Below are 50611 nucleotides of genomic sequence, written 5' to 3' on the forward strand. Positions count from 1 at the left end.
TGAAAAACTAGAATGCCAGCACATGCGCTATTTTTCACTTTTTCGTTTTTAAAACAAAGCACAACTGATAACCAGGAGTTTGATACTGATCTGGCCCACAGTTGCACTGCGCTATGTCCATCTGCTGCACATCTTGTTCGCTGACACCCAACTTTCTATTTTCACTTTCTACTTTCTATTCTCAACATTTTCTGCTTCATTTATGTCCGCTTCATTTTCAACAACTTTTACATGTATGCAGGTATCTCTTTCATCTTGTTTTCCCCACCACTTTTACACTTAACAGAAATCATCATTTTTCAATTATACTTTTTATGTAACAAATAAAGTTGCAACTTTTTTAGGTGACATCAATATTCCGGTATAACGGTAAAAAACCTCTGTAAAAAGCTGTCCTTTATCAGACCTTAATATTCACCAAGGCTTCAAACTTATTATATCTTTATAGGAAGAATTCTTAAATTCTTTCAGCTTTAATCCTGTATTAATCTGTGTACGATTATCCACTCCCATGCAAATATATGCATTAGTAAACTATACAAAGAGATATTTCTTATTTTCATCTACTTAGATCCTTCATGTTATACTCATTTTTGATGTAAATAAGCATATGCTCTTTTGTGATTTTTGACATCACACATTTATGCGATATTTTTCTAGAGTTGAGGGACATTTAAACATTCAAATAACTTTCATCCATTGTTTTCACTACGCATTAAGCACAATCACTTGTAATTATTGCATTTTGCACACGGTTTTCAGTGTTGATTTTTTGTTTTCATTTTTTCTTGAAAATATGTGTCAGGTTGTGGAACAATTCAAACAATCTTTATATGAAATGGATTTTTGCTGTTCAAACATGTTAATGTGTTAGCCAAGAATTTTTCAGCATTTATTTTCCCAATACTTGAGTTTGTAAAAAAAAATGCAACGTTTTTTTTTATTCTAAAGTTTTCCATCTATTTTGTATTCTTTTTATTTCCTATGTTGACCTATATTCTTATTTTTCTTTTAATTTTTTTACAGCTTAATAAGGCTCTGATCTCCGAGCCGTCGGTAAGATTTACTTTCCCTTTCACTTTACAATTGTTTTCAATACCAATTTCTTCAAAATAGGTCGATTATATGCAAATATATTCATCAGCATAATAATTTTATTTAATCTGATAACCTAGATCCAACCAATTCTAAATCTTTAAAAAAAAATATTTTGTTAAAAAAATAACAAAGATAAAAAATAAGTTATATTGTCTTAAAAGCACGAAATATTTAAATTTGTTTTTGTTTATATTTTAGGGTGCTTCGGCTCTTCTTCCTGGGTTTGAGACACCATTGTACATTACTATAAATAGAAACATATTGACATTGGCTATTTCAGTGTGTAACATTCATCCTCGGGCGTCTGAATATATTTTATTAACAAAACTTAACAGTTGTTGTTTGTTGTTTATGGTTGTGTGTGACTGGTCGACAGGGGATGCTCATTCCTCCAATCTGTTATGTTTTGGAGGTCTGCGATCTTTAATTTCAAAGACACCAAGTTTACCTAAAGATTCTTTAAATAGTACAGATAATACCTTAGATCCATGAGCGATCTAATGAAAATGAAATTGTTGAAAGAATAAAGTATTCCAGCACCACAACAAAAACATTTCCTTATGAGACAATCATGTGAAACATGACACTTGAATTTCATTCAAGAAAGATGTAGTACCACATTGGTGAATTATCGTAGAAGAAATATCTTAAATATGTGGAGATAAAAAAAATTCAAGCTTAGAAGTCCATTGAACATCACAAATTAATAGTAGAGAAAACAAGAAATCCCTTAAAGATCAGAAGTGGGATCAGGGACCATGGAGGAATGAGCATCCCTTGCTGATCGGCCACAACAGCTCTTTAAAAAACATTCATATGGGCTACTGTATATTGTTTAGCTTATTCTGTAGCAATTTTACTAGTGCATCTTCCTTAATTGAGTAAAATAAGTATAATTCAATATAGAATAATAAAAATATTTCTGAACTACCTTAAAAACTCGATATGTATATTTATATGTTGTGGTAAAAGTTAGAAATTCTCTTCAAAATAAAGGATTAAAGGATTATCTCCCGTTAGCATAGATCTCATTCTTTGACGTATTTGACACTTTTTGCAGCTCCTCTTTTTTTTATTTGAATATTTTGGCTTTTCAAAGCCCCGGCTGGAATTTCACTGAAGAGACAATTTGTCGAAATGTGCTTCTGATGTTTCAAAATTGTTACCGTAAATATCATATCTAAATGATATTATTTGCTTAACCAAATTAAAAATTCTACCTTGCATACATGTAACTCTAAACAATTTAAAAGAAGTCAAACTAAAATTTCCATTTTATTTTTTTAGGTAAGCATATTTGGCAAATATATCTTAGCATATTATTTTTTTTTAAATCTTACATACTCATTATTCTTTATGTCTTCTTATGCTTATAGGCAAGATCACCGCGGCTTGTTTTTCCTAATTTTGTAAAAATCAAATAAAACACTTTCATGTAGATGAATAATGTCATTTATTAAAATGACGGTATAAATGTGATCAATTTAACAAACAAGAAGTGGATCAGATTCACAAGCTTTGCTTATCAGTTACGTAAAATATGATAATGTCTGATCCCCCAAAAATTTCTAGAAAAAAGTATCTGTAAGACAAGACAATCAACATCATATGAAAAAGTTAGCAAAACGATGGCACATCAAAACAAAATAGGCAAACAACATAAGAAAAAGTGGGCAAAAGGATGGAACAATCAAAAGACAATCAAAACCTTAGAAGAAAAAGCTTGCAAAAAGATCGTAATTAAAACAAAATACACAGAAGAAGTAAAGCAATTGAGTAAAAACTATAATAAAATATAAATTTACAAGGCACATTAATCATCATATTAAGGGATAGGAATGCTGGGGTGGAGGTGGGTCTTCAAAATAGACGTGCTTCATGTTAGCGAAGGTGAGCGCGCGAGTATGAATGACTCGCTGAGCTGACCACGTGACATTACACCTTCCATTACAATTAATCCATCAGGCAAGGCGTGGATCTGAGAGTTTTTACAATTTACCAACCTAAATGTTTTCGGAAACCTCCTAACAAATTATCGCATTAAATACATAAATACAATTATTATCCTAATAATTGTTGTTTCTTTTCAAGCTGCCTTAGTCGATTCACTAATGTTTGTTGCCTACAGTATGTTTCCTTTCGTACCAAAATGTCAAAATCTTGTGAAAATATAACAAAATTAATAGTTATTTTGTAAAAGGCTACTTGTTATTAGTAATAGTGAACAGTTTCTTGTCTGGGAATATTTTTATTTGTGAAAATTGATCATTAATGCTGAAAAGACACAAGAAACACCTCCGAAGTTTGACGATAAAAAGTTGGAGGAATTTCGGTCGCCTCAAAGGGATGGATGGATCCGCTGGATTGAGACACTTGTCCGAGCCAGTTAATTTGCAATCAAGTATTAAATTTGATCAAAAATACTTAATCTACGATTTCAGTAACTAAAGGCATATTTATGATGTTAACACGGAGAAACTGGTGACAGTTTACACTGAAGTACGACAGCGCCGATCGAGGTGTTTCTCAGCTGTTCGTGGCGTGATTTCAATGCTTTGATATTTTCCTACAGATTTACACATTTATCGTGAGTAGAATTGAGTGGAAAAATATAGTTTTAGCCTATATCATGAAGATGTAACTTAAAGGTCTAACAAAAATAAGGATAAAACTAAGAAGTTAGAGACTGTGCAGCTAACAAAAGTGGCATACAACTTGTAAACAAAGGCTAGTTTCTATTGATATATTCTCTATGTACACAGGTGAAATCGATCGCCAAAAAATGTATAAAGCACTTGTTCACTTTGTAAATAATACAATTATTTCACTTGCTTATTTTGTTCATTTTTGTACATGAAAATCAAGTCATTTCATATTGATAACTAACGGTAGATATTATTGCACCGTGTGATTCGGCCATGTATTGACCTCTGACCTCTGATAAACTTCATACAGAATTGAAGATATTTTCTCTCTGTATGTTTATATAGTGGAAAGATACCACAAATGTATATATTACTTTATATAGTGTGATAATTTAAATGATTTTATCTTTCATAAAATCTTATTATTTATTTCTTGTTTAAGGCCTTTCAAATGTTATTCTCATCACTGTACATTTAAGTTATCTGGGTGTTTCTTCAGCTAAAAAAAAATAAATGTATGCATACAAATACTATCACTTTTATTCATTGATGAGTTGTGCAACAAATTGTTCTTAAAAATATTCGTGATGTTTCATGTTCTATATACATATGGATTGCTTAAGTCTAGCAAGCTTTTTGAAAAGTAATATCTTGTTTGAATTTCATTTTAATGTGAAAACAGTTAACTTATAGAATAGCAAAAAGTAGGCGCACGGCAAGGACTTAAATGTCGTAAAACTGAATAACTTTCTCAAGTTTTAGAACCTATATCTCTCTTTCTAGATTTTTCCTGTATGCAAATTATGTCCTGCACAGCGTTATTATAATATAACAATAGCTTTTGATATCAATCTGGATATTCTTGCAAGAATCACACGATAGGGGTTCTTATTTGTAAATCAAAGAATTGATATTGCCAGATAAAAACTCAGAAGTAACATAGAGTTTCTTGAAAACGTTTTGAGACTCCTGAACATGGAGTACATGTATAGAGTTATAAGACAGCAGTATAGAATCATAAGACAGCAATGAAGCTCAAACCCATTGAAATTAAACAAAACGGGATTAGAGCAAACACGGGCATCTTACTGTACACCAACTTTTGTTTGCGGCGAATTTATTTCGCGATTTACCAGGGTAAAACTAGTTCGCGAGGATTAATTTTCGCGATCAAGCATTTTTTCATCAGTTGTACATGTAAATAGATACTGAGGCTTTAAGGACCGGTTCCCGGCGAGAGATATTCGCGATTCCGAGGCTATCGCCGACTTTGCGAAAATTTCTCGCACGCGAATAAAAGTTGGTTTACAGTAATCATGAAAGGAGGGGTGAGGCACAAAAGGGTAGCAATCATCCCCTGTCGACTAGTAATGCCCCTCGTGATTTCAGGATCATACCATTACCATGGTCGAGCAAATATGATAATACGTTATCATTGTTTGACAAAATCATGCATCGACCATGATTTTAACTTTAAAAATTACTCTAAGCAAAACTATTGATACCTATGGAACGCCGTAACTGCCTTATGTGGAAAACTTTCATTAAATGCTGGTACTTTGTCATCATGCTACTACTTTGTCATTATATGCTACTACTTTATCATTATATGCTACTACTTTGTCATTATATGCTACTTCTTTGTCATTATATGCAACTACTTTTCGTTACATGCTAGTACTTTGTCATTATATGCTTCTACGTTTCATTAAGCTACTAGTTTATCATTATATGCTACTACTTTGTCATTATATGCTACATGAAAGTTCTCCACATAAGGCAGTTACCGCGTTCCATAGATATCCCTGTTTTATCCATTTTCTTGAAAATAGCCTGCCTCGTTTAAGATAATATTTGAAGGTAGAGCTTGCGCTTGGATAGGAGAATCAGGGAGACATAAATTCGATGTGTAGGTTACATTTATAAAGGTTGATTGTGACATATACAATGGACGTTGACGATAGGAAAGTTAAACTCAACATGTTTTTCACAAAGATACATTTCAAAGTTACCCTTACGGACTTTTTTTCCTAAAATATCCTTATAGAAAATAAATGGAATGTTTCATTTAATTATTTATCTATTAAATAGTCTCCGATTAAAAGCTTCTAAAAATCTAGGGAAGAAAAGTCGTTTTCGTTTTCTTTACTTTATAATTTCCTTTTATTTATGTAATGAAGGATACGAAGATAACGAACAGTATTCAATATCAAAGTCGAAAGGCCTAAAACAAAACAAAATAAGAGAAGGGCAAATGCGGACATCCAAAACATCAGAGGTGGGATCAGGTACCATGAAGGAGTGAGCATCCCATGCCGACCGGTCACACCTGCCATGTGCTCATTGTCTGTATTTTATAATTTCATTTGGTTTTATTCAATAACTTCGTTTTCTTTTTTTAATATTTCCTTTTTTATTTATTGATTTTATTTTCTTTGTTTAATAATTTCGTTGTTTTTTTTTTTTTATTATTATTTAATAACTTCGTTTTCTTTATTTAATTATTTCTTTTTGTTTATTTATTGATTTTGTTTTCTTTATTCATCATTTTCGATTTCCTGTATTTATTTTTGGTTTGCACTATTTGACTTCCGTAATTATTAGACACCTATAGCTGTTTTGTGTTTTTGTTGTGGCCAAAAAAAGCTTTAAAGATGGAACAACATGCATTCTCTTTCGTATATTCCACTTCAATATGAAAGACGCAATAAGTATACGAACAAAATTAATAAACTCAAAAAAGTTCTGATATAATGAAAACGTAGCTATAATAATTAATCATTTCGAAATGAAACGTTTGTAATATTTGATTGTATGTTTATTGTTTAAATTCCCTCTCAAACAATTTTCATTTTTTTTTATCATTTTGAGAGCCACTACTTGCTTGTAGAGAGCTGCAAATATTGATCTATACTTGGCATTTACGGTCATGAAGCAGTGAGGTAACTTATCTTATTTGTGCCAACATCTGATGGACACAGTATCTCGGATTATATCCGAAGGACCGTTCTCCAAGTCGCGTTTGTAATAACAATTTAACATATTCTGTAAACATTTCTACTGAGAAAAGAACGTGAATTTTCATCAATACGTCTCATGAACGTGACTTGAAGAAAATGTCCCCAGTTGCAACTGATTCATTAACATGACCTCCCACGTGAGTTACCTGTATTATTGTACATTTCACACGTTCCAAACTGATGGTGAAGGTAACAGTGACGATGAGAACACATCTATCTGTCCACCTACCTGAGGAGATGCTTTACTCCCACACACATATAAATCAATCTCTTTTCACCTTGTCCGCATTAATTGATTTATATGAATATCTGTGTAGTTACAGTGAACAATAATGCGTAGGATTTTGGTACGGTGTTTCGTGGTAGAGACGTACTTGTTTGTGGCCACACTTTGATAGTCAATTGATTCAAATCAGAGTAGTAGCATTGCTTTTGTAGTAAGCACTTTTTATTCAAATCTTTAACACATTAATCTTCGATTTTACACTTTCACAGTCAAATAAATGAATTTTGATAATTTATTTTACTTCAAGCAAAACAAATTCTCTCATTTTATTAACATTTTTTGCATTTTCCTTTAAGTAGATAGAGATTGATGCAGAAAGGGTATTTCGGTATACCAATAGGATTTTGCCATTTTGTGGCCGCCAGGTCGCAAGGTTTATGCATGCACTGAAAGTATAAATACCGGTATAAAACCACGGACATATAACAATAGCGATTGCAAATTTAAATTTAGAGGTCATACGCAAGTTAAATGTATAATTTATCTTTCCCACTGTTAAAGTTCCAAAATATTCCTTATTTAGAGTCATTTTACCATGAAATCTTTCATTTTTGGACGAAAATTCAGCAGATTGCATTCCCATGTTTTTTTTTAACAAATACAAAAGAAAAAGAAAAAGAAACGAGAATCCCTTATTAAGGTTTACCTGGTATGTTTGCTTGAGCTGAGGTCTTCTGCATTATCATTTATCATAACATTGCACAAAAGTTATAGATAGAGGACCGGCTATTTAATAGCGATTGATTTACTATCAAAGGATTATTTTTATCAGTTTATCAATTATCAATAACGATATCATGTAAGGAAACGGTCATTATGCACATTAAACTTTTTTAAAGAGTTATATGCCCTTGATAAAAATAAGACAATTTGTAATTTCTCAAAGTTTGTGCGATATATAATTTATGTTATTGCATACTTCAATAAAGAGGGGGTTTACACATACTATATTTTTTCCTAGAAATTTTGTTGAAATTCAATTTTAATACCTTATTAAAACATGTGCTACTTATAGACTTCAATGTAAAATTTAACGTGCAATTGAATGGAGAGTAATTTAAATATTGTAAATTCTTATCATTTGGCGAAGCATATTAATTTGATAACATTTTCAAAATGCTACCATGATTAAAAATATCGGACCATTCATTTATTAGGTACAAAATACGGTCGTTATAGATTGAATACCTTAATGAAGAACTAAACCTGGCAGTTAGATCAACAGACATTAAGGGATCTTTTTTCCATACCATTTTAGTTTTAAAATTTGACAATTTTTGAATATCTTTACACGAAGCTCTTCTTCTAAAGAGATACAAATAGCGTGAAAATGGTCATAACTATCAAGCCCTCTGAAAGATCAATTCCATACTCCGTAACAAGAAAACAGTCCTCTAACCACAGTTTCGTGAAGGCGACTGTAGACCAAAGAAAAACAGAGAGGGGAAAAACAAGTAAAAATTAATAAAGATCTCTATGGTGCTTATATCTAAATGACATCACATAAAAGCGTAATTTACTTAATATATAAGAAATCTCAATAAAAATCTACGAGGGGAGAAAATGATACTCTGTGAGTTTATTTTCACTAGACACAATTTATTTTAATTGTGTGATTACACGAAAATACTCTGAGAAAATATTTTGGCGTAAACAGTATACAGTTTTTTTTTGGTCTTTACACTTGCAAACAAAATTTCTCAATTTAAATCTCAATGAAGAAAAAAAAAACACTTCGTACTTTGAATTTGGCCCGTTCCAAACTGGTAGTAGGGTGACACGAAAGAATAGTATGCAAAAAGTCCATGTAAGCACTTTTTTATTTATATGAGTCATAGAGAAATAACCAGAAATTGCTAAATTTTTGTCCTCTTTACGAATTAGATTGTGTCAATCTCGCCATTTAGTGATCCTCAGTAATGTTCATCAAAAGATGAGTTGTGTGCAAAAGATTATTAATAGTTTCTGAGCACCACAATTTGTAGCAGGTTCAGTCACAATAAAAACAATTAAATAAATGTAATGGGTATAATGAGATGTTTATTGACATGAAATGAACATAACTTAATGAGAACATTTAATGAAACGACCCCAGGTCCAACTCTCCTGCTTCACGTCGTATTTACACTGAAAATGAAAAAAAGATATTAGACATTAGATCAAAAAAAAATAACATGTAAAATTTTAAGAAATTTAAATGTGTTCCTTTAAATCTCAGCTTCCATGTACAATTGTCTCTGTCACTTTGAAGTCCTCTGTCCCTTTGAATTTGAATAAAAGAGATTTGACTGTATAAGCAATAACGACCAATTTACCTTTCTTTCCTATTCCGTTACCGACGCCATTATCGACTATAGCACCTAAGCCATTGTCAAATCCAGCATCGAACCCTGAACCACCACCGAGGTGACCATTGTCAAAACCACCGTGTCCACCACCTACCACTGGGCCATTGTTAAAACCATTGTCGAAACCATTATGGCCGTTATCCCAGCCATTTCCTCCAGCGAGGGGATCGACTAAAGGACCTACGTAAAACAGGAGAGGATTAGGTGAGTATGGTCTGAATAAACCGGTCCAAAATTTGACCTCCATCGAAATAGAAAGTAGAGAACAGGTCATGCAGAAAGAATTTTAAAAGATGAGTCCTAAACATACCATAGAGTGAGAAAGAGAGAGTGAAAAGACCAAAAACACCGAAAAATTCCTTTTATCTCATTTTATATTTCTTTTTGTGTTCAAAGATGAATTTGACACAACCAACTTTGAGTGCAAAGTCCGAATATAATGTATATATGATCTTTCAATAATCTATTGACTTTAACTAAACCCTACAAGGGTCAAACAAGTAAATTTAAAACGATTTATATAAAATGTTTAATTATAAAAAGTAGAAATATGATAAATATCTTATGATAGAAATACTCTCATTTATAATCTTTCTAGTTCATGGTTGTACTGAATATTTGATCTCGTGTAAATCTCTTAAAGTGTCAAAAACCTTTTAAGTCATTTCAGTGCTTACCTCCGGCGCCAGAGTCGTGAACGCCTAAAATGGCGACGGGTGCGATCATTCCCTGGTCCATACCACCGTCTAATCCGCCACCAAATCCAACATGATCAGCATCACCTTAAAAATTCAAATCATAATTTGAATACATGTGGAATAAATTATAGTCAGTAAACTGTATTTTTAATGAAAGGTATTGTAGAATGGTTGAAGGCAAATGAAGAAGTTTATGTGGCAAAGGTCTGCAAGCTCATATATCAGTATGAAATTAATTATCTTCGAGGTATAGTTAAATTATGGACGTGTTTTCTTCTTCAAAGAGAGATAACTCTAAATCACTTTGCTAAGAAGGATAAGACAATTTAAAAAAAAGAAATAAGTTATTAAACAAATAAGACGTAATTCATCTTTGCATCGGTGCTGTTTACTAATTTAATGAAATTTGATTTTCTTTTTATTAAAATTGTCTTGAATAAGAAAGTTTCCGGTTGAGAAAGTTTAAGTATATCTTTCGCTTCTATTACATAAAAGCACGCAAATTGTGGACAGAAAGTTTTGCAATTAATTAATCTGCTTAGATTCGTTACTTATTCTGATGTAAATAGATTTTCAAAACTGAGAAAAGTCATTTTGGTTTTGATATAAAGATTTCAATATGATATGAGTTAATATCTAGTGCCACACATTACCATTAATATTAGATACAGTTTTCTCTTAGTTAAATCTATACCGTTTTGTAATTATCTAGATTTAGCTCGATTCATATTTAAATGGGTAAACATGAATTAACTTACTGACGATAACTCTAGAACCCTGGCCAATTCCGCTTCCAGGTCCAAGATTTACTGCAAAATAAGTTAAATTCAGATATCATTATTGTATTCATAGTAAAATGCTTCCATTTATCTCCCTTCAAATACGTTTGCCTGAAACATCTATATACGCAAATACATTATGTATATAGCATGGAAACATATTTTTATTAATAATTTATTCAAAATTTATGCGCTGTTTATATCACATTAAAAGAAGTCAAATGCGTATGGGTAAGTATTCTTTAAAATATTTTAATTAGGTCATAATCTATGCGTTACATATGAAATGATTCATAAATACAAAGACACAATTTAAAAAGGAATAATATAAACTTTTAAGGAGCATACGAAATACCAAAAACATCATGGTTTTATTTTTTTTTTTTTTTTAGTTTTTCTTGGTGAAAATAACATTATTGTATGATTCATTTAATTGACCTTTTTAAAGTTGAATCTATTTTGACGAGTGAAATACCTTAAATTTAACGCAGGAAAAAAGGATAAATTATCACTGAAAGATTTTGATATATGACTGAATGTCCTAGGGCCATCGTACAGTTACTATTCAGTAAAGATTTAGACATTAAATGATAAACTTCTTTTTTAAAGCTTTCAAATACTAGTTCAAAATAAACTTACCGTGATCTGCATCAGCTGAAAAATAAGGAATAAAATAAAATGTATGGTAAAATGCAAACAATTTATAAAGTGTTTAAACAGATAAAAAAAAGGAATTTAAATTTTTTAAAGGTGTTTTAGATTGAAACTATAAAATAAATTGATTTATTCTGGAAATTACTTTTAATTAGAATTTATTTTGATGATGAAAAATCTCTTAAACAATTTAGAATGAACAGTGAACAGTGCGACAAAAATATTAGAAAACCTGTCACCACATTCAAAATACACACAATTAACAAAGGAAAAACCATACCTTTCTCAAAGATATTAAAAAGTAAGCCTTATACCGTCTTGAACATATGAATGAGTGAATGTTTGATTGTCTATCTAATCAGGTTAGGCTATGCTGGGAATAACGTTCACGCCACAAATTTACACAAGTGTTTCAACAGGGAAGTAAGCACGAAATGTTTTGTTTGTATTCTTATATTCTTACTTAGCAAAAGTGTGGATAGATGAGTAATGTAAAGGGTACATTTATTTACATTTTCAAAAAAAAAGATATTTCGATTTCTTTTTCATTTTTGAAATTTTTTTTTTTTTGAAAGTTGTGACACAAAAAGGAAGTGAGGTCACAAAAAGGAAGTGTGGTCACAAAAAGGAAGTGAGGTCACAAAATGCCGACATCCGACACAAGTACTTACTTATCATGACAGTATCTGGAAAAAGAATCGTAAAATATTTTTCATTTAAAGGTGAAATTTTTCATCTTTTAAAACTTACCTTTTTCTATTTTAATGGGCCAAAAGGACTGGAACTTTATCGTTAATCCAAATTTGAACACTTACCTTATTATGAAAGTAGTATTTTTCTACAGTGCCTTGCAAACAACAAGAAATATGACTTTTGATATCTCTTGCTATTTGTTTTTGATTTGCCTTGGATTTGTGTTAGTTTTTATTCATCTCTCATATACCTCCCATGTTCTTAACGTACTTGCAATTTGATCTAATCCCATTCCAAGTCCTAGGGAATTCTTTCCTTGTCCAACTCCAAATCCAACGCCAGCGGTACCACCCAGGGCGCCCCCACCCCCTCCATCGGTACCTCCCCCAATACCCACTCCACCTCCATTTACACCGGAAGTAATTCCAATTCCTCCCCCTGAGTCTGGTTTTCCAAAGCCAGCACCTATAGACATTCCCCCAGGTGTTCCTATTCCAATTCCCAATGCCCCGTCTGGACCCCCTGCCCCCAAGGCAATACCATCCCCAGGTCCATTCCACGCACCTGCAGGTCCGCCGCCGACTCCAATGGCGGCACCATCACCTGCACTTCCTTTTCCGATGGCATCGCCAAATCCAAGACCGAGACCAATGTTAATGTCTCCGCTGCCACCGCCGCCGCCGCCTCCGTTTCCTCCTGAACCTCCTCCTATGCCGATCCCGGCACCTCCTCCTCCTCCTCCTAGACCGATCCCAGCATCTCCTCCTCCCAGACCGATGTCGTGCCCACCAATGTCTAGAGGACCTCCGAAATCTAATCCGCCGTGTCCACCTATGCCAATTCCCGCGCCCCCTGCCCCAAGGCCACCATGCCCCCCTCCAAGGTCAAAATGGCCACCTGGTCCATCAATGATACCGATATCTACACCTGGCAAACCAATATCTGTTTTACCTGGAGGAAACAGAATAAGCGCATCCTCAGATAGTGTCTCTTAAAGAGTCGGAGGTGCATCTATTCCGCTACTTCTAGAACTATCTTTGCAGCGCAACGCTTTGCGCATATTGTTTCCAATTTGCCAGTTGCATGGATGTTAGTGTGTCAGGAACGTCTATATCATTAATTCCCAGATAATCACCGTTCACTATATTGACTTACCTTTTTACCAGCATGCATAGAGAGCTATTCTTACTGTTAAGCTATTCTTATGAAAGTGATGGTAGACAAAAGTTGACACACACATAAATGATATATCTATTAGAAAATGTATTTATTCGTAAAATCCCTTCACCAAGAATATAAAATATGATTATACATTTGACTACATACTTAGTCTATAGTATTTCACTAGTAATGATTATGTGGGTTGCATGGTTAATATGTATTAGCATTCACCCTTACCGATGACGCTTGGCTGCATAGGAGCATGGTCAATCGGAGTAGGCGCCACGACATCTAGCGTTAATAAAGCGCAACATTTATATAACGACATCTAGCGTTAATAAAGCGCAACATATATATAACTAAATCTAGCCTTGATAAAATGCAACATTTATAACAACATCTAGGGTTAATAAGATTTAAATATTTACTAATGTTATTTCTAGTATACTTTACTTTAAGTTCAAATTGAAATAAATTTCGTTGGATATTTCATCTCTTTCAAATTCTAAATCGTGTATTTAAATGTTTATTTTGAAAAAAAAATGTTATGGAACAAAAAGTATAAGATACATACATTGAAAAGAATTTTATCAGGCAGATTTGAAATTGGGTAACTAGATATTTTTACTGGATCGTCTCTTTATGTTTTTAATGAAATTCTTTAAAAGCTACTCAAATATCTCTTTTTTTCATTATTAGATTTAAACGATTATTGTTTGGCACAAAAAGCAAAACCAAAGCTAGAAGTATCAATTTCATCTACATTATCTCTGCTATCTATGGTAGGGGACCCAAGCCACTTAAAGCTCTGCGCATGTTAAAGCATGCGCAATCGTTATAGCATGATTAGCAGCGGAATAGATACTGGGAAACGCGCATACATTATATTTTCATTAAAAAGCCTTCTGTTGAATATTGTTTCCAGATGACATTAAAATGACAATTTAACATTGATTTCTTTGCTTATCATTTAGGTATTTTACGAAAATATTATCTTTATATGTATAAAATGGCAAGATTACTTTAATAGATAGTCTTATGTAAATTCATATTTGAATAAACCTTTACAGTGCAATTATTCATATTTTGGTACATCTTTAAATATTCATAAGTAAATCAAAACGTACCTCCAGGGACAGCTATTTAAAAAAAATGAAGCACAATAAAAACTAAAAGTAAAGGCGATACCACTTTAATTTATTATAAACAAAAAGTAGACATCATATTTTAAATAAAAATTCTAGGTAAAATAGAATTGTATACTTACGGACTGGGATGTGTTTTTCAACCGGAACTTTGACCGGAATTTCAATTGGCACCTCGACGGGGTAGGGCACCCTAACCGGAACTTCCACTTTAACTGGCTTTGGCACAGGGACTGTATCAAAAGGCAAAAATATTTAAAATTGCAAGATTCTTAAAAGTTTTACATATAAAAATTGAATTTGATATTTTTAAAAACGTTTTTATGTTTTTTCTTTCCGTGAAAGGTTTTCTCATAGGAAACAAAAAATAAACATTCTTAATACTTAAGTGAATGCTTGCAGGTATTTATTAAAGACACGGGAGTAAAGAAGACGAGATGCAATTGGTCAAATAAACTTTCAAACCTTTGTAATGAATCGTTTTTTAAAAAAAAATGACTTAAAGAAATGTTCTTTATTGACATTGCTTGAACAGAGAACGGATATTTTCACCTGAAGCAATTAGATTTTTTTGTGATGCTGGTGGCATTAAAAGTTAATTATATCAATTTAAAATGTGCTTCATATGAAATAAATATTTAAAATCTAAAATAGTTTCAGTCATTTCCCGTAACCCCTTTTTGCAAAAGTAATAGTATCAGCACATCGATCCCGATCAAATTTAAACCGTTATTATTTGCGTATCATATATTATGCTCTCGCTCACTCATTCACACACAATAACGCAGTCATGTTACTAAATCACCTCTAATCATGTTGCTATAATGATCAAAGCAATAAAAGCATGGTGGTTTGAAACGAGGTGCATACAAATAATGAAGTGGTCACAAAAAATGAAGCTCCCCCCATAAAATATCAAAACAAAGAACTGCTCACAAACAAAATCAGACACAACAAAGCATGTTGAAGTTGTTAAAGGTGTTTTAACAAATGTGTTAAAATGAGAAGCATTGGGTTGTTTAATGCATGGTCAACTACATATTTTACCTGGCTTTCTTATAATTTTCGGTACTTAAATAAGAAAAAAAGATATGTCACCAATAGAATTGATTGTTAACAAAGAAATTAGAAATGGTAGCGAGGTGAGATCAGGTAATCGATATAAGACTGTTCATTATGATATTGCATAACATATGTATTAGATGTTCTGTCACAATGTTGCAATATTTCATACTATCGTAAACTAGAGATATAGTATATTTCATTTTTCTATTAAATTGCTTTAATTAAACTCTAAAAGCTTACCTTTCTTCACGACCTCGACTTTCTTATATACAGGGACTGTAAAACAGAGAAGGGTACAATTGATAATGCATAGGTTGTCATCTAGTATATATCTATATATATACGTAGAATTCTTTTAATAAGTCAAAATATATTTTTTAAAAAACGAGAAAAAACAATTAGCTTAAAAGATATCCTTCTTTTAATTGATATACCTTTTATTCCTTTTTTGTACCATTAGATATTTTAAAAAAAAGATACCAGTCAACTAGGTAGAAAAGATTATACATTTTGTGATGTTCCGAATCGAACATTTTCAATTTATAGCAGTGTAATTCTTCTGTATGAAAAAAGTTTGAATGTATTATTGCAAAGTCATCTAATTTTTCTCTGAGCTAAAGGGCATATGAATAGAATTGCCTCTAAACAAATATATGAATTATGCTACAACGTTGACGATATGATTTATTGTTTGTTGACAGGTTTAGTACGTATGGCAAGAAAGAGGGAATATGCACATAACAAAACATTTGAAAGCACACACATTGTAAAGAATATGGCATGATTGACAAAATGGTGAAAAAAGACGTTAACATATTACATTTTGAGCAACCTTGAGCATTTTGATTTATTTATAATGAAGAAAGTTGATCTGTACATAGTTCTTATTTGCCTCTTCAAAAGTGTATTGGTATTAATGCTGCAAAATTCTGTTATGTTTAAAAATTTTGAATCCGTTGATAATTAATAAACATACTCTTCATTTCTATATAAAACATTTTTGCCTTGCAAATTTATATAATTTTTTTTTTGGTCATTATGATAATCAACGTGCAGATTTTTTGAGAAAACAATGAAATCTATAACGTATGATATTGTTATATTGTTAGATTATAATTAAAGCGTGATGATGCTCAGTAACTGATTCAAGGGATAAAGTTTATAACAATTGCACATGTACAATAAGAACATTTACAACAATTATTATAATAATGACATTTATAACAATTAAAAATGACATTGAATCATGAATAAAATTATTTTGCACATAAAACAACGTGTTAGGAAAATGAAAAACAAATGAAATTCCTGTGACACACAATGATAATACCTTTACGAACAACCGTTACTGGAATTAAAATAAACAGGAATTTATTTGAAAGTTGGTTAATATCTTTTATAACATTAAACAAAGTTGTTCTTAGCTCAAAAGAAATAAAAATGAAAGATTTTTTTTCTTTGTGACGTTACTTTCCTGGCGAAAATCAAATCACGAATGCGACCTTGTTCAAAATACAGTAAAACAATTATTTTGATTCTATGACTTAGATATATCCTATTTGAATTTACATTTTCTTTTATTAAAGCGGAAAAAAAATTCTAAAATACAATTGTATTGTTAAAACAAATCTTTACAAATTATGACAATTGAGTTTTAAAAATTTACCTTTCTTGATAATAGGAACCCTTTTAATGATAGTTTTGTATATTGGTACACGTTTAATTATTGGCACTGGGACTGAAAAAGAAAAGAAATATATATCCTGAAGTGTAACGTTAAACGTTTTGAAATCCTCGACATTATAAGCTTACCTTTCTGAATTAAGGACAGATGATACAAACAAAAAAATGGATACCTAATTTGGAGTATGTTTCTGAGCTTATTTTTCTTGCAAATCATACAACTAATAAATTTCCAAAATATTTAGAAATTGTAACCCTTTTATGATATTTAAAATTCTACATTTCTGCAGCCATCCCTATTAATCTGTACAAATAGTTTTCACTTCACATTCCATTATTGTGTAAATTTGAATGATATATTAAAATCTTGTTTATTTTCCGTATAGAAACATGAATTAGGATGTTATTTTCAAGCATTATGACAAAAGTTTGTTTGTATCATCTATTATCCTTTACTTGATAATTTATGATTAGCTGAGTCTGTAAGGTATAAATTTGAAATATATATACAATACCCTTTTTTATGATGGTCTGTGGTCTGTAATATCTTTTAAAATATCCTAAAAAAGAGAGAATACTACTCAAATCTTGTTTCATGATACAGTGTATTCACCATTCGATGAAGTTCTTATTTGCATATTTAATTTGTATATTACATAGAATTATATCTCTACCTTTAATACAAAGAACTTTAAAGAACTTTAAGAATATAGGATTGGGTGAAATTTCCGATTCATAAGCTCAGTGATATTAGTTTACTTTTAAAACTACATTTTTTGTGGCTTTCTGCATTTTTTCTCTCCTTTCATTTTTTTTAGTTTAATTTTCATTTGCACTATAACAAATACAACATCATTACAGTAAACTATATTGAATTGAAAATCAAATATATCTTATAAAAATATTGGTAATAGTTGACAAAATAAAATATATCATAATAGATATAACAAAGGTACCGAAAGGTGGTCTCTTATAAAGTCCATATCTTGATCCGTATTTTGAAATGTACCCTAAAACGGGAAAGAAATAGTTTGACATTAAACATTATATTGATATAACACATATGTTATATGCTTTTCTGGTTAAAATATATATGTAACATGTAGCAAAATCTGGTTTTGGAGTCCATCTTAAATCAAAAAGGATAATATGCAAAACTTGCTTGCTAGTAAAACATACTGCAAATTAAAAAAATTTCTCATACCCTAAATAATCCTAAGGAATTTTATCGTATCTTTTGAAAACATAAGAACAACAATCTTCTTAACAATATTTATGACTTACAAAACAGTCAAATCGTTTACAGTGAAATACGCTTACATCAAAGTGAAAGGGACAAGCGATTTCGTTCCATTCGATATGAAATTCGTTATATCAGTTGGGGTCACTATATAATTCAAAGCCACAAAGAAAGTGAAAATTATTTCTCTGTAAACCGTATTTCGTTTTATGTGTGTTCACCCTAAGCATGTGTTACTGTATGTTTCGTTAACGCAACACGCAGATTCTAAAATCCAAACCGCTCTCGGTAATAAAACTGACACCTTTTCTGGTGGTAAATAGAACATCACTTATAATGGTATAGATCTCGGGTCAGGGGTTTGTAGACGTTTTTATGATCTTGGCAACACTTGGTAGAATTTTGTGCCAGCTTGCTTCTATTATATTCGCGCATTATTTTGGCGTATTTTCTTATATCAATATCAATATTTGTCTTTAATATCTATTGATAGATCGATAAAATCTTTATTTAGAAGCGGAGAAATTATTCATCTTTTTTGGATATGTATAATTAAATGGTCTGAAGAAAAAAGGGAAAAACATTCAAATGTTTTGCATTTTAATGCATTTCTATGGTATTTTGAGATCAAATTATCAAAAAATAATTGTACCAATAAAACTGCCAGTGTATTTGTTTCCATTCAGTTCAGGTCTGGACTAATCCCAAATAATAACAATACTTTAACACTATATGCATAGATATATTTTAAAAAAAAGACAGGTCTTTCTTACTGGTAAAATGTTTATTTTAGAGCTTCTACAGACTTAACATATAGAGAGTGTGTCTTTGTTTCGTCGCGGACAAAGAAAAGACAATGTCGATTTTTCAAAAGTGTTTTCATTCTATCTATTTAATTTTAAAAAGGGTGAATTAATGCATTTCAACCTATAAAGGTCTATCACTAAATAATCCTTGTTTACCGTTATTCCAAAACCTACGATGGTGACGAAATCCGTTTTGTAGAATTACATTGATTAAATTTAACATAATTTGATTCTATTACTTATCCGGAAATTTCAGTAGGTGCCCAGATTTCATAATTTTCAATAAACAGTTCTTAAGATCAAAAAGGTCATTTAAGTTATTGGCAAAAAATGCCGTTAATAATCGTCCGGAACCCCCCCCCCCTTAAAAAAATGAAAATTAACTTGCAGTTAAAATATTGGGTTTTTTTATTTGACAAAAATTTCATCATTTGTAGATTTGCACTTAAATTTGAAAAAAATTATCGAAAACACTTTATAATTTTTTTCCTTTTATATGTCCAATGAACGCTATGTTAATTTGATCTTTCTTGAATATTTATAAGTCTTATATGTCCAAAAAGTTGTAACTCTTATTTTATATAAAAGCATGGAATAACGTGAGACATTTTTTTTTTACTCAGAAATCAGATTTTTAGGATGGGTACTTGTTTATGTCAACGAGTGACACAACAACTGACAGATCCAAATAATAAAAATTGTCACAACAGACATCTTAATGTATCATTTATCTTTCTATATTATGTAACTATAAACCCTTTCTCGCTTTGCATCGTTTTCTTATGTAACATTCTATTGCAATAAAGATCTGTATATTTCCCATGTCATGTGCACATATTTACATCATTCTGCACCTTTTTTCATTAAGACGCACTGCCCTGAGGCCAAACTGGGACAACATTGAATAACAACGCATGCAATATCTCATGGTTTAATAATTAAAGTTATGTTTCTGTTTGTCAAATACCAAAGAGGAAATACTACACTGTTTCCAATGACGAAAATACCTTTTTATTGAAGAAGAGTGTTTTATTTTTATTATACTGGACTCCAAATGCCAAAACATTGTTATGTTCTCCATTTGTCTCAGATTAAATAAGGACACTTCCTTATTATCCGTCCTTCTTAACTTAGATTCATCAGAGATGAATGTCATAAAAATGTTGCTTGTTTATGTAGCATTGTTGTATTTCCTTTTATATTAAGAGTGGACACATGGTTTTCTCAAGTATAAAGAGGGAAAAAAAATTTTTCCTGCTCTACATTGAAAAGTTCACGTGATTTTAATTTCATAGGGTGAATGTTTAGATTAACATCTTATTCACATATAAAAAGAAATGTAAATTTCCTGTTTTTCTTGGTTTATGTTAAACGTGTAACACATGAAATTTAAATCACTAGAACGATGTGTGTTGATATCTATCAAGTTAAAATTACGTATTTGTAAGTCTTTTAAACTTAGATAAAATGTACATGATTTATTTATTGTCTGTTGATATCTGTCACATTAAATTAGTGCTTATATAAGTCTTTTAAACTTACCCCTTTTATAGCCGTGTCCTTGTCCTGAAAATATTTTTAAAAAGTAAAAAAGTCAATAATAAAATATTTACCTTCATATAATTCGTTTGCAACAAACATTCAAAAATTAGGTACCCAAACATATTTTGATGCAATTAATCATTGTATTTACAAAACATAACAAAAAAGGGAAGAAAATCCAGTGCAAAGACAATAATAATATTATATACTTAAACGATCAATAAATGGTAAAAATAAATTCATTTTTTATCAAATTTCTTTCAAGTTGTTTATGGTTTGTGTGTCTGTTGTTTTACGCCCCTCTAGAACATTTTTCAACTCATAAAGAGACGGGACCACTTGCCAGTGGAAAGCTGCAAATTTTGTCCTATGTTCGACACTTAGGGTCATTGAGCAGTGAGGGATCTTTTTCGTGCCAACACCTGCTGTGACACGGGACTTCGGTTTATACTGTCTCATGCGAAGAACCGGTCTCGACGTTCCATAGTGGAGTAGTTTCAAGTAGTTTTATCATTTGTAAATTTGACTTATAAATATATTTTTAAATTAACAATGGTTGATAGAATGATTGGTTATGAAATTATTTACAATCCTAAAAATGTGTCAATCTTAGTCGTAAGTTCCTATTTGAAATGGACCACAAATGAGCAATATCAAGATTCTACTGCAGTTTGTCCTTATTGATGTGAATGTTCTTGATAAAATACGAGCCCTTTAGGTTGTATACAATAGTATTCCATGATAAAATGAAAATAAATCGATAGCTTTAGATTTCTTATATTTAAAATGTTCAGTTGATTCCAGAAATGTTTTATAAAATAAAGGAATGTGTCGATTCAATATATCATAATCGTTATATATCATAATTCTTGATCTTGGTCAAAAGTCTGAGCAGAATGGAATCATGCATTGTATTGTAGAAGAACAGTGAACCCTACAGACCGATCATAAATCGGCATTAAGTGTCATAAATCGATGATAAAATAGATGATAAATCAGCCACCAGCTTTCAATGGTTATGGTCTCCGGGGAAAGGAGGTACATAAATGCATGTTCTTTATAACGGTTGACTTTCGATTTGGTTTTTTTCTTCATGACTGTGCTATGTTTTTTTATTATTTCTAGTTGTGCATGTGGTTTGAATGTCTGTGGTCAAGTTTTGGATAATCATAACACGGTCATTTGACATGAAGAATATCTTCATCTTATTTTTTATGATTTAAATTGATATTTCGTGTATCAATTAATAAATTTGAGGATAAGTCAAAAATGCAAAATAATTAATGATCGCTGATTTAACATGTAATTGATTGCAATTATGAAATACAATTTAAATTCAAATCTCATCCTTTTAATGAACAGAACAAACATGGTAATTTTGGGTGATTTTCATTTAAAATCATAATGAATGGGAAATATATGAAGTTAGGATTAAGCATTTAATAACATTTGGTACCAAAATGTATAATTAACAAAGAACTGAAGAGAAAGGTGTCACGTCTTTTGAATTTTAAAACCTATGAAGAAATCTTCACATTTTCGCATAGTGAGCGAATAGTTTAAGATCATTAAGCCCATTAGCTTAATCGTGTTTGTTCGATCAATTCAGGCTATAAGCTTATTCTTGCTTTTGCTCAGATCAACTCATAGACCCTTATATAGGCTCAAATTTGCTTGGTTACCTCAATTCAGTTGACATGTTCACTTTTGTTTAGATGAATGCAGCTTTAAAAAGTTCATGTGTTATGTTCATCCAATCTTATTCACTCAATGCTGATTATTAGCTAAATTGTACTCACCACTCTGTACAAGGGCTACAAAAAAAGAAAAGAAAAATGATAGATAACAGAAACGATAAAAGTCTCCTAAATATCGGTCTTGTGAAACCCTATGTACAAGCAATCATCATTTATGCATATATGACAGTTAGTCAGTGTATATCATTACCATAAATCATTCAACACTGATTCCATTATTTTGATATAGATGATTTCCAAAAAGGTCCATAAAACGTTTGATTCTATCGACCTGTATGCAGAGAATGTTCCGTATGACCTACAAATATGTACCTTTGATATGCATTATTTAATTCTAGGTTAACTTGTAGGTCAAACATTCTGTTTCTTTTCAAGTATATTATAGCAAGTATTCCCTTCAAACAATATGCATCACATTCTTATTTACAACAAATGAAGCGATTTTTACATTTTTTATATGTTAACAAAAATTTGTTAACTAAATATGATTCCATTTGTCGAATTCAAGAATTTTTATAGAAGTTTCATTTAGAAATAATTTCAAACGGTGAAATGCATTGAATAAAAAACATTATTTTGAAAGTTTTACAGACAAAGTAGCTGCAAAAGCAAATTTAAGCCTTACCTAGCAGGCAAAGGGCTGCTAGAATTCCTATTGAAAAATTGGCCATTGTAACAGTCCCTTGAATCTAAAATCTCTCCCGAACAAACGGGCAGATCGTCCAAGACCGGTCAAACACAGAATGGAGCAAAGGGAACAGAGGTCAAGGGGTTTATTTATAGTTCCACGCGCTTCAATGACCGTTCCTGTCAATCAATTGTCCACTAGTGACAATGTAGAATATTGCATCAACTAGAACGGGGTCCGGTAAGGGTAGTTTGAATCTCTTATAGTCAGAACTTTATAGTACAGTATGCAATTAATATTGGTGCTTATTTGTTTGAAATTTGGTATTAATTAAATAAATTATGACAATTTAGGGAGGTAATTGATACAATAGTGTTAATTTGTTTATAATTTGTTATTATTTTGTTAGTTTTTAAAGTTATTAAAGCTAGTAATGAATTGGTGCTAATATGTTTTAAATTTGATATCAATTCAAAAGTTTATACCAGGTAATACAGTTATTTATTGAACTATTTTTATATATATATGTATAATATAATTTATTGAAGTAATTATTTGAAGACTTTAAAATAATTTAATGAAGTAATCAAATACCGTATAATAAATTTTTAATAGGATTTAATTTTGGATATTAATTTAAAATTAAATATCGCTAATAATAAATTGCATTTTATTTGTAATAAATGGCATTTTATATATCGCTAAAATATATTTTAAAAATAAATGACCAGTATTTAAGGACAAATCACTAAATTTGCGTCTCGCTAAAATTTCCACTTATATGGTATATCGGTGCTAACCTATCTATTTTGAAATTTTGTCTTTCTTAAATAGTCCATTGCAAGATTTAACAAGTTTGATAAGCAGTTCAATAATTTTTTACTGAGTCAAATGAATAAAGAATACATGCGTGATAAGTGCATGAATATTTTACAGATATAATCAAATATATAAATATATCTTGGTTCTTGTGGTTGAACCCGGAAGATATAAAAACCATAGTAGTAGTTATATGACCTTGAAAGGTGGCTGAATGACAAGGCTCTGTGATTCAGTCATTTCTCTTTACCTTCAGTGACGATACAGTTGTTTGAAAGGTGCAATTTCATTTTGAGTTTTCAGCATGTCCCCCAGATGAAACGTCAAAATTATAGCGTCAGGACTTACTACCCAGTTCCCAACCCCACACACAATCACCACCATCACCACCGAACTGGTACGCAAAAGATTGTTTCTCTTGATTTCAAGAAAAAAACAGTTTTACTGTTGCCTCCAGGATAAAAAGAAGTACTTTCTTGTCCCTGCCATATGAACTTTACCAACTCAGCATTCAGCAAGATTTAATCAATTAATCACTATATCATTTTTTTTTTCTAAGAAATTTGCGCTCCATTAAAAGACCGATTTTCCTTGTATTTTACTTCCCAAAAAAAAATATATCTGACCAAAACATGAAATTTGCTCTCAAAATGAAACATTTTAGATTGAAAACAATGTGTGCTTATACATTAATAAGTTTGCCAATACATGTTAATCACAAATGGTCAATTGAGAAAACAAATCAATAATGATTAATTTTATCTTTATTTTTTATGCGAAATGATGAATGCAATTTTTACATAACCAGTAACTTAGTATTCCTATCATAAATGATATACATGTTAAACCAAAACTTGTGTAATACTAACAATTGAGGAATTTTATTAATAATATTTTTAAAGATCTTGCCATCAAAATGAAACATTTTAGATTGAAAACAATATGAGCTTATATATTAATAAGATTGCCAATAAATCACATATGGTCATAAATTAAAGAGAAAACAAGATTCTCTCTAATTAGATAATTTTGATTATATTTTCGTGTGATCAATTGATTTCCTCGGAAAATGTAAAAGGATTGTTAATGATATTTATGCAGTAAATAATTACATAACCAGTAACTTAGAAACATTTTTCATTTTTTAAGACGTTTCTGAAAAAACTTTATAAAATTAAAACAATTGCTTTCAGATAATTTAATCATTATGAATATTATGAAATATTTTGGTATATAGTGTTATCAAAATTAAAAATCGCGATGCTAATAATTTTACGCTATTCTTGTTTAGATTTTTGTTTAACATATTAAATTAGATTTGAAAAAAATTTTGACAGGAATTTTTTAACAATTATATATGCTGACAATATGTTTATTCAACGACATATCTTGGTATTTCTTTATGTTTACATTTTTCTTTTTTTAGTTTAATACTGCATATATGTGAATGCACGACATATTTCTTTTGTAGATTTTTTTTTCAAAAAAGGAATTTAATGAGACTTATAAGATGATTAATTTTTTTCATTTTTTTTTTATTTTCTTTCACCGAGGTACGTCAGGAAAGATCAACTTTAATCATTTTTTAATGACAGACTAAACATAAAGAGCGTTGATGCCTGCTAACAAAACTACTTTGATTGATACAATCATCATGAAAATGATCTATAAATAGTATTTTTTTTATCAAGACAATACTACTCATAGCTCATATCATTTGAATTCTTTAGACATTTTTTCAAGGGTTCCTTGAAAAAAATGAATAGGTGGATGCTTGTGCTTTTTGACATAGATGTATACTTGCCTTGTACCACTTCTGATAATACGCTTATAATCATACAGATAGCATTGAGCGTTGCAATGTCATAAAACATTGCATTAATACTTGACATTCTCATCCGCTTAACTATATAATTCTTTCATTAAGTGGCAATTTATCATTGGCGATTGAAAAGGTCAACCTTCAATGCAATAATTTATGACAATAAGCGTTACAGTTGCAACGATCAATGATATTTGTATCAATAAGCGGTGTTATATCATTAGCGTTTGCTACAAAGGTCTCATTCAAAGGACCCGCATCTTTCACTTCAAGTGCTGAGGGCATGGTTGCTCTCCATTTTTGTCGATTATGTCAGTCCCGACTGACGTTCGAACGCGGAGCGAGCACTATACTGACTAAGCTACCGTGAACTGTAAAATGTATGAGATTATTTATATATTTATGTTCATACCTTTTAATTGAGAGATCCATAGTCAATTTCATTTAAATTCATATTTACTGAAATATATTACAATCCTGAGTTAATTTGAACTTGAAAACAATCGCGTGTTTGGGAATGAATGCCATGCATCAGCAAAAGTTGTCCAAATAACCCCGATCTAGTATAGCGAAGTAACTTTGATTAAATGAAATTCCATGAATGACGATGGTATTATTCATTTTCTCAGTAAGAAATAGAAAGAATATTTTTTTCGCGGAAGCAGGAAAATATCAATGGTTTTCCCCAAATACTCCTTGTGATTCTTAGTGACTTTCTAACATATGTTGTATTAGATAACCATAAGCAGGAAAGACTTGCATTTCCTTTCTTTATAAACTGATCGTTCAGTATTAAAGAAGACATAACATATATATGTTCTAACATTGAATAACGCTTGACATCAACGAGCCAGTGTTTAACTTGAGCCTAGCCTTACCCAGAAAATACGACGTAAGGTATGTTAAGTAGAATTAATGTTTCCAAAATGCATTCTTTTATTACATGTAGTGTGGGATGTTTACTATTGATTATCTTTTTTATAAAGGAGGATGTTTAATTTTTCTGGACTGAATAATACTTCTTTTAACAGTTTGTCGAAAAATGGCATTTTATGAAAGAGAAGTTCGGGTACCCACAGCTGAACCTTCCAAATGGAATTCCTCTCATATTGACAAAGAGACAAAATTGAATTACAATAGCACATTTTGGTATTCACTCGTGTCTCCAGTTGACCAAACTCTACAGAGAAGCTTGAACGAAAGAAAAGATAGCTCTGATGAATTTTCAGACATTTATGACTTTTTTAACGTTCATAATCTAACATTCCATTTATTCAATTCAAATGCTTTTAGTTTGACATCAGAAGGATTTGAGAAATCAACCACGGTGTTGGCTTTGATTATCGGAATACTGGGTTTCGTTGGAAATATTGTGACCATCTGCACAGTTTCATGCTATAAAAAGTTTCATACTCCAACATTTGTTGCCATCAGTTGCCTTGCTTTGTCTGATGCTCTAAATATCATCATAATATTTTTGGAGAAATTTCTGGCTTTGTTTTCTTACCTTTATATTCAAATGTCTGTGTATAGAGGGTCGTTTTGGTATATGGTGGCTTCTTTTCTACCTGAAGCCATTGTTAACTGTTCAAGTGCACATATTGTGTTTCTCTCTATTATCAGATATTTATTAGTAGCTCAGCCCTTAGAGAGCAAAGTACGACTTACCGCGTCAATTGTTTTGGCATGCTCTGTAATGATTTGGTTTTATTCTTCACTCTTTACAGCTTTCATATTAATAATGTTATTTACAATTTTAAAATATTATCCTTCCCAATATCGAATCATGAAGCTTACATTTGTTATCATTCGTGTTGTTTGGGGGTTGTTTTCTCTCTGTGCAATCGTTATTATACATATTAAAAAGATGAAAGCTCTAAAAATGTCTTCTGTAACAAACAGCATTCATAGAAGAATGAATGTTGTCATTTCCATTATATTAATAGTTTTTGTCTGCTATCAAATTTCATGCATGTATATTTACATTTCTGCATTATTTTATTTTATTTTCGGAAATTCTATTTTATTTATGAATCTTTTATATTCATACAATATCGTAGTACTCTTGGGACTTCTAAATTTTTCGTGTAATCCTTATATTCTTTTTTTCGCCTCAATGATCGTTTCATAAAGAGACTTAATTAAAATCTGAAAAAAATGTAAACAGTTGAATTAATTTCTTTAATTCGATTGTTACACTTTGCATTCATAATTTATCATCACTATTTAACACAGAGTTCCAAATCATAATTTGAAAGCTTAATGTACATAACTTGCAAACATGTACATGCAGACCTTTAAAAAAAACTTTTAGAAAAATTAACATTGTATTTCCAATTTCAACAAAAAACTTTTGACATATTTTGTCAAATACAATTGCTTGTGTAATGATTTAATTTCAGAAAATTGATATTACATGTAAATATTCATAAAAGTAAATAAAAAGTTATTGCGCACCTTGTTACTATTTTAATTGATAAATTTTATGCTATTTAAGGGGGTTCGATCCTGAGCTTTTGAACGGATTTTAGACTGGACCTTTTTTCTTAAATTCTGCATTATTTTTAAGTTCCAACATTAAATCTAGATTCTACAATGCAAATAGAACAATATTCAATAATTTAAAAAACGCTATTAAATTCTATTCAAGTAGAATTAGGTCAGGAAGCATATTTTGTGTCTGAATGTTTTTAGAAGAAAATTATCAATTTTTCCCTTTTGAACTATATACAGAGATTTTCCATGCTGTTTCCACACAAAGCTGTTTTTGCAATTAAATTTGATATGCTGGTTCTGAAATATCCAATGTTACAACGCACTTTGAAAAATTACGCACTTTGAAAAATTTTTTCAAAGTGCGTTAAATTTAGGACCAAATCAACGCACTTTGAAAAAATAAAATTTCTTTTAAGTGTGTTGATATCGACCATGTTAACGCACTTTGAAAAAAAAATGTGTATGGCAGGACCTTGAAAATCTGTATGATAAATAATTAAACCTGTTTGATAACTCTTGTTGAGGTCACTTCAGGATGTGAAAGTGGATTTTGATTTTTCAAATTAACTTTTGATCTCTCTTGATGTTTACCACTTTTTTACAGTTTGCATGCATTTTATATATAAAGTAAAATGTATTGAAAGTATTCAACGTCATACCAGTTATGCAAATACATATATTTGGGTGTATCAATTATAGGTCACACAAATGTTTTGAATATACATTGAAATTGGGGCTTATTTAAAAGGATTACTTTCAAATATAATTTTATTATAAGAAAAAAAGAGTTGGTACATAAAACCTTTGTCCTTTTCTTGAAATGATTAAATATATTAAATTAAAAAAAAGATTATTACACATTAACTATTAATTAAAAATGTTATAATTAGTTATTTTTTGTTTTATGCATATTTGTGTGAAGTTATTAAATTTAAAAAAAATATTTATATAATGTTTCTAATCACAATTAAAATTTTTTTCAAAGTTGTTATTCAAATTTAACGCACTTTAAAAAAATCTTTTTAGCATGTTTCATTTTAACGCACTTTGAATAACTTTTTCAAAGTGGTGAAACATAACTTAGACATTTTTTTTAGAAGAAATAAAGTAAATATACTGCTCTCATTTAATTTAAACAAAAAATTGACACCTTTTTCAGAAATATCTAAAAAAAACATCATATAATTTGGTTTTTCCTGGAGATAATTTTTTTTCTGCTTAAATTAACACAAAGTTTAAGAGTTTAAAATAATTTTCTTGCTTTAAATTAAATTTTAATGCCCCAAAAAATCAGATTTTGTGAGTGCAGAAAGGTCAAATAAATGATTATGCAAAGCAATTTGAAACTTTATCAAAGTCACAGTTTTAAAGTGTGTTTAAAATAAACTTTTTACTTCTAATTTAAAGTTTGTGATAAAATTGAAGATGTTATTTTCACTAAGACACAAATTTCAGTGCAAAAAGGTCATATTAAATGTTCTGTAGCACCATAAGAAGCATATTAACCCCCATGTTTTCTTTGAATTTTAATCAAGCTATGAGTGTGGGAACTGAAAAAAAATCTAAAAAACTAAAAATTTACTTGACAGAAAAAGTTTAAGACTGCTAGCCCCAAAGGCATTCACACCTGTTTATAAGTCCCCCCCTTTTCACCTGGAATTTACCACCCGGTGGAAAAAATTTTGCCTTTAAAATTTGAGTATATCATGTATATACAGTAACTTTCAATTTTAGGTTGAAAAGTTTTTTCCAGAGAGTCATGCACACAAAGCTGCTTTATGCAGTGAAATGTGTTATGTTGCTTCTGAAATATCTATGAAATTATTTCTTATGGATTATTTCATAGAATTGTGACAAATATAGTAAACATATTCTGAACGTCCAGAAAAAATGAGCTAATTTTAACATAAAATTGACACATTTTCAGTATTATCTAAAATTTACATCATATATCCCCACTTTTATGTTCTTGTCTTAATATTTAAGATAACTTTGACCTATCTGCTTAAATTTAGCAAAAGTGTTAGACTTTAAAATAATATTTTTGCTTATTAAATTTTAATGCCAGAAAATCTCATTTTGTAAGTGCAGAAAGGTCAAATAAATGATTATGCAGAGCAATTTGAAACTTTTTAGTTACAAATTTAAAGTGTCGGTTTTTTTTTTTTTTTTTTGGTTTTTTTTAAAAACTTATTGTTTAGTTTGTTTAATGCTTTATTTAAATAAAAATATTTAATGGAATAACGTTGAAGATAGAATTTTTGATTAAGACAAAAATTTCAGTGCAAAAAGGTCATATAACATTTTCTTATTAAGGTCATTCTTTTCAAACCAAACAAAATGATGACTTAAAAACAGAAAAAATAACATCTTTGGTTCTAGAAAACTTTTCAGTGTGAAAGCCTATTATTCATATTTATAGAGAAAATACTTTATGGTATTTCATTGGAATATTTTAATGTAAAACGTTGTTTAGAGGTTATATTGCTGTATACATTTTCATTATCAATATCATAGTAAGTTGGTTATATTGCTGAAAATTAAACAAAGATAAAAAAAATAAAATAGATTAAAATACTACACGTAAATATCTCACAGTTCAAAGTGTCATGTTCTAAATTTAGAATTTACCGGGTGGTAGTAAATACAAAACTTCATAATTAAAAATTTTGTATTTACTGCCACGCTGTTAATTATAAATTACAACATGACAGAAGATCTGAGAGGCTTATGTAGTTCGAAGGAGTGACGCTCTTTTTCAGGACAGATCAAGCTGACCTTTGAAAGACAAGACATCATTAAGTGTACTATGTTTGGTGCACACATGCCAACATAGTTTGGAAGACATGTTTATATATAGTTATGGAGAGAAAGAAATGATAATGTCAAATCATAATGATAGAATGGTATGTGAATGTAGATATTAATCTGTCGATAGGAAAATCAATAAACTGTGATGAATGGGTCAGGGTATCATAGGTTTATAACATATTACTATCTATAATTGAGACAAAGTGTACTTTTTTACTTTGATTATTTTACTACAATCCTTTAATCTTTTACTGTGAAACTTATTTAGTAATACATTTTTACGATGATATATTTAATTACATTTTTACTTTTTTTATAAATATAAATTTACTATGTAAATTTGAAATAATATGGTAAATGAAGAAAAACATAATTTCCAATGGGAAAAAAATAAAATATGATTACAATTACTTCAAAACTACAAACTGTGCAGTACATCTAAATTCTTCTTGCAAAAGTGTCAGCATTATTCATTAAAGGAAAAGATGTTGGTTAAATAAGAAATATTAACATTTTTCATTGTTATATTTTTGTTCTATTGTAAAATCATTATTAACTATATAAAAATATTTAAATATATATATATATAAAAAGAATATGTAAGAAAAATATTACTTATGCCAACACTGACTTGAATGTGCATTTATGCTTAATTTAATACTTGTTGCATTTCTGCATACAAAATATATATGTATATGGCCTCTCTTTTTAATAACTAGGAAAGAGAGAGAGAGAGAGAGTCATTAACTTTTCACACCTAGTGCAAGGTCAAGTATGATCACAGGATAAGGTCGGTTATTAAAACGTCAGTTGAACCCGTTAATTTGATCTCCGTGACATTCCGTACCGCTTGACAAACCCGTCCTAATTTATAATTTATAAACTTGCAAGTCCTTTACATATGACAGAATTTCCACTGCAATACCTACCTATGCTTATAGATCAAAACAATCGCATGATATCGTTAACCGCTAAGTTTACGTCATATGCTGCCTTTTATAACCTTCGGTTATATAATTACACAAGAACTCGTAAAAGAACAATTTATTTCGTACGATTTATTTAATTAAGACGATGGTGTTTGACAATGAAGTCCCCTTTGCGCCTTACGGTTATATATTAACATCAATTTGTATCAAATACACAACTATATGAAGCAATTGAGGGTTATAACAAGACAACATGACGTTGACATTCAAACCTCAAAGGATTTAATTGAATTATTACATTGCGAGTTGTTATGACTGATATGAAATGAGTAAATATCAATTTTCATCAGACTTCTCGAGAGAATATAAATTCCGAATAACTAATGTTAATTTAAAGTTTTTTCCCTGATCAATTTGCTTTTTCTTTAATAAGTAGGAAATAATGGAAAATGCTGTTTTTCATTTTGTCAATACTCGTATGTTCATGGTTGTTATGTTATTTTGGAAAAAAAAAAGTAAAAGAATAAAATATACTCCCCGGCCTAAAATTGCCCTGCTTCACATTAACAGCAACGAACAATTTTTTGTTTAGTTTTTTTTATTCACGCATGCCTTATGTTATGTATAAAATTACCTATATGTCCTTGCAGTCTCTGTATACTGTTGTAAAATGGTGAAGATATTCAAATAAATGATTGCTTGATTGGAAAACAAATTAATAGTCCTTCTCTAACATTTTCTGAAACTTTAAATGCCTTTTTATTTTAAAGTTTCGACTTTTCCCCCCCCCGAAAAAGTATTATTATTTTACCAAATTTATCAACAAGCTTTTAAGAGTTGAACGGATTCAATTATGTTAAATTTCTAATGAGCATCGTATTCCTTTCAAAGGGGAACGTTAAAAAATCACGAGAAAAACAGAACGTGATCAAAAACATTTTTTCACCATTGTCCTGAAATAGGAAACGAACATAACAAATAGTGATTAACTTCCGAATAGTACAATAATTGATCTCGGAAAACCTACAAGCAATGGAAATTTAAGAGGTGAGATCAAGTGCCCAGAAGGAGCAAGCATTTTAAGGTTACCATTCACACTCGCCATGAGTGCAATGTACTGTAGACGTCTCTTAAGTTCACTTGTCTAACGTTTTGTTTGAAAGTTACCTTTCACAGTGGTTTTAGTTCCACATCTACGGTTTTTATCATGTGTAGACGGACCACCCCATAGTCAACTTTAGTATGTATACAAATGCCTAACATTTGGTATGAAATAAATTCGACTTGGTGACATCTTATGGTTGCCAATGTGATAATTATGAGGACCATCGAATTTATGAAATGTTGACATCAATAAAGTTTAAGTTTAATCCTTGTCACGTCAATTTATTTGTCAGTAGCTTATCTCGGTTTAAGGTACTTTGATACTCTGATAAGAGAGATGACTCTTAATGACACATATTTTTATTATTCCTTTATAAATTTGTCAAGTTAATCTTTTTTGTCAAACGTCAAATATATTTGTATTTTATTCAGTATATGCATTTTCTTTGGAAAATCATAAAAGTTGAAAAATTTAATAAACAACCGAACCTATAAACAGCCGTACGGGCATGCTCTTGAGTATTGAATAATTTTGGGGCTGAGTACACCATTTGCAGTTAAAAATGGGAAATCCTTTGTACAACAAAACTAAAGAAATTTGATGATTGAAAAGCTAAGTAATCTCGTTTGTCAGAGTCTGAGTACACGTGGTGTCTTTTATTTCAGAATGACTAGTTTATATAAAGTCAACATTTGAATGGAATTAACTAATGTTAATTGATAAAATATAATGGTGATAACGACTAGTATTTTGGCTCCAATGTCAAAAATCCAAAGACAATTTAGCTCAATGCTACATTAAAAAAATGAGAAGCTGATGATTGATAAATAAAGGCTTCACTTTTATAATCTAAGCTTTGTTGTTAGTTTAACATTAACGTCTTCCTGTAGTAAAATGTCAAAATATGTAACAGATCAGTCAGACTTTGTGGTATATTAAATCTAAAGTGCGCTAGTATATATGGAATGGGCATATGGATGAACGTAACAATTGTTTATTAACAATAAATCTTCAATATATCTAATATCGAGCTGAAATCTTCAATATAGCTAATTAATATCGAACTGAAAACCACAACAAGTGTTGTTTGTATATTTTCCTTTCCATGTAGCAAAAAAATCAGCTAACAATGAATACATCTAGCGCCAATTGAGATTGCGACAATTAATTTTTTACTTTGTTAGAATATATACCTTGTGTTTACATAATTGTTGTGCAAATAAAAATCCAGCATCCTTTCAACTTTGACTTCATAATAATTTTTTATAAAAGCATGGTGATCTTTTAACAAAGTACTCAGTATTCAAGTTGATGACAGAGCACAAGACACGCGAAAATTTGAGAATTTCATGCATACACGAGCAAGCAGTTGTTTAAGAATACATATGGAGAAATGGTGTTCGTTCTGCTCATTTACATGTTGGTCATATTGTAGTTTCAAATGCGACAGATTCCATTAAGGAACATTGATACTCTGATGAGAGAGAAAACTCTTAATGACACAAAAGGCTATTATTCCTTTATAAATTTGTCATATATGCTATAATTGTTTGTATTTTATTCAGCATATACATTTCCTTTGCAAAATCTTAAAATATAAATAAACATATGAGTGAGCAGAGGGTTTATGAACCTTAAGGTTTATTTTGAGAAAATACAGAAAATGGCATTTATTATATACTACCTATTTCGGAAAAAGTACGTAAGCCGATGTTTTGAGTTATCTTAATATCATCAACTAGTATACCAACAAAAAACCACTTTCATACTGGTCAGAGAGTGTGCTTCGCAGGCTTTATATTAATTACTCGAAGAGGAGCGTTAAACGTCTTATGGCGAGAGATTTTCTGGTAATAATACTAGTAATATTGCTGATGCTAAAGTGAAAATTGTGACCGCCTTTTTGACTTGAAAATTCAAAGCTTTAGTAAATTGTTTTATTGAAAGAAAGAAAGAATTCAGAACTGGCGTATTAATCATTTTGGCGATGAAACATACATTTAAGTGTTGCACAATTTGACAGAGTTCTTCCATTGATTAATAGGTTCAGATGATTGTTTATTTTTACAAAATACAGATGATTTATCAGTTCATGAGGAGTTATGTCCGTCTTTGTAATTTGAAAAGTATCAAAAACACGGTATCGTGAGTTATCAGTTGTTAATCACACAAAGTGATTATTATAACGAAGAAAAAAAGAAAAAACAAACTGGGCAACAGGGTCTGCAAAAATAAAAATAGAATATTTTTAGTTCACTAGTATGCAGAATCTTATGAATATTAATGAGAAGTAAATCACGTGGAATCGATCTCATGAATAAACTGCAAATCATTTCTCCATATGGTGACCGAAGGACTTCATTCTAAGTGAAATTTAAGTATAATCTAGGATTTGACAACAGAAAATTAAAATTCTGACCAAGAATTAGGATGGAAATTTTTTTTGGAAGGTCATTATGACTCAGAAAAGCATTTTGCAGATTCCTTTTATCGCGGGGAAATGGTGCGATCAATCCCCGCACCCTCTCCTTCTAAGTTACTTGTAGTTATTGTGCAGTTTTGAAACACTCTCAGAAATTCGAACATTATGTGTATAGCTGTGTATTATAATATGTTCTACGGTGTGACTGTTCGGGCGAGCGCAGTTGTTCCCTTCAAAAACACTTGAAAAATTGATCAGCCACTTCAAAAATCAAGCCGTACGAGACATCTCGACTAGCTGTGCACGGAGCTCGTCGGAGCTTACGGAGACAGCCAAGTATCTGGTTGAAACTATAGACCTAGTGCAATTTTGATCGAAAAACATTGCAGAGTTTGTTTGTTTGTTTGTTTGTTTTTTTTTTTTTTTGAAAGATTTCTACAAACTGAAAGCCTTTTTATGCTTTACGTTATCATTTATTTATTCATTCGTTCAAAGGACATTGGGTAGTAAAGGAATTCTGGGAATGTTTCACATAAAAATTTGCCTGACGTACATGTACGTACAGATTTCATTCCGAACTTCCTCTGTTCTTACATGTTAGTCTGTTGAGCTCGCTTCGCTTCGTTCGCTATAACCGAATTACAATGATGATATTTCCTCCTGCTGTATTCATTTTTTCCTTTTCCTTTTCCTCAATTTTTTTTTTTTTTTTTTTTTTTTAGTTGGTCACACTCAGTATTTTCAGTACTTTGATTATTATATTTGACTATAGAGATCGGGATCGACATCCCGATGTACAGAGTGTAAACAAAGACAAATCTGAAACCACATGCACAGCCGCACGAGTTGATTTATCAATTTATCATTTTAATGTGATGTGCATCAAGGAGGTTAATGTTTATATTATAATTTTAATACTTTTACATCATGGTACAAGTAGCAGCTGAGTTGTATCAGCAGGAATGACACAATCTCAGTCTCTTGATCATGTTGATCGATTTACATGTATCTGGTCCAGTACAATTTCTTGATGTAGATACATATTTGGTCCAGCACAATGTATTGCTTTAGAAAAACCAACACAAATCAAAGACAGTCTTAACATTCCGAGAAACTTCAGGCGCGGATCCAGGAATTTTATCAGGGGGGGGGGTCCACCACAGTCCAAAAAAAAAAATTGCAAACCAGAAATTTCTTGACAAGCAAAAAAATAAAAAAAACGTCAAAAATCTCTTTCGTGGGGGTGGAGAATTAATCATCTTTTCATACCAATTTAACACAAATCCGCATTTTGCATGGATGTCTGGGTTTTCCAGGAGCGGTCCGAAGTCACCTTTTACTTGCTTTAGTATATCAATTTAATAACCTTGCAAATTCCAGGGTGGTCCGGACCCCATTGCAGACCCCCCCCCCCCCCCCTGATCCACGCGTGAGCTTTTAAATACTTATAATTTTTGTCGTTGGGATGAATGTGTAATTTGTAGCATTTGTACAACTGACTTGTCTTCATTGTAAACAGAACAGTGAGATCACAGAGAGATATTTCGCAATCTGTGTGATTCTCTGACACTGTAAATGAAAAAGATCAACAACAGAAACTTTGGAAGGTAAAACAACTTCAGGGCCATTTGGTGAAGACAATGGTGCCAAGTATTAATAATTTATGTGATATGTCGTAGGGACTAAAAATTTTGGTCTGGTGTCCCTCTACATCTCAGATCGATGTAACAAAACTGATTCGGGTTTTCCTGCCCCCACTTCGACTGTTTGTGTAAATGTATACGGCAGAAATGAATTGGCTGCCTGCTTCAACTTTTTCCTTTGGACATCTTTTTAATTAAGTCTCTATCACTATAAAACTTTCGTTTCTTACCTTTAACTCTTTACAACTTACAGAATACTTGATATCGCGATTACTCAACTTAGCGGAACTCTTGCGCGTTGGAGATAGGAAACGTCAGTGATCTGGGGACCATGTCTGCATATTACTCTATTCAGCGTTTTTGAATACACCGCGAGATCTAGTTACTATACCTTTTTTACGGACAGTAAAAAAGGAAGCCTTACAGAAATTCTTTGCCGAACATCGGTTAACCATAGAACTAAGACCAAAGAGGAGTCGGTACTCCTGTGCCATCAAACTACGCTTAAATATTGCACCGAAAAGCGAAGATGACTACATCACTAGGAATATTCAGCGTAGGACTGTGGGTGGCGTTGTATACTCCAGCCCAGAGAATACATCCCTTACGTGGTCTTCAAACTTGATTACTGTTCCATTAATCGATATATTTGATATTCAGCATTATCTTTGCACCGAGTCCGGTTGGACTAAAGAACGTTTTAACAACAGAAAGAAAGAGAATAGTTTCAAACTATTTTCAAATGGACATATACATGGTGTTGAACTTTGTAATCTGGGTATGTTCAATATGTACCTACTTAATGGTCATTGATCAAGATTGTCAGTCTGGCCTTTTAAATTTTGTAAAACTTTTACTTTTTATGACTATGAATTTAAAAACATTCCTTCTCATCAAAGGTACTTGGGTCTTGGACAGTTTATAAATATCTATGAACCATTGAACCTTTCTGATATGTAAAAGAAAGTCCCTTTTTTTTTTACACATATCAATAATTTCATACATATTTATAAACCAAGACCCAAGTACCTGTGCTTTGCAGGTTCATGTCAACACCCCCTGAAATATTTTGCAAATTAAAAAAAAAAACCCACATTTTTTCTTTCTTGGAACTTCTGTATATGATTGGATTTATGGTTAAATTTATTGTTAAAAAAATAAATTAATTAAATTTAAAATTTTTCTTTTCAGAAAATGACATGTTGTATATGCGTGCCAGATGTGTGCCTGAAACGCGGCAGTCTGGGGACCCCTATAAGCTGTGGGTACTATTGAATAAATCAGGCCAAATTTTCTCAGCGGAATGCAAATGTATAGCGTAAGTTTCAGATTACATTTTTTTTAAATCTTCACAAAACAAGGTAGTTCAGTAAATTCAAATCAATATAATAAAAACTCTGAAGGTCCAGTACATGCATATATTAATTTTACTATAAATATGTTGGAATAAGCAAATACCAAATAAGCATAGAAATGCAATGAAATAAATGATATTTAATATTTCAAGAGTGTCATAGGGATGACATAAAGTTGATACATGATAAAAACTACTAATAAGCTTTGGGCATGAAACTATGATGACATTTTTAAAAAAAATTTTATCAAGATATGCAAAATAGTTTGATAAAGATATTTATAGGCAGTTTTTCGCAATTTTTATTTTAGAAATAGACAAAAGTCGTGAGCATGGAATTGTTCATCTATGTACTATAAACAATAATAAAAAAAAAAATTTCAATTTAATGTTTTCATAATGTCCAAGCCAAATATTGTTTCTGCCTATCTCAATGTCTGATAATAACTCTGCAATTTTTTTTAAAGTTAATTGAAAGAAATGTTTTTATTCTGATAATGTTATTTCAGGGGTGATGGATCATGTAAACATGTTGCAGCTGCACTTTTTGGAATTTTGGCCTTCAGCACCGATCTTCATGACAGTGCTGGTCCATCGGTTACTGATGTACCAGCTTACTGGACGGCTCCAAAACGCATTTGCAAGCCAGTGGCTGTAGAAGATTTAGATATTAGGTACAGCAATAATATATGACTTTTAATATTTATTACAAGTATTTAAATAAGACATCATTACATGGTTTAAAATATTTAAATTTTTTAAAATTGATGATTAATTTTGACAAATTTTTGTAATAAGAGATTTTTTTTTACAAGGGAATATGATATATATGTACTAGAGAAAATTGTAAAAATAGGTGTAGGGTTGGGTCTTTTAAGTCAGATGTTTAAATTTCAATGAAAGCATCCTTATAAAATAATTGTGTATAAGTGTATTAAATAGCCATGTTAAATGCGTACATGTATATTCAATAACTACATGTAATAATTCTTTTGCAGAGCTGATGTCACTACAGCACGCTCTGATGGGCCTACACATCAGGATGGATACTTTCCAATTCCAGAGGATCAACTTGATAAAAAAAGGATTGAAAAAGACATGGTGAAACTTTTGAAAAACTGTAAAGTTCCTGGTGTTGCCTTATACACGTTATCTGATTCAGATTCAGATTTAGAGGACATCGAATTCAAAGAGATAATTTTAAAAACATAGTCGATTTGATTAGAGATTCTGGATACAGTAGTCTTTGCGAATATACACATAAATATAAGGATCAAATCAGAGAAGGCACGTTCGGTCAAAGTAGTAATCAAATGTGGAAGTATCAAAGACTTGGGCGACTCACTGCATCTATGTTTTACAAAGCTTACCATTATAAAGGAGGTAAAGAAAACAACAGCATTGTAAAATCCTGCCTTGGGAAGTATGGAGACTTTACTACCAAGGCAACTCAATATGGCATCGAGAAGGAGGCCATTGCCAGAACTCAGTATGTCGATAAGATGTTCAATCTGCACACATCTTTTTTATGTGAAGAAACAGGACTTCACTTAAATCCACAGTTCCCTTATTTAGGAGCATCCCCCGATGGACTTGTGAAGTGTAAATGTTGTCAGCAAGGTGTACTCGAAATTAAATGTCCATTTTCAATGCGAGATTTGACACCTGAGGAAGCTCTGACTAAACTTCCCTCATTTCGTGAATCAAATGGAAAAATGGAACTGATACAGAATGTAAATTCCCCATACTACATTCAAATGTTAGGACAAATGGGGATCTGTAAGGCACCATATTGTGATCTTGTACTGTACACTACCAAGGGCATTTATGTTGAAAGAGCTTTTTTCAATGAAGCATTATGGAACAATGTTGTATTAAAGCTTAAAAATTTTTATGAAAGTTATATACTACCTTCCATTTTATCCAACTAAGTGCACATGTACTGGTATGTGATTATCTAAGTTTTGAACATAGATTTGTTATGTCATCCTGTCAGTATGCAGAAGTGACAATGAATAAAAACAAACAATCATGAATTATATTTCTTTTACATACAACATTAACAGTAATACCCTATGTTCAAACAGTAAAACATGATAAGTTAGTATAGCAAACATGGTTATCTGTGGGCTAGCTACATGTATCTCCTTTATAAACATTTTATTCAAGCTTTGTACTTTCTCACGAGAGGGGGTAAAAAGTTACAAAAAGCAGCAGCTACTCTGAGCATCTGAGATGAAATGTTTTTAAGTTTAAGTGGAAGAATTTGTCCTAGTAGTTTAAAGGATTTTAATCTTCGAATCGCCCTCTCGACGTGAATTCTAACTGATGCAATTTTTCGTGTTTCCTGAATTTCTTTGGATGTCAGAACTCTTCCTTTTATGCTTCTGTTAGAAATTCTTGTAAATGGAGGCATGTTCAACTTCGCTCCCTTTTGAATCGCTAGGTCTCGAATTTGAAAACCACGATCTGCCATGATTTCATCGCCATATTGTAATTTGTCCAAGTATCCACTAAGTTCTGTAATTTTACGATCAGATATATTACCCGACCAAAGATTCGAGACAAAAGTAAATGCACCATTAGGTTGTATGGCAACTAAGGCTTTCAAAGTGTTATGACTCTTGTAGTTGCTCCAAGTTGCAGCTTGAGCACTAGGATTTCTCGGTTTTTGTATGAAAATTTCAGTACAGTCAATAATTGACGTTGTTCCAGGATATTTTAGTTTAAAACTTAATGGCAAATGTTTTCTTATCTTTTCATTTGATGGCCATTTAAGAACTGGCTCAAGATATTGATATAAAAAATTTATCCAAGTAGTGAACATATTTGATATTTGACTGAGTGAGACACCAAACAGAGTTGATAGAGTTATGTTGTCTAATCCAAGTCTAAGTTTCAGCATAATAATTATAAACTCCTCCTTAAGACTAAGTTTTCTTTTCTTTCCTGGTTTTCGGCGTTTCTCGGTTTGCCACACCTTTTCACCACCTTTTCTTGAACCTTTCCAGGAGTTGACATTTTTGAAGAGCAAAGACACAGTGTTAATAAATCCTAGTAGGAAAGCCAATGATGGAAGTCCAAGAAAATGTTTAACTGTTTTGTCTGATTCAGTTATTTTGGAAGTTAACATGTTTCTTAGATTCTCTGCATTGTGCTCAAGTTGCTTCTTTAGTGACAGATTTTCCTCTTTCAGATTTTTGTTTTCTTTGGTCAATCTAGTACAGTTTGACTGAAAGAATTGCAGTTTGATTTAGTTCGAGGCATATACATTCATTTTTTAATAAAATTATAGCATTTAATCATATAAATTTATAGATAAAATGATATAAAATATATAATGTTACCTTTGCATATTAAGTCTGCTAAGTTTATAGAAAAAATTAATATGGTTTTACTGTATTGATTTGATGAAATAGATTATACAAGTTTTTTTTGGAAATTATGGAGGGTATTTATTGAAAATAAAATAAACAAAATATTTAATTAACAGATGATAACAATAAATCAATAAAGAAGTAAATATAGATATATCTTCCAAAAAAACTCAAAGGGGAATTAAGAGTAACTTAGATAACTCTTTCTCATAAAAGAACAAAATACCAAACCAAAATATGAACCAAATTAAACAACATGTTTGTACCTCCAAAAGATCATTTTTGTTTTTAAGAAGTTCAATTTTTTCTTCCATACATTTGTATTTTTTGTCAACATCTCTATACCCATTTGACGAATAGCAATGGTCAAGTGGTATATTTTCTAAAATTACTAATGCAAAAGAACCATATGGAATTATTTACAGTTGACTCAAACAAACCAAAAAATTAACTTAGTAATTATAGGTTTTAATAATGAACAAATTCATTTTATTTTTTTACCTTGTTTTTCAATTACAGTGGACCCTCAGATATCCGGACGCCAGATATCCGGATGCTTCAGTATCCGGACGATCTTTCAACGGAACGAAATTTTTAAATGTTATTTTGTCTTATTTAAGTGGTGATTCAGATATCCGGATGCTTCACATATCCGGACATATTGACAGGGAACCAAAGCGTCCGGATAAATGAAGGTCCACTGTACTATCATGGGCACTGGGCTCAAACTCTCTGACTGTAATTCCACCTCGCCTGCTACATATGGGTAACAGACATTGGATTTTACAAAGGCATCCTGCTTTACAAGTTTGATATTTACAGCTGGTGTGATGTCAGCCAGAGGTTCTCCTGCGTGCAAAACCTGATTAATGTTAGGACTATACCTAGTGATTTTGGTGGGGATGCATGCAGAGTTATTTGTTTTGCGTGTAGTTTTTGAACGCTTATAGTTGTTATATCTGAAAAGTGTTGGGTACGGGTTTTCAGGAGTCGGTCTACCATCCACAAAATGATCTGAACAAACAACTAAGTGCCTCAAGTCGCAAATAGGGTTTTGTTTAACACTTATGTTTATCTTTTCTTCTAGGCCGTCCCTTCTGATTAAATCAAGCCATTTCTTTCTAAAACTCGCTACTTTTGGGATGGGATGAAATGATAAATGTTTAGATTTAGCCGTCCTGTTATCAGAGGAGCACCCCTCAGCTATACAATGAACTTTAGGCATGCTGCTTATTTCACCTTGGATTCGTCTCTAGTGTAAACAAACTTATGCCCCGGAAATCTCGCGAGATTAAAAACTTTCTCGACTTTCTCGCAAAAGAGCTCCAGTAAGTTAGATAACCGTGAGGTAATCGCGATACTAAGTATTGCTATGCAACATACATTGAATCCTCGCGTCATAGAAATATTACTTTACCATTTCCCTGCAAGCACTTTATAGCGGGGTACAAATTTCTCTAAAGTTTAGGGTAAATAATATTTTGAAATAATATTTTAATTAGAAAATAACTTTTCTTATTTTATGAGATTCAAGCAAGTATAAAATAGTTGTAATTTGGCAATAAATTGAAGATAACATGAACTTTTTAAAGTGCGTGAAAATGCGTGATTGCAGGGAAACGGTAAATGCGTGATTTTGCGTTAGAAATAGGAAATGCTATATGCGTTAAAATGCGTGACTGCGGGGGTGTTAAAATTAAATAAAAATACATAGAGGTAAGAGGATATTCAATGTTTTCTTGCTGAATATGCAATTTATTTCATGAGTGGGACAGGATTTTTTTTTTAATTTTTTTACGAGTGCTAAGCATGAGTGAAAATATCAGAAAATCCTGTTTCACGAGTGAAATAAATTCCATATTCAATGACAAAACATTGAATTTTCTGTTTATTAAATTTTCTTTGATTTTCTTTGTCTCTCTCTTCCTGTACATAATACAGTCATGGGCTGCATGACGTCATAATTGAGCGGTTAGGACGTCATGGCTATAAGTGAAGTGAAAACATTGTAAACATGGATCTTAGCAACATTTTTGAGGTAAAATTGGCAGTTTTATTTTCTGTCAGAATGGTTTATTTACTTCAATCTATCTATTTAGTAATATCAAGTCAAGGCAGACTTTTTTAACCACACTCTGACTCTCTGTTATGGGAAGCAAAATTGAGAGTTTAACCACACTTCTGACATTTGTCACACTGTGACAGGATATCATTTTTATTCAATGAATAAAATACAGTATTTTACTGTTGAAAATGTAATAAATGAATGTATTCCATTTGTTTCAATCTCCAATGCTGAAGAGTGCCTGCAATAGTTTACTTCAAATATTTTGTTCTACTACTACTGTATACAGGGAAATTTTCGCCCCCGTTTTATTTTCGCCCCTTTTGCCCTGTACTCTCAATTGGGCGAATTGAAACAATTAAGTATAATTTCTTAAACAAAACTATGAATGGGCGAATTTAAAACTGGGTAAAATTGTTTGCAAGCGTGAAAGGGCGAAAATAACACGGGGCGAAAATAACCCTGTATACAGTATTTCCTATAGAAAACCATCGAATGGGATATGTCTATGAAAAATCAACAACTTCATAATTTGCAACCTTGACATAAATCTAATAAAAACATTGCTGATTTCTGACCAAGATTTGTGTTAATCCTCAATATCATCAGAAATCAAATGATTGGTACTTTGATTTATTTCATTTTCAATTTACAGATGGAAATTGCAGATCCTTCATCCAGATCACATAATGAAAGTGATGCAGAAAAGTTCGACCACTCTAATACAAATGAAGATGAAACAAAATACTTATTAAAAAGAACTATCAGTAATCAAGTAACGGAAAAATCGAGTTTAAATGGACACAATGAATGTGATGTTTGTGGGAAAACATTTAACCATTTGTGTAACTTAAAGGTACACAGAAGGATTCACACAGGTGAAAAACCTTTTGAATGTGATACATGTAACAAGGCATTTTCTTATTCAAGTGCACTCCAGGCACACGTGAGGATAGTCCGATACATACAGGGGATAAACCGTATAAATGTCATGTTTGCAGGAAGGCGTTCAACCAGTCAGGAACCCTACAGAGGCACATAAGGACACATAAGGAGGAAAAACCCTATAAGTATAAATGTGATGTTTGCGAAAGGGCATTCAACCAGTCAAGTGACTTAAAGAAACACATGAGATTACACACTGGGGATAGACCGTACAAGTGTGGTATATGTGGAAGTTCGTTCAACAAGTTAGGAACTTTACAAAGACACATGAGGACACATACAGGTGATAAGCCATACAAGTATAATGTGTGTGGAAAAGCATTCAACCGGTCAAGTTACTTGTACACACACATTCACATACACACGGGTGACAAACCTTATAATTGTGATGTGTGCGGAACAAGTTTCAGCCAATCAGGTACTTTGAATAGACATATTAGGAGAAAACATTCAGGTGATTAACATTACTGATGTGATGTATGTTGGAAAACATTCAACCAATCAGCGATAAGTGATAATTTTATGAATGAGATTTAAGTTAGAAAATGTTTTAGGGGAAAGATTAATTTGATAAAATCAACATTCGGGGACAAACAGATGTGAAGAACCTTGTACACATCATTTTTTTAAACAGATTTTCCATTCAAATTTATTTCAAATTTGGTAAAACCTTTCAAGTATGAAGAGGCATTAAGTCTGTAATAAAACCTTCAGAAACATTGTACCATATATTTGTGTTAATTGTGTTGTGTTGGGAGACCTGGCCCAATTAAGGATCATGAAACAAACTTAGACTTAAGTCAAATTTTCAATCTTCAGTAAAATGTTTATTAATAGTCAACTTTATCTCTAAATTGGCAATTAACAGCAAATTGGTGATGCACTATTTATCAGTATTTTTGATTTTGACTGTTTGACTTTTACAACACTTCAGCACACCATAAAAATTTTTACTTAAGCTTAAGATGTTTCAATCATGATCCCGGTGCCTGTAATAGTAGTAAATACATGTACATCAAGTATACATGGTATATGCATCCTTAAAATTTCACATTTGTATAAGTTAGTAGTGAAATGTTCTGAGACTCTCTACATAAATAGGGGTCAATTCCAAATGGAAAGGAAACATATTATTTTACTACCATGCATTTTTAATGTAGGAATATTTATATCGGAAATTGGTATATTACTAGCAAAAATTTGATTCAAATCAAGAGACAGAGAGAAATTCTGTGAACAAATATGTGAAAAAGAACAAAACAAAAAACAAGATAGTTTTGTGAAACACTGATGCCCTTAGTATGGCAGCTTATGGTGAGAGTTGAATTTTTCTCAAATACATGTCAAAAGGTCAAGGTCAAAATTGTTTGTACCTAAACAAAGGTTTTGTCACAAGGAATAAACCTGTACAATATGAAAGCCCTTGTCCTAACTTTTAATAAGTTATATACAAGGTTAATGTTTTTAAAGAGTGGGTCAAACTCTAAGGTCACGGATGAAAGGTCAAACATGTTTATACATGTACCAAATGAAAGGTCTTGTCCATGGCCGCAGGAACCGGGACGTGCTCCCCCCCCCCCCAATAATTTTCCCAATATAGTTATAGTATTCTATAGAAAAATACAATAAATTATTAAGAAAACATATAGTAACGCATTATTACTACATGTATATACTCATGCCCCCTCAATTAAAATGCCTGACGACCTTTTCTTTTGTTGAGGAATTTTTGGTAGTAGATGATTGCCCTCAATTGAAATTGCTGTCTACGTACCTGTTGTCCCAATATAAAATACACATATATGAAGTATGAAAACCCTAGCACAAACTGTTAAAAAGTTATGAACAAGCTTGTTGAAGTGTGATAAGTTGGTCAAATCCAGATGTCAAGACGTCAAATATGGTGATACCTAGCTCAAGAAAATTCTTGTAACAATGAATAAATTTTTGGAAAAATGAAAACCATAGCTCCACTCACTCAAAAGTTATGAGCAAAGCTAAATTTTTTTTTTTTTTTTTTTTTTTTTTTTTTTTGCAAACAGAGAGAAAGAGTTTTTTTTGCAAACAGAGAGAAAGAGAGAGACAGAGTAAAATAACTATAAACCACTGAATATTCGATTCAGGGGCAGAAAAATTCTATAAATATACTGTGCTTCTTAACCCCAATACCTTTACCTTGAATTCTGACCAATTTTAATATTAATATTGTGATAGATATAACTTTTTATCGTTATACATTATGTAAATTGCATAAGTTAGTCTAACTGTGTCTGGAAACAAGTCCTCGCCAAAGTTAATACATCCTATATACTTAAAAAATACTGCAAAACACTTCCAAGATTGTACATGCCTATATGAACCTTTAAAGACGAAAATTTTTTAAACTAATTTCCACAACCTTTTTTCATTCGGAACTGTCTGGATTGTTGGTAGTAAATAGACTTAGTTCGAGTTATGCCCCCCCCCACCCCCCTTATTTGCCACATTGCCAATACACGGAACGAATTGGCACTATCGTTAAACCGGGTCCGTAGGAAATATCATTTTAATGACATATAGAACATTCAACTTAATTTTAGATGTGCATTACTTGTTTCTAACCAATCCGAGTGCACATGTACTAAGGATCCGATTTTGGCCTGACCTTGACCTAAGGTCACTTTCTCGAGTACAAATTTACTCCCAGAAAAATACAATTCCTCTCCAAGCCATATCTATAGTTATGGGAAAAGATTAAAATTAATTCATAATGGTACATGTACATAAGCCAAGGTTGTGTAAAGACTTTCACGAAAGGTTAATGTTTTCTATATACATCACGCAGCCCCATCGAAAAACCTTTCTGTTTCTTTGCAAGGATTTTTGCTCTAGTTGTTATAATGCTTTAATTTGAAACCTTGATTTAAAAAAAAATATTAAACAACATAAAATTTTAACTCATCTAATGGGATATATTGAAAAGAAAATGAAATTAAAGATACGTGAATATAAAGGGGGTTGGGGTGGGTTTACTATTTAAATACATGTACATGTATTTGCCAATTGGTCTTTTTTTCCTGAGGGGAAGATTACAATACTTAGCCAAATTTCGAGGTGTATGTCTTCTATAAAAGCTTTCGGGGTAAGATGGTGTAGGGGTAAAAATTATGCTGCATGGACTCTTTGTTTCAGAATGTGTTGGCACGACATTGGAGTCGGCAGCAAATTGATAAGGGGGGGTTGAATTCTCTGGTCTATTATGTGAATGAAATACTTTAGACATACATGTACATGTATAAATTGTAGCAAACATAACAAACAATCAAAAGTTGTCTTAGTAGAACATAAATCTCAAGATCAGGCCCCGGGATCATGAAGCATCTTAAGCTTAAGTCAAAAAATGCCTTAGATGCTGAAATTTTTTAGAGGTCATGCAGCCCAAAATGAAAATGGATTCCAATTTTGTATCATCAGCCTGCTTTTGCATGCAAATTATGAGTTTCTTTTAACAAGTTTTAAAGATTTTATAGATAATTGAAATTTTGACTTAAGTCTAAGTCTTTTTCATGATCCATGACATAGTATAGAAAGGTCCTAGCTCTCACTTTCTTCTTTCATTCATTCCTTCGATCGAATTCAATCCTCCCTTAAGTCCTTGATCCATCGGTACATGATTTTTTTTTTTTTCAGAAATCGTAATTTTATGAAAGCTATCATCTACAATCTTGTTTATTTAAATACTGAATACAATAAACGTTGTTGACAGCATATTTTAAGAGATAACATGTAATATATTTCTATTGGCATTTGGCGAAATAATTATGCTCTGAATTCAGTGATGTCCAGAGAGATGAAAATTTGCATGCACACTATACCTAATTAACGGACTTATCAACGACCAATACCAATTAATAAAAAGAAATGAAAAAATAATCCTCATGTATGATTTTAATAATTGCTATAGAAACATCAACTAGTTCTGGGCGTAAGGATTTTGAGATAATGATTATAAAATTTTAATTCGTTTTTTATTTCAAAACATTTAGACTTTGTAGGTCTGGTTACGGTAATGTTTCGTGATCTGGAAATTATTTTTCAAGACTGCCCGGCATCCTTTACAAAACGTTTAAAACGAAAAATATCTTAGTTAGGCCATAATTAAAAATATCATTGTTTCCCCTAACCCGACCCTAATTTCTCAAGTTGGGTCGGTAGGTAGGTAAACAATTTTATTTTCTGACAGCAGCTTTGAAAATACATTCTAAAATTCAATGTGAAATTACCTTTATAAATAAGAAAAACACAAAAGAAAGCGATGTGTGAACAAAATGCTAAGAATCGTTCCTATGCTCTTTAAAAGCAAAATTCATGATTAATTAATTCACAACTGTTATTATTTAGTTAATTTGTGAAATATCTCACGCCATTACATCTATATAAATTGAATAAATTAGGATTCTCAAATACGCAAAGACCAGACATACGAGTATATTTTTTCAAACCTCCCATCAGCCTTCAGAGCTTATAGATGATCAATGTACTTTTCTGAGGGCCATGAGATTTGCAGTGGTTCTGGAGCATTTTTCTTTGGAGTTAAGAAGTGGATAATTTTAAATCGCCGGTTAAAATCCCAATGAGTAAAGTTGAAAACAGTCCTTCAAAGGGGACCATAAAAACTTATGTCCAGTGTCGCAGAAGATGCTGGCTCATAAACATCCCCCACTGCTTAATGGAAAAAAGTGCTGAGTACGTCTAAATTTGGAGCAATTGGGAAATGTTTAAATGTCGTCCTAACAAATCTAAAAATCTCGAAAGGATTAAAAGCAAAGAAACTACCAATCTTCAAGGGCATAATTAAAGAAAAATGCAATGAACGTCTCAGGAAGTTGTACCATGATTTCAAAACTATTTGGAAAGTGTATGTTAACAATATTTAAATGAACCAAACCGAATCTACAAATGATAAAAATGCTAAATACAATATCATAGTCACGAAGTTACACCATTAAATATAGAAAGAAAGGACATCTGAATAATATTTATCAGGATGAATATGCAAAAATATTTACAACTCTTATGGTTCCATAATGGCATATAGTATACACAGGAACATAGATGAATTGGTCATTAGATCAAAATTCAAATTAAATAAAATGCAGTGAAATTGAATGATGTGTTTACTAGGTGAGCCCTTCATCTACTCATGAGGCGGGCCTTACGATGTATTACGCGTACGTACCTTAAATTCAAAGACATGTTTGTTTGTTTGTTGTTTAAAAAGAAAATTAGAAAATGTATTCACTCACATGGAGATGCCAAGACACCTCCGAAACACTCTTAATTAGTCATGGTATATTTAATTAACGAATTGCTTCAAGAGTGAACAATTCCAATTTAGCTAAAAGCACAAGATTGAGACGTCGCCCGTGTTTAATGAAGAGCTAATGTCCTGAAATCACATCTGGACCCCATTTTGTTTCCAACACGTCGGCCGTTCTGATAGAAATTTATTTTGATGAAATTGTATTTTATAAAACATATTTTAATGTATTTTATAAAACATGGTTAACAATAAAAAAAATATTGGAATTATCTT

The 50611-nt window shown here is 31.3% G+C and overlaps 4 protein-coding genes across 8 annotated transcripts in view; 3 read left to right on the top strand and 1 right to left on the bottom strand.

Annotated features, from left to right (window-relative positions):
• LOC134271526 (valine-rich protein-like) overlaps positions 1 to 1430 on the top strand; it is a 12166-nt gene extending 10736 nt beyond the window's left edge. For 4 of the 5 annotated variants that reach the window (XM_062753725.1, XM_062753728.1, XM_062753726.1 and 1 more), the window contains 2 exons: positions 1027 to 1056; positions 1297 to 1430. In XM_062753725.1, coding sequence (XP_062609709.1) covers positions 1027 to 1031 — 5 coding nt within the window. In that variant the 3' untranslated portion in view covers positions 1032 to 1056; positions 1297 to 1430. Of the gene's footprint in view, positions 1 to 344; positions 370 to 1026; positions 1057 to 1296 lie in introns of all 5 variants that reach the window. The other variant, XM_062753727.1, reaches the window with a different exon arrangement.
• Positions 1431 to 9263: 7833 nt separating this feature from the next.
• LOC134271518 (uncharacterized) lies at positions 9264 to 23358 on the bottom strand. Its single transcript, XM_062753713.1, has 17 exons — positions 23246 to 23358; positions 22663 to 22677; positions 20864 to 20887; positions 18232 to 18285; positions 17791 to 17835; positions 17262 to 17330; positions 16923 to 16955; positions 15833 to 15868; positions 15575 to 15598; positions 14650 to 14760; positions 14510 to 14521; positions 12492 to 13172; positions 12200 to 12214; positions 11514 to 11528; positions 10854 to 10904; positions 10075 to 10179; positions 9264 to 9577 (listed from the first exon to the last, which is right to left on the bottom strand). Exons 1-17 carry the CDS (start codon positions 23289 to 23291, stop codon positions 9264 to 9266), a joined length of 1650 nt encoding a protein of 549 aa, XP_062609697.1. The 5' UTR covers positions 23292 to 23358.
• Positions 23359 to 26708: 3350 nt separating this feature from the next.
• LOC134271522 (melanocyte-stimulating hormone receptor-like) lies at positions 26709 to 28225 on the top strand. Its single transcript, XM_062753720.1, has 2 exons — positions 26709 to 26786; positions 26921 to 28225. Exon 2 carries the CDS (start codon positions 26932 to 26934, stop codon positions 28018 to 28020), a length of 1089 nt encoding a protein of 362 aa, XP_062609704.1. The 5' UTR covers positions 26709 to 26786; positions 26921 to 26931; the 3' UTR covers positions 28021 to 28225.
• Positions 28226 to 37292: 9067 nt separating this feature from the next.
• LOC134271523 (uncharacterized) lies at positions 37293 to 39861 on the top strand. The gene is made up of 5 exons (XM_062753721.1): positions 37293 to 37302; positions 37702 to 38073; positions 38487 to 38613; positions 39159 to 39323; positions 39648 to 39861. Exons 1-5 carry the CDS (start codon positions 37293 to 37295, stop codon positions 39859 to 39861), a joined length of 888 nt encoding a protein of 295 aa, XP_062609705.1.
• Positions 39862 to 50611: the final 10750 nt, after the last annotated feature.

The sequence above is a fragment of the Saccostrea cucullata genome, unplaced genomic scaffold, assembly GCF_032062105.1.
Source record: "Saccostrea cucullata isolate Sc308-1 unplaced genomic scaffold, CSIRO_AGI_Scuc_v1 ctg615, whole genome shotgun sequence".
Taxonomy (NCBI): Eukaryota; Metazoa; Mollusca; class Bivalvia; order Ostreida; family Ostreidae; genus Saccostrea; species Saccostrea cuccullata.

Bases quoted from the DNA above. Each gene is read 5' to 3' on its own strand.
- LOC134271522 (XM_062753720.1), top strand. From the start codon at position 26,932: ATGGCATTTTATGAAAGAGAAGTTCGGGTACCCACAGCTGAACCTTCC.
- LOC134271523 (XM_062753721.1), top strand. The intron at 38,074-38,486 runs GTATGTTCAATA...TTTTCTTTTCAG, and splicing joins TGTTGAACTTTGTAATCTGG to AAAATGACATGTTGTATATG. The intron at 38,614-39,158 runs GTAAGTTTCAGA...ATGTTATTTCAG, and splicing joins GCGGAATGCAAATGTATAGC to GGGTGATGGATCATGTAAAC.
- LOC134271518 (XM_062753713.1), bottom strand. From the start codon at position 23,291: ATGGCCAATTTTTCAATAGGAATTCTAGCAGCCCTTTGCCTGCTAG. The intron at 18,286-20,863 runs GTAAGTTTAAAA...TTCCCGTTTTAG, and splicing joins AGGACACGGCTATAAAAGGG to GGTACATTTCAAAATACGGA. The intron at 10,180-10,853 runs GTAAGTTAATTC...TGAATTTTTAAG, and splicing joins GGGTTCTAGAGTTATCGTCA to GTGATGCTGATCATGTTGGA.